Source organism: Rattus norvegicus, chromosome 5 (assembly GCF_036323735.1).
Source record: "Rattus norvegicus strain BN/NHsdMcwi chromosome 5, GRCr8, whole genome shotgun sequence".
Classification (NCBI taxonomy): domain Eukaryota; kingdom Metazoa; phylum Chordata; class Mammalia; order Rodentia; family Muridae; genus Rattus; species Rattus norvegicus.
This window is the reverse complement of record NC_086023.1, coordinates 140,331,978-140,404,066: the sequence shown is the minus strand read 5'-3', so window position 1 is coordinate 140,404,066 and position 72,089 is coordinate 140,331,978. Positions and strand designations below refer to the sequence as shown.

The following is a 72,089-nucleotide window of genomic DNA, read 5'->3' as shown; positions in this document are numbered from 1 at the left end:
TAGCCTGGCCAGAGATCCCCAGGGATCTGCCTGTCTCTACCTGCCCAGTGCTGGGATTATAAGCACTCACCACCACGCCTGAAAATTTTACCTGGGTTCTGGGGAATCAAGCTTTCCAGGTCAGCCCCTTACTGACTGAGCTATGTCCCAGCCCCCAAGCCCCTTTTGAAAAATAGAATCACACAGTTGGTCCTGGCTAGACTAGAAATTGCTATAGACACTATGATTGGCCTTCAGCTTGAGGCAACTCTCCTGCCTCTGCGTCCTTGCTAGAATTACAACTATTTTCACCACTGTCTCTGGAAACATAACTTCTAAAATCAGAACGTAGTGATATAGACATATCAAAACTCGCATGTAAGCTGCTTCAGCAGCAAGGGCAGAGGCTTGTTCTGTTGGCAAACATGGGGGAAAGCACCATTTTCCCCCCTCCTAATTGCAGCCACACTACACTCCAAAGGCCAAAGCCTATGTAATGGAAGGAAAAACAATTATTAGTTTAGAAAATGAAATAATTTGAGAATCACATTAAATCAGGTATAGTTTTTTAAAATAAAATTTTGGTATATTTGTGTGTGTGTGTGTGTGTGTGTGTGTGTGTGTGTGTGTATGTACATATCCCATGGTGCACATATGGAGGTTAGAGGACTACTTTCAAGAGTCAGTTTTCTCCTTCCACTATGTGGGTCCCAGAGATGGTTGCCCAGTGGTGGCATGTGCCTTTCCTTACCGAGCCATCTTGCTGCCCAAGTACTTTGTGTTCTGTGTAGGAGAAGAATGTTCTTGGGTTGGTAGTGTAGCTCAAAGGCAGAGCAATTGAATCTGGGGCATTGGAGAGGGACGGAGAAAGAGGAAGAAGGTAGTTTTGTGTGTACGGTGGATTGAAGTTTCCACACATGCCCATGAGGTCAGTTGTTCCTATTTCTCAGATTTTCCATGTAACATTTGTGTTCTTCATTTTTGAGTTTGGAGGAAACATGCTAAAATCTCTTCTTGTAGTAATAATGGTGGGTTTTTCTCTCTTTGGCCCATCTCTTTTCTTGACTGTCCCATGTTCACATATTTTAATCAAATGGTTAAAATTGTCTATAGGAGAACTGAGGAGAGTTATTACTTCCTCTGAATTTGGTTTTAGGAGGAAATGTTTAGTGGAAGATGGGTATAGTTCTCTCAATTTAAGTTGTGATTTTAATAAGGAGCCCCCAACATTTGGAAGCCTGAATTTCCATATTAACTTCAGATAGAGCCGAAAGCGATTAAGCTCTCTGACTGTTCCCCAAATAATTTGAATCATGCAAGAGATTATGGGAACTGAGAGGCATCCAAATGCTCTCAAATTTCAGGTTTCGTTTTTGTACGCAAGAAATAAAAGCACTTTATAGCTTAAACATTTTAATGAGTCACTTGTTGGTACTCAGGCCTGTGTGCATGCTAAGCAAGCTCTGTATAGACTGAGCGCCACTCACATCCGGTTTCCTTTGCTTATTTCTGCCGCCTGACATTGAATCCAAGGTCTTTTCCACGCTAGGCAAGAATGTTACCACTTACATAAACCTCCAAATCTCTTGTCCAATTTTAGAGCAAGAATCCCACTGAGTCAGTTTAATGAGAATCACCCTCTTGCCTTGATACTATTTGACCATGTTCCGCGTTCCCTGCCCTCAGAGCCTAAGTCTTTGGCAGAATGCTATCAGGAGTACTGAAACCTGCTCAAAAGCCTACGAAGCAGTGGTCCTCAACCTGTGGGTCATGACCTTTGGGGGAGTCGGGGGCAGGGGCGGGGATTTGCAAATCAGGTATCCTCCAAATCAGATATTCCCATTACAATTTATAACAGTACCAAAATTACAGTTATGGAGTAGCAATGAAATAGTTACGGTTGGGGGTCAGCGCCAGACGAAGAACTGTGTTAAAGGGTCTTAGCAATAGGAAGGTTGAGAACCACTGCTGTAAGGTCATAGGCGCTTATAAGCCCTAACGGGGGAACTCACTACTGTTGTTTTGCAAAACAGACACGAGCATTGGCTATAAACTAAATGCTTATGTTTAGGCTCATAAGTTAGTGCTGCTGTCGACATTGGCCAGCAGTCAGTGTGGAAATTCATGACCGTCAAGGTCCTGAGATCGACTATTGAGTGCTCAGTCCTAAATGAAACACTGTATTGACCCCATAAATCTGGGCGTAACTCAGAAGATGGGTGGGAAGAGTAAGAGCGGGAGGATGGGGAGGGCTGCTGTGCCAAGCTGTCTTTTGAATATGGCATGGCCACTGTACTCCTGAACACAGGCAGCAATGCTCACCCGCACAAGATCAAGCAATCAAAAATCCCGGCATGTTTGAGGGACAGGCTCATGAGGCTCCGCCCCTAGCCGAGGAGCTGTTGTCAACTGAAGGCTGCTGGGGCGAGAGGGAGTCACTTTTTATCTGGTGTGACTGTTGCTAGGTTACACATGCTCACACAGGCAGCACTAATTGGATTCAATGGACTATTGAAAAGGAGGAGAAAGAAAAAGAATGGGGGTGGGGCAGGAGAAGAAGGAGGGAGAAGAGGAGGGGAGAGTAATTCAGTCTGATAATGGAAGGAGTGGTGGCCCTCCTGGTAGGTATTAAGGGCAGCTCCTGTCCATGACTGCACAGTGTGCAGTTCAGCTTGTTACAGCTCGGCAGATCAGGGAATAGACAACTCAGGTTTCGAAGAGGAGAGGAGGAGGAGAAGGAGGAAGAGAAGGCGGTAGCAGTCAGGAAATGTGATGGGCACATGTTCAAGGAGTCTAGAGGAACAGGAGGGAGGAGTTGGAAGTGCATGTAACCAAGACACATGCACACAGTACATTCACAAGAAGAGAAATAGAAAAAGAAAGGAGAAAGGTCTGATCTTAGTTTTTTTTCCAAACCAGGCATGGTGGAGCATGCCTGAACACCAGCATTAGACAGATGGAGGCCAGAGGATTAGAAGTTCAAAGTCAGGGTTGGGGATTTAGCTCAGTGGTAGAGCGCTTGCCTAGCAAGCACAAGGCCCTAGATTCGGTCCCCAGCTACCAAAAAAAAAAAAAAAAAAGAAGTTCAAAGTCATCTTTAGCTATATAGCGAATTCAAGCCCAGCCATGCACACAAGAAACCATATGTCTCTATCTCTATATCCATACATTCCACCCACCGAGCCTCACCATGTTTTCCGTATATTTTGGAGTTGAACTCACTTTTTCCTGGATCCATCTCCCTTATTGCAGTAATGAACAAAATGCATCTTTATTGCCTTTGTGTTTGAATATATATCTCTCCCTTTTCCTTTCTCTTTCTTTCTTTTTTTTTTTTTGATGTGTAGTATGTGCAAGTATATAAACATGTTTGGGGGGCTGTTACAGGTGTATGTGTACATGTGCCATCTGCCTGGACCCTGGGCTCACTGGTTAGGCTAGACTGTCTGGTCAGTAAGTCCCAGGTAGACTCTACTCTTTGCCTCTCCAGCACTGGGGTCACAACATGAACCATTACACCTGGGGGTTCACCTTATGTCTTGTGCTGCAAGTTCAACTATCCTCAAGCCTCCAAACCCCCTTCACTCTTTTTGTTACTGAGATTGCCACACTCTAAAGTCAAGGGTGGCTTTCTAGCTTTGTTTGCTTGTTTGAGACAGTAGGGTTTCTCTGTGTAGTCCTGGATGTCCTGGAATTTGCTCTGTAGACCAGGCTGTAGATCTGCCTGCTTCTGCTGCCCCCGAGCTGGGATTAAAGCCATGCACAACCACCACCATCTGTGTCTTTTGAATGGTCCTATAGCATAGTGTTGTGTGACAAAGCTTTTCCTGAGGAGACACAACACATGTTTACTTACCCTAAAGAGTAAGTTCACTGCAGACCAAAGTACAGATACCACCAAAGCCAAGCTTGGTGAGTTTTACTGGGGTCACTTACAGGAATATGTGGGGAAAGCTTGCTTACAGGAATGGAAATGACTCAGACAGCTGCATCACCAAAGCCCACCCCATCAGAAAGCTGGTAACTGGGAGCTTATGTATGCACAACCTGCAGGCAGCTCAACAGATTGGAGAGTGTCCTTTCCAGGTACCTCAGTTGGACTAAACTTCTTCCAGGCAGCTCAGCTGATTTTCTGCTTCTTCCAGGCAGCTGGTCTGGTCTTAGAGTCTTCTTTGCAGCTCAGTTTCCCTTCCTCTGAGAAGGATCTGCAACCAGTATTGTTTATTTTGGCAGGGAGGGACCTTGTGAATCTGGTCAGTTTCAGGTACTTCCTAAAGCTAGTTTGAGTTGTTTACCTTCCTGCATAAGGCACTTCCCTGCTGGATGTTTCAATTTTGAGGAAACTGTTAAGCAACAGATAGTTTTTTGCCCTTACAACTTATTTGTTAGCACTGGGGCTTGAACACAAGGTGTTGGGCATAGCTGTCAGGTGTTGGGAGCCAGGCCTATCCAAGGCTTTCTCTGAGGGCCTGATGAAAGGACAAAGTGAACATTAATTCTGTATCTTTGCCTAGGGCCAGGCTTGGCAAGGTCAGTCTTGGGCTGGGGCCAGAGCCTGAAAAGAATCAATATTATAGTTTTTGAGAACCAGACTCTTCCTCCTTGGCTGTGGTTATCAGCCCTGAGGTAGCTGTGTCAGAGGTATCTTTGTTTTCTTTGCCAACATTGCTTAATTAGCTTTCTACTGTATCTATTCCATTCTCCCCCTGGAAATAATATATAGGATGCTATGGTTCTTAATAAACTTGCTTGACATAAGCCATTAGCTTATGCCAGACCCTCTGGTCCTAACTCTGCCTTCTTTATCTTTTCATCTCTGTCCTTCCCCTCCACAGCTCACCCTTCAGGACTTTTATTCCTGCTGGTTTTGTGAGTCAGACCCCACTACTGAGTTACACTGAGCTAGGTCCTTAGCCCATTCTGTTTAGAGATTGGGTCTTACTGTGTCTGTCAATCAGGTTTGCCTCAAACTCATGCTCATATCTTAGCCTCCCGAGTGCTGAGATTACAGATGTGAACCACTGTGCCGTGGGTTCCATGAGGGCATCAGTTGATGAGACTCTGGTCAGCTCGAGCATGCCAAACATGACTCTGGCAGGCCTTGCCCTTCTCTCCCATTCCCTCTGACTTTCTAAACACTAGTAGATTGCATTCCTAAAACTAGCCACCACGATCCATTCTCTTATTGGGCTACTTTCTTCTCCTGACGCTGACTGCTAAGGTCCAGCTATCCAAATATTGAAGTCCAGCCCCGTTTAGCTCACCTAATTAACATGTCCAATCAAAATATACCACTGTGTCACCCCCCCTTCTATTCTTAAAATTACACCTACAAGGCCATTTGCTACTGTTTTTCTGCCTGAGCCAGAGGAAGCCGCTTTAACTTTTCTTCCTCACTTAATAGAGGATCTCCTGTGAAAACAGTCACTGCAAAGTGAGTTCCTTAAGATAAAGGAATACTGAAAAGTTGCTTCTTCTACTAATCTAGTCTTTAAACCCCTCAATGATCAACCACTTGTGTCTCATGATAAATAACTGGATAGGAAAGAATGTAAAGTTTAAAGTTTATGTCTGGTCTGAGGATACTAAAGCTATAAGAAAGTGTTTGAGGGTCTAGGAAAAATGGTTGAGGGTCTAGGAAGTGTTCTGAGGTTGGTGAATGCAAGCTACAAAGGTTAGAGAACATGAAAGACTTAAATGATGATAGGAAAGTGACTTAAGGAATACGGGAGGAATGAAGATTCTTCAGATCTCTCTGTACTCCTGTTGTGCTGAGACTTCAAAGTTCAGAGCTTTAGCGTCAAACATTAAAAGTGCCATATTCTGTAGCTCTGTGGAGTGTTTGAGGTCCACATATCTATCTAAAGTACAGCCAAATAGACAAACACTGTTTGTTCTTAGTTATTTACTTTTTAACTTTGAAAACATGTCTAGGAGACTGAATAAAGCTTAGTTTAGTAATTAATCATGACTATAGGTATAGCTATGATTATATTAAATAATATGATTATTTGTGAGGTAATTGACAATTAGCTTGAATGTTTTAATTATTTTTAATAGTTTATAGTAAGTGTTTATATGAGTAGGTTTGAGCTAAAGGTAGCATCAGGACAGGAAAGGGTTAATAAGTTGGGTGGGGGGTGGCAAGGACTTTGGCTGAGGGAGCTGTTATCACAAGGTCATAAATTGTGTTGTAGCTTCTGTGGTTATCAACAGTGGCAAATTTAGCTTTAGAAAGCAGAGGGTGGCATGGGTGGGGGTTTGGGGTGTGGCAGCGTGGATGGGGGTGGGGGAAAGGGATGGGAGTGGGGTTTGACACATTGACCTGAAAGGAGTAGGCTTTTTTGGAGTCTTGTCTGTGAGAAGAAGGTGGGACTCTTGGAGCAGAACAGCTGGAAATATTTGGGGGACCTATGGCGGCAGCTGCAGGGTGGGAGAGGCTTGTGGGGCAGGTCACAGTAGCAAGGGGCTAAGGAAGCTGTAGATCCTGGAGGGACAAGAATGACCGGCTGTTGAGTTGTGTTGGAGAGCACTGAGGCCTGGGGTCGAACAGTCGGGGGTGGGAAAACCTTGGAAAGGTTGTCTCAGAATCCAAAGGCTCCCCTTTGTTCCGAAACTGTCAGGCTTGCCCTGGAGCAGCCATGGTTTGACTGGGGATCCTAGGAGCCCTGGACCCCGAAGAAGCACCCGGTACCTCTTAGGCTGTGGCTGGGAAAAGGCAACCCTCCCTAGAACCAAAAGAAGGTGAAGTGGTGAAGCGGGGATTGGGGGGTGCAGGGTAGGGTAGGGGTGAAGGGGTGAGAGGTGGAGGGTTGGGGTGGGTGGGTGCGGGAGGGATGCCCCCACAAAATGGAAGGGGGAGGGGGACCGAGGCTGGGGGCTCAACTCCTCCAGGGTGTTGGCACCAAGATACACTTTTTTCTTTCCCTCAGTGTCTAATATAGTACAGATCAGATCAGATTACAAGTAAATAAAGCCGGTTTATTAGGAGGCAGCCCTCAGGTGGGTTCACCGATCTCACAAGTGGAGGTCAGTGAAGTCATACATCCGGGCTAAGGCAAGGGGATTTTATGTGTCTTGGGTTCAGGGATGATGACGTGTGAGCTAGGAGCTGGGATTGTTTCCATACATGGTCAAAAACTGAACCCCTGGGTAGGCACTCTTGGGTGGGTTGCCAGAAATGCAGAGACTAGGAGGAGACATGTTAGCCCAGAGATTTTTCTGAGGGGCGGGGGAGTATTTTTCTGTATATGAGGAGGGGTTAGGGGAAGGAGGGCAGATGGAGTTTCCTAGCTTGTGTGTGGGTGTGTGAGCAGTGGTTCTAGCCTCACAGCCACACTATAAAGATCTGTGTTAAACGGTCACAGCATTAGGAAGGTTGAGAACCATTGCTCTATGTAGACCAGACTGGCCTAGAACTGAGATCCACCCGCCTCTGATATGAAAGATAGTCCATGCCCAGCCCATTAACTTACTCACTTGGTTCTTCACAAGTGTGTAACAACACAAAGTTGGTGCTCTGCGGTTCTCACCTAAGAAGCAATGGAGGCAAAAGGCACACATTGCACATACCCAAACCTTTACAAAACAGTCCACCGAGGAAAGCATAGGACACCTGGGGGCCTGAAGTCTCCTCACGTGCGTCTGCTAAGGGAAAAAAAAAAAAAAGAAAGCCGGGCTGGGGCTCTAGAGCCTCTGATAAGGGAAGAAAGTTGGACATAATCACCAGTCAACTGAAAGCTTTAAAAACAAATAAATCACGTCACACTGCGGCGATGTTTACAAAGCTTTGATCATGTCCAATTTGTTTGAATATAAAGAATAAAAGTGGAAACTGAATAGATGGCTCTGTTGACAAATATCTTCTCACACAAGCATGTGGGCATGAGCTGAAGCTGGATACAGTGGGACACGCCTGTGTTCTGAGCACTAGGGACATAGAGGCAGAAGGATCCCCAGGGCTCACTGGCCACCCAGTCTACTCCAACCAGTAAGCTTCAAGTTCAGTGAGAGGCTGTCTCAGGTAATAAGGTGAGCCTGGAGAGATGTGTGGTGGCGTAACACGACTGCCTGGACATGGGTTTCAGCCAATAGAAAGTCTCATTAGCCATTCAGCAATGACACCGGGTGTTCAGGGATCCAGCCTTTCTCAGGTAAGCCTTTAAGCACAAGACCATGCCCTGGACTGACACACTTCAGTTAACAGGAGTGGTTAGCCAGAAGCAGAACTCCAGAAGCAAAAAGGCAAGGTTAGTTCATTTAGAGTCTTTTTCGTAACTATGGGCTTTGATGAATCAGGCTTCCATTTTGGCTGGTGGTGCTGTCTATGTGCTGAGTTTTACAGCCTGAATGACACCATGGAATCAGTTGGGGCCCTGTTACAATACCCATCTACAAATGCAAAATAAAAAAGTATGTATTTTGTTCTGGCCTACTCCTGGTGATCCTTCCTGCTTCTCAGTCTGGTCTGGCTTCACATCTGTATGCCCCATATGAGTATATATTACCATTTTGTATTATAATAAGAAAATTACAGAGATAATTAACATTAGTAAGAGCATGGTGGTGCAGGCTTTTAATGCCAACACTTGGGAGACAGAGGCAGGATTTTTGTGAGTTCAAAGTCAGCCTGCTTAAGTGGATGAACTAGAATATATCATCCTGAGTGAGGTAACTCAGATCCAAAAGGACATGCACAGTATGTACTTACTAATAAGTGGATATTAGCCAAAAAGAAAAAAGTACAGAATACCCAAGCTACAGTCCACAGAACTCAAAAAGGTCAACAAGCTGAAGGGCCCAAGTGAGGACCCCTCAGTCTCACTTGGGAGTGAGAAGAAAACAACCACAAGAGGGGAGGGAGGGAGGTCAGTAGGAGGGAAAGGGGTAGGGGGAGGGGTGAGGAGAGGGGAATGTGATCTGGTATTGGGTGGCGGAAAAGGACTGAAGCCCTGAGGGCCAGCAGAAAGAATGGAAACAGGTAACCTGAGGAGGAAAGGGTCTGGAGGGCCCTCCAGAATGTACCAGAGACCCGGGAGCTCAGAGACTCACAGGACTGGAAGGGAGGGACCCTAGATGAAATGCCCTACAGTGGGGAGAGGGAACTTGTAGAGCCCACCTCCAGCAGAAAGACAGGGCATCGAGTGAGGGAGGGGGTTGCTATCCCACAGTCAAAGCTCTGACCCATAATTCTTCCTATCTGAAAGAATGGCAGAGATGGAAATGGAGAAGAGTCTGAGGAAAAGAAGGTCCAGTAACAGGCCCAAAGTGGGATCCAGCTCAAGAGGAGGCCTCAAGACCTGACACCATTACTGAAGCTATGGGGCATTCACACAAAGGGACCTACCATGACTGCCCTCCAAAAGACACAACAAGCAGCTGAAAGAGTCAGATGCAGATATGTGCACCCAACCAATGAACAGAACCTGCTGATCCCTGTGGTTGAATTAGGGAAAAGTTGGAAGAAGCTAAGGAGGAGGGCAACCCTGTAGGAGGACCAGCAGTCTCAATTAACCTGGACTTCCGAGGTCTCTCAGACACTGGATCACCAACCGGGCAGCATATATCAGCTAACATGAGGCCTCCAACACATATACAGCAGAGGACTTCTGGGTCTGGGTTCAGAGAAGATGCACCTATCCCTCAAGAGACTGGATCCCCCAGGAAGTTTAGGGGGTGGGTGGGGTGGGGATATCCTCGTGGAGACGAGGTCGGGGTGGGTTGTGGTAGTGGGGAGGAGGTATGGGAGGTGGAGCAGATGGAGGGTGGACTGGGTGGACTGGGAGGGGAATAAAATCTGGAGTGTAAAAAAAAAGTAATAAAAACAAAGTAAATTTGCTTATATAAGTTCCAGGTTAGTCATAGCTACATAGTGAGACCATTACATAACTCAAAAATAAAATAAAAAAAAATAAAAATAAAATGTAAATCAAGTGTAACACTGTAATTCCAGCATGTGGTAGCTGAGTTCCAAGCAACTATGCTATAAAGACGTTGTATCAGTACAGGGCTGGGGGTGAACTGTGGACGGTGGGAGTGGTTGATTTCATTTACAGGTAATGGCTGTGTCAAGTGTATTGACGATCCACACTATTCAAGGCTTTCTATGTTTATCCGTATTACTCAACGACTGGAAATTTAAGCTCTGTATTTTCCAAAATTCATTTTGGGTAGGGTATGGTTAGTTCCCACCAGTGAAGAGCATCAAAGATGAGATTTGGAAAGCAAAAGAAGAGAAGCCACCTGTCATTGCTCCTGGAGCCATACTTGGAAGACAGGAGGGTCCACACACTTCTCCACAGTCACCCACACGGCTGCTGTAAGCAGTAGTAATTGTTGTAATTCCTAGAAACTTCAGTTCTTTGAAAGCTGGCGTCAAATCTGAGAGCAAAGGCTGACTTTTTTCTGACTTGCTGTCCTTTTTGATTTTGTAAAGCACTGATGTCTTTGACGAACTATAGAAATGATCCCTGAAAGTATAGTCTTCACTGATGTCTTTGAAAGAAATGTTTTTCTGTTTGAGCTTTCTGGGGGTGTTAACTTTTATTTTTATTTAAAAATATTTTTGTCCTGACTGTCACAATGACAAATATAATGAAAGTTAGGAAGATAAACCCATTTTGAAACAAAATTGACCAAATAAGGATCCAGATCAGGTACAGAAGAGACAACTCAGAGAAAGAGGGCTAATATACCCTACAGCCATCAGAAGGCCCCAAGGGCTTGAAAGAGGAAGTGCCAGGGAATGAGAGTCTAGGCCAGTGTTTCTCAACCTGTGGACCAGGACTCCCACTGGGCCCTGTTAATTCAGGTTGAAGTCTACCATTGTCTGAATGGCTCTCTGGGCTTGGCACAAAATGGAGAACTCTCTTTACCAGTGTAAGGGTCTATGATTTGCTGAAGAATGATACCTTGGACTTAAATAGTATGTAAATTCGAAGAGTGTTTTATTCTGCAGAAGTCCAGCATGCTGCGGTCTACCATCTACAAAGATGAGAAGACCTCAAAGCGAGCTTGCAGGTCTGACTTAAAGCACATTAGGGGAATTCTGGGGAGGGGTAAGTGACCTTGATCTTAATCTTGGCTCTATCCTTAGGGACATTCCAGAACCATTGCTAGGATCTGGGGGGCTGGAAACTGTTGCTGGGGAAGTCGGGAAACGGCTGCTGACCCATTGTCCTTGCCTCAGGCCAGGCAGCAGGGCAGCTTCTGAGGCTTGGACTTGTGCAGTTCTTGGAAACAGATTTAGGCCTAGTCTCCTGAACTGCCGATTTGAAGCCTGTCTTGGGGTCGGCCTAGCCTTCTCAACAGCCGGGCTTCTACTTTTCTGACCTTTTCTGGGCAACCCCAAATCCCTACTGGATACCTGTGGAATGTCACATGGCCTTGGTAAGATTACAGGCTCAGCTTCCTTTCTCAAGCACCTGGAATTCCTGGACTGCCTCTCCATGCGAATGAGGTACCCTAAGCTATAGCCAAAACCCTGTTCATTCAGTGACTTTGCTCCCTTTGTCCTCGTGGGCTTGTGGCTGTTTTCTGACTTTCACAAGCATGCACTTGCTGTGGCATGGGTGTGCCCCTCCCCTTTATATGCACAGATTTTTTTTTTAATGTAAGAAAAAAATTAAGCAAACAATAAGCAATCAAGCAGAATTTGTCATTTCACCGGACTGAAAAACGGCAGAGATATGTTGAAACTTGCAATCTGAGCTTTTGAGAAAGCTTGATCCAGCAGTTTAAGGAGGATCTAGTTGATTTTCATCTGTTAAGTGGCTTTGAAAGGAAAATTATATGAATTTAAGGTTTAAAAATATAAAATTAAAAGAGTAAGCCCCAAAAGCCACAAACTCAGGGCTAAGCCCTGCCGCCAGGAATAGCCATAAAGATAAAGAAAAGGAATGCAGGAACCAGCTCAGGCTATCGAGGACTGACCCATAAACCATCCAAAGACATCCCCCCAGCTTACTCAGAGTCATACTTTAACCAGATGTCCTCCAGACCCTGATAAGCCCCTACTTGTGCTTTCTAGCCATTGTGTCCTACAGAGAGCACTCTAGGAAACCGCCGGCCCAAGCCTAACCAGAGGTGTTTCAAATACAAATGCTTCATCAATTTTGACAAACTTTTAAAAATAATGAGGACCTAAAGACCCAACCGTTCTCCTGATTTAGTAGCTCTGTTCCAGGAACCAGGGGGCCATAAAACCTTTTGGCGTCCCCTTATCTCCTAGAGCCATAAAACAATCCTGTAACTTGCTGTGCATTTCCCCTGTGACATCCCCCCCATCCCCTGGTGCTCACAGCCTCTGCCTTTAAATACTCTTTCTCCCAGCCTCTCAGGGTCGACACCTCTGTCTCCTGCGTGGGATATGTGTCCTGGGATATGTGTCGGCCCGGAGATCTCTGTAATAGGTCTCTGTAATAAACCTCGCCTTTGCTTATTACATCCAAAATGGTCTCTCTGTGTCTGGGGTCCGCGATTTCCCAAGACTTGAGTAAGGGTCTCTCTGCATGGAGTCTTTCAGCTTCTTATGTGATCCTGTGACTGTTATCCACCATGGATAGGGCCATCGTTCTGTTCTTTCCCGTCTAAAAGGGCAGAAGTCTTTAGCTTAGCGTTCTCTAAAAGAAAAGAAAGGGATTAGATTGGATCAGAACACATGTAAACCCGAACCTTTCACTGTGGTCAAATATACATGAAATAATTTACCCTGGAGTTAGAGACTGTATGTCCTGGACAAAAATAAACACAATAAAGAAAACAATCCCCCTCCCCCGTTTCCCCTTTATTTTGAAATAACTGATTAGCTCAACTTTATTGTTAATTCCTAAGGAATTTACCTTTTTGCATGTGATGGTGGGTTAAGGGAACTGCTTACGGAGAGATGACTGCATAGGTGTAAATTCTCCAGTGGGTCAGAAACGTGGTAGTTACCTTAGTGAGAGACATCTTGTCTCTCTCAGTGGCAAGCCCTGGTTGTCCCCTGGGCAAAGACTCGTTCCCTAGAACAAGTACTAATGAGGAAGGACAGATGGTTCTGTACCCAGGCAGAGCCATAGAGGCAAGGTGTAGGTGGGATGGGACTGTAGCTCAGTGGTAGAGCCCATACTTAGCATTCACAGGGTGGTCGGTTTGATCCCCAGCATTGGGAGAAAAGAAATCTCAATGGCAGTTGGAAAAATGACGTAAGACCTTGGACCTTGCTTCTTACATACCCAGGAGGATTTACTTTTAATTCATTCAGTCTTTGTTCCCTATAGACAGAATGTCCTTAGCAGTTGATTGTTTCCATGGGCACATTGGGTTAGAGCACACCCAAACCTGAACCTGTCGCTGTGGCCAAACACACCTTGCTTTCTCTGATCTTAAACATTCATTTCCCTAGAAGGACAGGTTGGCACACACCTTTAAAACTGTCGCTCAGGAGGCAGAGGCTGGCAGTTCTCTCTGAGTTCCAAGCCAGTCAGTGAGACTCTATGTCAAAAAAAGAAAAGAAAAAAAAAAAGCATTTCCTCTAACATAGATACATCTACAATAGTAACCAGAGACGCTAGTCATTTGAACTAAAACACATCTGTAGGTCAGCTACTTCAGAATCTGAGACGAGGATTCCTTGAGTCTAGGAGTCTACAGACTAGATAACGTATCAGACTCTGCCTGTAAAAGAATTACAGGCTTTTAGTAGTTCCTGTTGTTGTGATGAAATACCATACCCAAGGCAGATGGGAGGGTTTATTAGGGCTTACGGTTCCAGTGGGAGAGTCCATGATAGTGGGTGAGGCATGACAGAAAGCAGCTAGAGCAGGAAGCTGAGGAACTGCATCTTAATTGTGAGATTTTAGTTTGTTAATTTATTTGTTTTGAGACAGGGTTTCACTCTGTAGCCCTAGCTGGCCTGGGACTTGATATGTAGACCAGGCAGATTTCAAACTCACGTAGATCTACCTGCCTCTGCCTTTCAGGTGCTGGGTTTAAAGCATACAGCACCAAGCCTAATGCTATCACGTCTCTAACCACAAGCACAAAGCAAAACGCTCAAAGTGGAAGTAGGACAATGCTTAACACACTTCCTCTAGCAAGGCTGCACCACTCAGGCCTCTCCAAACACTACAACCAACTGGGGACCACTTGTTTAAATACCCAAGCCTATGGGAGGCATACATACATCTATTTATTTATTTATTTACTTATTTATTTATTCATTTACAGGGTCTCACTGTGTAGTTCTGGCTAGCTTGGAACTCACTGTGCAGACTAGGGTTTTCTCAAGCACACACATCTACATGCCTCTACCTCCTTAGTGCTGGGACTAAAGGTGTGTGTTGCTAGACCCAGCCTTGGGAACTGCTTTTTAGTCAAACCACTATAAGGCTTCAATACCTCATTCTCAAAAACAGATAGGACTAAGCCTGGTTGGTAAACTTCAACCATAGGCAGAGGTGGTGGATCTGAGTTTGAGGTCAGACTGGTCTACAGAGTGAGTTCCAGGACAGCGAGGGCTACACATTCTGATATATATATATATATATATATATATACACACACACACACATGCACACACATACACATGCACACACATATACATACACATTCACATGCACACGTACATGTACATGCACACACACAGTAAAGAAATTAAGGCTCAAAAGAAAGAAGATATTTAGAGACTAAAATTTGTAAAAAAAAAAGTATCTATCAAATAATGACCTTTCTCAGTTACAGTTGAAGGGACTGATATCTGCACAAGACACCCCAAGACCAAGTTCTCAGTACAAAGGTGTTTCATTTGCCCAGAAGAACACAGAGGAGGGAATAAGAGACAAAGACAGGAGGTAGAGGATGTAGGAGAAGGGGAAGGGAACAAGGTAGAAGGTGAGGGGATATTTGTGCCAGGCAGTTTGGTGGTTGGTACAGATGGACAGGGACTGCCTCTGGATAGAGAGAACAAATGGCAGTTTATAAAGGTAAAGGGGAACCTTGTGTCAGGATGGGGCGTTTATATGCTAATCAGGCGAGCCAAGGAGGGGCTTTTGATTGCTGCACTTCAATACTTTGATGGCTGGACCTTGGTAGTCATCCCCAAGAGGGGAAGGACACCAAACAAGGGACTAGACCTTGGTGGCTAACTTTAGGAATGAAATCTGACAGTTTCAGCAAGGCATGGGGCATGGGGAGAAGGGTAAGGCCTGCCAGAGCTGTTTGCCAAGTTCAGGCTGTTTAGAGTCCCTTCAACAGTCACCAGTGAACAACAGAGATGCTTCAGACAGCGCTACAAAATGAGTTGCTATCACTGAAGGAAACAGGAAATGAATCCTCACTCAATCACAGACCCTTGTGGAGAAGTTACACACGTTCAGTAATTTTTCTCCTTCAGACTCTGTCTTAGGGATGTTGGGCTTTCTTTACAGGGCATGAATGTATTCAGCTGCTGAGCCACACCCTCAGCCCTTCCACAGAATGATTTGGAGAAAGATAATTTAGTGCTAGGGACTTTTTTTTTTTTTTTTTTTTTTTTTTTTTTAGGGAAATTTCTCAGTGGCTGGAGGCACTTAGCACATCAGCCTGACGATCATTTGAGTTTAATCCCCACAGCCCATGTAAAGGTGGAAGGAGAAAACCGACTCCACAAAGCTGTTCTGACCACATGCACCCTGCACCTTACCTTCAGAATAATAAATAAAATGCAGCTTTAAAAAGGACAACTGTTGGGGCTGGGGATTTAGCTCAGTGGTAGAGCACTTACCTAGGAAGCGCAAGGCCCTGGGTTCGGTCCCCAGCTCCGAAAAAAAGAACCAAAAAAAAAAAAAAAAAAAAAAAACCAAAAAAAACCAAAAAAAAAAACCCCAAAAAAAACCAACAAAAAAAAAAAAAAACCTAACAGTTAAAGAAATATGAAAAAAAATTAAAAGATAATTTGAATCTGTCAATGCTTGTAATCCCAGTACTTTGGGTTACCAGTTTGAGCCCAGCTTGCCCTACCTACATAGTGAGTTCTAGGTCAGCCAGGTCTACATGATAAGACTTGGTCTCAGAAGTTTTTTTTTTTTTTTAAAGGCCCAAATGTATTCAGTGTGTAAAAGTGAACTCTTCCTAGAAGTGCCCACCTCTCCCCTGAGTCTGAGTCTTCTGTTTACCACTTTTGCTCTTTCCACACACCCACTACACCCTTTTATCTGTTGACTGTCAGGAGCTATCTAGCAAAAGCTAGCAGGTGATCTTCCAGGGATGTTTCACCATAGAACAACTACGAAAGAGACTTTGAGAGACAAGGCCCTAGAGGACAAAAATCTCAGACAATGATTCCTGACGCTGATATGCCTTTTCTGTTCTTATAAAATTAGTATTTTAATCCTTGGGTGTTAGCCCACCCTATTGGGCAGATTTCTGCAGATCAGTGAAGATGTACTACTGTCTTGTAGTGATGCTAAATACACAAATAAATGATTTATTATTTTTAAAGAATTATTTATTTATTTTATGTATATGAGTACACTGTAGCTGTCTTCAGACACACCAGAAGAGGGCATCAGATCCCATTAAAGATGGTTGTGAGCTACCAAGTGGTTGCTGGGATTTGAACTCAGAACCTCTGGAAGAGCAGTCAGTGCTCTTAACTGCTGAGCTATCTCTCCAACCCTGATTTATTAATTCTAAATGATGATTCTATAAGAATTCCTAAAATTATACTATAATTATTAAACCCTTTATAATAGGACTGTTATTAAAGCCTTCTCTGATATGAAAACCGCAATTAGAACTTTGCCAGTCTTCCTGTGTCGTTAGTTAACTGCTTCTGAGATAGAAAGCAAGCAGTTACATTTTAGAACACATTCCAAGAAGCTTTAAAATATTTATTGTAGGTGCAAGGACAGAGGATAAAATACTGACTTTATCTATACAAAACTTCAATGTTAACTTAGTCACAAAAATTATACTTTTAGACTCAATGTTTTTGTTTTTGTTTTTTTTTTTTTTTCTTCAGAGCTGGGGACCGAACCCAGGGCCTTGCGCTTGTTAGGCAAGTGCTCTACCACTGAGCTAAATCCCCAACCCCAGTTTTAGACTCAATGAACCTGTGGAGCTAGTGATAGAAAATAAATGTCTAGTTAGATATCTGCTTCTAATGAAGCACATGCAAACATCTCTGTTGTAAATGTCTCATTCAATTTATGATTTGAAGTTATGTTTGAACTTTTAGTGAACTTTCATTTAAAAAAAAAAAGGATGCTTGCAAAAACCAAAATGTCCTAATAATGTAGGAAAAGAAAACCTAGGAAAGATGACATTACATCAGAAGGAGGGAGGAAGATAAGGAGGAGGAAGGAGAAGGACAGCAGAGTAGAGTAATTTAGAAATGAAGAGAGCATTAGACTGATAGATTTTTCCCCTTTTACTTTCCCTTAGAAATAATGAGAGCAGGAGAAGAGAACAATACAAAGAATGCAGAGAAAAAAGGGGACAAAGAAGAAGCTACAGAGAGAGCAGGAAGAGCAGGCAGGCTTCTCCTTACTATGGAATGGAACAGGTCTTTTCATTATTATTATTATTATTATTATTATTATTATTAACTATTTTATTTATTTACATTCCAAATGTTGTCCCCCTTCCTGATCCTCCCTCCATGAACCCCCAGTCCATCCCCCGTCCCTTTGTCTATAAGAGGGTGCTTCCTCACCCACCCATCCTCTCCCACCTCACCCCTGGGATTGCAATCCCATGGGAAGAACAACAGTATCAACTAACCAGACCTCCTAGAGCTCCCAGAGATTGAGCCACCAACCAAAGAGCATACATGGGCTGGTCCTGCTACATATGTAGCAGAGAAAAGGTATTTTCTTAACAGCAAGGCAGGCTTAGTCTTACTAAAGAGGACAATTTTTTTTCTTACAGACTTGGATTTAATTCATTTAGCAATAATAGAGTAGAAGTTTTTTCTTTCTCTATACATTAAAGATTGTAGCTAAAATTTCAACCAGAATAAGTGAGTTCTTTCTGCACTGACACTTAGGCTTTTGCTCCATATGCGCGCGCATGCGCGCGCGCGCGCGTGTGTGTGTGTGTATGAAAATATGAGATAAATAGCTTGACCCAACAGGAGTACATGAGTATGTATCTGAATTTGTATATGAGTATATGTGAGTTTGTACATATTTGCTTGTGTAAAAGTTTTTCTTTCTTTGAGTGTGACTCTATTCTCCTTGTTCAATAAAAGTTTATTACCCCAAACCTCCCTCTTGCCTGAAAAGCAAGAGATGAGGCTTTTGAGCAAGAGACAAAGGAATCTTAGCAATTAATCTTTTACTTAACACTCTGTTGTTTAATGACAAGTGTTAATTTGCCCAGAGGCCTGCAACTTTTGGCTTCAGAGTATGTTGGAATCAAGATAGGTAAACATTATAATAATAAGCAACCTAATCTTTTGCAAGACCAAGTCTTGGCCCTTTCAATGCTCTTCTCCCTTAGCTGCTTCAGAGAGGACCCAGCCTGGGGCTAAGCTTCCAGAAGTTGACCCAGCAGATAACTACAGAAATCCATGTATAAAATGGTCAAAGGCTTCAAATGGACATTTCCTTAAAGAGGATGTGTAAGAGGCTGTGAGATGGCTCCACAGGTAAAAGTGATTGCTGTGCAAGCCTGATAACCTGAGTTTGATCCCCAGAGCTTCCACCCTACCCTGGAGGAAAGACAGGACGGAATCGTGAAGCTTGTCTTCTGATGTCCACACACATGCTGTAGAACCCTTACAGAACACATGTACGCACAGAGACACTAATACTAATAAATAAAATTAACTTTTTTTGTATGACAAGCACTTCAAGTCTCTGAAGATAGAAATTGAAGATCTCAGAAGATGGAAAGATCTCCTATGCTCATGGGTTGGTAGGATTAATATTGTAAAAATGGCCATCTCGCCAAAAGCAATCTACAGATTCAATGCAATTCTCACACTCATCAAAATTCCAACTCAATTCTTCATAGAGTTAGGAAGAGCAATTTATTCATTTGGAATAACAAAAACCCAGTATAGTGAAAACTATCCTCAACAATAAAAGAACATCTTGGGGGGATCACCATCCCTGACCTCAAGATGTATTACAGAGCTATGGTGATAAAAACTGTATGGTATTGGTACAGAGACAGCAGGTAGATCAATGGAATAAAATTGAAGACCCAGAAATGAACCTTGTCTTAGGGTTTTACTGCTGCGAACAGACATGATGACCAAGGCAACTCATGAGTAACATTTAATTGGGGCTGGCTTACAGGTTCAGAGGTGCAGTCCATTATCATCAAGGCAGGAGCCTGGCAGCATCCAGGCAGGCATGGTGCAGGAGAAGCTGAGAGCTCTACATCTTCACCTGAAGGCTGCTAGTGGAAGAATGGCTTCCAGGCAGCTAGGGTGAGGGTCTTAAAGTCCACACCCACAGTGACACACCTACTCCAACAGGGTCACACCTTCTAATAGTGCCACTGCCTGGGCTGAGTTTATACAAACCACCATATATATGGTGGGAGCCTTGGGTAGCTGGTAAAATGGCCCAGAGGTAAAGGCACTTGTCACCAAGCTCGACAATCTTAGTTGTATCCTGAAGGACCGTATAGTGGGGGGAGAGAACTGACTCCTGCAAGTTGTCCTCTGTTCTACACACACCCTATAGCATGCATGTTCATACCACACACACACACACACACACACACACACACACACACACACACACACACAAGCACACACAATGTAACACACACAAGCACACACAATATAATAAAATAATTTTTGTTTGTTTGTTTTTGAAACAAGGTTTCTCTGCTCTTGCTGTCCTATAAAACTTCTGTAGACCAGTCTGGCCTCCACTGAGATCTGCCTGCCTCTGCCTCCTGAGTGCTGGGATTAGAGGCATGAGCTACCCTGTCCCACTTAATAAAAAAATTAAATCGTTTTTAAAATTTAAGTATGTGGGTGTTTTTCTTGCTTGTGCAACTGCAAAGTCTGTAGACCTTGTGTGTTGGCTGTCTAGGGATGCCAGAAGGGAGTATCAGACCCCTTGGGAACTAGAGTTACAGTTGTAGACTGTCATGTGGGTGCTGGGAATTGAACTCCAGTCTTTTGCAGTAGCAGCCAGTGTTCCGAGTCACTGAGCCTTCTCTCCAGTACTTGGGAGCTGGGGGTGTGGCTCAGTCGATGGAAAGCAGATGCTGCATTCAGGAAGCCCTGGGCTCTATTTCTGGCATCAAGAAAAACAGGTATGATGATAAATCCTGTAATTCCAGGTGGAGGCAGGAGGATCAGAAATTTGAAGCCATCCTCAGATACATATCTAATTTGATGACAGCCTGGGATATTTGAGGCCCTAAAAAATGAATGAATGAATGAATGAATGAATGAATAAATAAATAAATTAATAAAATTTGAGGGCTGGAGAGATGGCTCAGAGTTTAAGAGCACTGACTGTGCTTCCAGAGGTCCTGAGTTCAAATCCCAGCAACCACGTGGTGGTTCACAACCATCTGTAATGAGATCTGATGCCCTCTTCTGGTGTTTCTGAGGACAGCTACAGTGTACTCATGTACATAAAATAAATAAATAAATAAATAAATAAATAAATAAATAAATAATTTAAAAAATTTAACTTTTTTTTTCTTGAAGCCCAAGGACAATATTATTAAAATTTGAGATAAAAGCAATAGGACAGGCAAATTGAGAAAAAAAAATCTCTGCAGCCTCAAAGAGGAAGAGAGGTGGAAGAACATCATGCCTTTTGAGTTAGGCATGGAGAGTCAGAGAAACAGAGAAGACCAGAGTGTGGGAGAAAGCATGCTTAGCAATGCCATGCCTTCGTTCTGAGCTCAGAGAGGCCCTGCCTCTGGTGTATCAGGGCAAAGAACTGCATAGTTGACATCAACCAACCAGACCCCCCAAACTCCCAGGGACTTATTCACCAACCACAGAGTACACATGGGGAGGACCCATGGCTCCAGCTGGATATGCAGTGGAGGATGGCCTTATGTAGCATCAATGGGAGGAGAGGCCATTGGTCCTGTGGAGGCTTGATGACCCAGTGTAGGGGAATGCTAAGGCACTGAGGCAGGAGTGGGTGGGCAGGTAGGGGAGCACCCTCATAGAGGCATGGGGGGGAGGTGATAGGGGTTTTGGAGGGAAAACTGGGAAGGGGGATAACATTTGACATGTAAATAAATAAAACAACCAATAAAAAATATGAAAAGAAAATTGAAAGGAAAGCCCAAGGTCCGGGACTCAAAGCCAGTTGTCAACCCAGTCCTGTTCCTCAGTCACCTGCCTCTTTTTTTTTTTTTTTTTTTTTTTTTTTTTAACTTTCAGCATGATAGATGCTGCTATGTCCTTGGCTGGTGGAGTGGCCTCAGCGTCTTCAAGATAGTGGTAGCACCCATCAAGTAGGTTAAGCTGCTGCTGCAGCATGCCAGCAAGCAAATTACGGCCGATAAGCAATGCGAAGGCACTACAGACTGCATGGTTTGCAGCCCCAAGGACAGGGATGATAAGTTATTTGCTACCTGAAGATGGCTTCACAGCCTGGACAGCAGTGAAACAGCCAGCTCTTCCTGGACTTGGCCAACAAGGAACTCCTGTCCTTCTGGCATGGTAACTGGGCCAATGTCATCAGACACTTCCTCATCCAGGCTCTCAGCTTTGCCTTCAATACAAGCAGAGCTTTCTGGTCTACAGAGCAAATTTCTGGACAGCCAGGGCTACACAGAGAATCCTTGTCTAAACAAAAAACCCAACCCAACCCAACCCAACCCAGCCCAACCCAAACAGAGGAAGAAAGAAAATTGAGTACCGCACAGGAAAGACATGTAAAAGGCCACAGGTCTCCTGTGGCATGGCCTTTCTTTGTCCACCATACTGTGGTACCTCCGATGATAGCACTCCAGAATCTTTTCAGTATCTATACTTCTTGTAGTGTGTGTGTGTGTGTGTGTGTGTGTGTGTGTGTGTGTGTGTTTGTGTGTGTGTGTGCGTATAAGTGCACATATGTATGCATGTGCAAGTATGCATGTTTGTGAAGAACAGAGGTCAACCTCAGATGTCCTTCCTCAGGAGCCACCTGCCTTGTTTATTATTATTATTATTTATTTTTATTGTTATTATTATTATTATTATTTTAATTTTTTGAGACAAAATTTCTAATAGGGAACTGGGGCTCACCAATTAAGCTAATGTTGCTGGCCAGCCAACTCCAGGAATATTTCTGTCTCCATTGTCCTATCATTGAGATTACAAGCACAAACTATCATATCAGAGTCTCTCAATTGTAAAAACAGAATTCCTATGAAGTTTCAGCTGGCCTTACCCAACAGTTATCAGTCAGCCACAGAGAGGAATGTTTACTGAGACAGCCATTTCCCAAGATAGTCTGTCTCAGCTGATCAAACAATTTCAGGAAGAAGAGACCACAACTCTGCACATATTCTCCGATGGCCTCATCAACTTCCTTATTCCCTAGGTCCTTCCCCATTCCTATAAAGGGCCCCAGCCAGCCTTTTCCCTTTGCAAAACTCCCATTACCATGGGAGAGTGTTTGCCCTTTGATGTTTGAAATAAACAGTCTCATCTGCTGAGGTCAGATTCTGGTCTCTTGCTGCCTTCTGCGTCTTTAGTCTCCCTTGAAGTCTAACGCATCCTATCCGGTTGGTTTTTTTTTTCTTCCATGAATGCTAGAGATGAAATGAAGGCCTGAGTACAGACTGACCTATATTTCCAGACAAAGTTCTTGGACTCTTGATGATTAATTCAATCTCCTCTATCCTAACTACTTTTATAACTCAGTCTCCTCTATGTGTATAATTGGGGTGGGGCTGAACATTTCAAACTTCTAGTCATGGTTTGGTCTTTTTGCGATCATCCCCTCTGAGGGAGTTCACCAAGAGTCATCTCATTAGAATTAAAGATGCTTCTATCCGCAGGGAAATCTGAGTGATTTAGGAGCTATGCCAGACACTTCTATCAGTCAAGAAATTATAAAGGCCATGGGGGCTGGAGAGATGGCTCAGAGGTTAAGAGCACTGTCTGCTTTTCCAGAGGTCCTGAGTTCAAATCCCAGCAACCACATGGTGGTTCACAACCATCTATAATGAGATCCGATGCCCTATTCTGGTGTGTGTGAAGACAGCTACAGTGTACTTATATATAATAAATAAATAAATTAAAAAAAAGAAATTATAAAGGCCTGAGAATATTTCTGTGAGAAACTGTAAAGACTAAATGGTTCTTTTAGTGCCATTATCTCCTATGCGTGTTGGAGCTTTGTTTCAGAGCCGAGGCAGATACATGTGTTCTGTAGTTTTCACAAATGTTGATATGAAACAGAAACGAAACAAGCCAAGTGTTGTCAACGATGTGGAGAAACTACAACCCGAGTATTATTGGTAAGAATGCAAAACGATACATAGAATATGGGAGACAATCTGGTACTCTCCTGCAAAATTAAAAAGATCACAGGGTTAGAAAAACAGCTCAATGGTTAAGAGCACTGCCTGCTTTTCCGGGGGAACTTGGTGTGATTCTAAATACCCACCTGCCAGCCCACAAACATCTGTAACTTCAGTTCCAGGGCATCCAACTCCCTATTCGGGCCTCTGTGGGCACTAGACACCCACACAGTACACATAGATAATGCAGGTACACATAGATACGCACCCATACATGTAAAATAAAATTTAAAAGAATTTGAAAATAGAACCACTATATGACTCAACATTCCACTTCTTGGTCTGGGCTCAAAGGCAGGTATTGAAGAAATACTTGGAGATACTTATTCATAGCAGTTTTCATATTTAATACTTTATCTCTATGAGGTACTTACAGCAATCAAATTATAGAGACAAGGAGTAGATAGAATGGTGATTGCTAGGGAGTACAGAGAGGGGGCGGGTGTTAGTTACTTTTCTCATTGCCTGAGAAAAACAACTTAAGGAGGAAGGACATATTTTGACTTATGGCTCCTTTCTCTCCCTCTCTCTCTCTCTCTCCCTCCCTCCCTCCCTCTCTCTCTCTCTCTCTCTCTCTCTCTCTCTCTCTCTCTCTCTCTCTCACACACACACACACACACACATCTATCTACAGAGTCTCACTATATAACTCTGGAACTCACTATGTAGACCCAGCTGGCTTGAACTCACAGAGGTCTTCCTGCCCCTGCCTTTTGAGTGTTGGGATTTAAGATGTACATCACCACACTTGGCCTCTTGGCTCATAGTTTTTGAGGGTACAGTCCACCATGGCAGGACAAGCATCACCATGCTTGAGTCAGGTTATTCTTGCACCCACAGTCAGTAAACAGAGAGAACGATCAAGGCCGTTGCTCAGATTTCTTTCTCCTTTCCCCAGCCCATGAAATGGTGCCACAGATATTTAAGTCAAGCCTCCCAACCTCAGTATGCTCAATCTAAAAACCATCTCACAGGCATGCCAAGATGTTTGTCTCCTAGCTGAACGTAGATTCCAAGTTGAGAGTCAGTATTGACCATCACAGGGAATAAGGAGTCATTCTTTAGTGGAGTCTTAGGATGACTATTGCTGTGATGACCAAAAACAACTTGGAGAAGAAAGGGTTTATCTTGCTTACAGTTCTGCATCACAATCCATCACTAAAGGAACTAAAGGCAGAAACTCAAATAGGGAGCTGATGCAGAGGCCATGGATGGGTGCTGCCCACTGGACTGCTCTTCATGGCTTGCTTAGTCCATTTTGTTATAGAACACAGGCCCTCCAGCCCAGGGTGGTTGGGCCATCCAATATCAATCACTAAGAAAATGTCCTACAGATTTGTTTACAGCCTGATCTGGGGGCATATACTCAGTTGTTCTTTCCTCTCAGATGTCCCTAGCTTGTACCAAGTTGACACAAAACTAGCTAGCATAAGTGGGTATTGAGCTTGAGTTTGGCAAGAAGGACCCTGGAGGTGGATGGTGGTGACAGTTATACAGGGTGGACTCAAGAACTGAAGAGATGTCTCAGCAGTTAAGAGCACCTACTGCTCTTCCAGGGAACTTGAGTTCAGTTCCCAGCACCCATGCCAGGTGGCTCACAACCTCTGTAACTCCAGCTCCAGGGGATCTGACACTCTGGTTTCTGTAAGCACCCGAACACATATTTGCTCACTCCCACGCAGACACACATAGCTACACATAGCTAAAAATAATAAAAAATAAATGTTAAAACAACAGCATGGACTCAATACCTCTGAGTAATACAGTAAGAAAAAGTTAAGAGTTATTCCTAAGCTAGCACAGGGCTTGTAGAACCTACATTAAAAGTTGTATGTGGTCTACACACACCTATAATCTAGTTTTTTTGGGGGGAGGGTTGCTGGGGCTTGCTGCCCACCAGCCTGCTCCAGAGATTAAGTAGAATGTAAAATTAAGTACAGTGTGATAGAGTGGAACACCTGATGTTCTCTGGCTTCTGCATTAAGACAGCAGTGCACACTTGTACACATGTGCACATATACTGTACACACACACACACACACACACACACACACACACACACACAACCAGTTAATTTTAGGCTATGTGTGATGCCTTCTGTTTGTAATCTCAGTAGTCAGGAGACAGAAAAAAATAGGGTTTCTGTAAGTTTGAGACTAATTTGTACCAGGCCACCCTAAAAACCAACTAACCAATCAACCAAACAACTCCCTCCTCCCCCTCAAAAAAATCAGGGGCTGGAGAGATGCCTCGGTAGTTAAGAGCTCTGACTACTCTTTCAGATGTCCCTGGTTCAATTCTCAGAACCCACATGAGTGCAACGTCAGTTCCAGGGACCCAACTTCTTTATCTGGTCTCCTCCCAGCACTACACACACATATGGTGTGCAGTATTTTTTTTTTTAAGATTTATTTTTATTTATATGAGTACACTGTTGCTGTCTTCAGACACACCAGAAGAGGGCATTGGATCCCATTGCAGATGGTTGTGAGCCACCATGTGGTTGCTGGGAATTGAACTCAGGACCTGTGGAAGAAAAGTCAGTGCTCTTAACCACTGAGCCATCTCTGCAGCCCCTGGTGTGCAGTTATATATGCAGGCAATGCAACCAAAAATATACTACTACTTCTGCTGCTGCTGCTGCTGCTGCTGCTGCTGCTCTTCCTCCTCCTCCTCTTATAATATTATTATTTGTGGATGGATTTTTGTATAACAGCCCTGGCTGTCCTGAAATGTACTCTGCAGACCAGAGTCTGCTAGCCTCTTCTAGTCTGAAATTAAAGGCACACACCATCAAGTCTGGCCTGAAAACGAACATTTATTTTTAAATTTATTCTTCTCTCATATAATTCATTCCAACTGCAGCCTCCCCTCTCCTCAGATGCATTGTTTCTCCATTTCTCTTCAGGAAAGAGCCAGGCCTCCCAGTGATACCAACGGAACTCAGTATAACACAGTGCAGTAAGACCAGGCACAAATACCTGTATCAAGTCTGGAGATGAGGCAACTCATAGGAGGAAAAGGGTCCCAGGAACTGGCAAAGAGTCATTAATGTCCTTTCTCCCTCTGTTAGGATCCCTACAACCCCCCCCCCCAAGTTAAGTACCCATTGCATGTATGCAGAGGACCTAGCACAGACCCAGTGCAGACTCTGTGATTGCTGCTTCACTCTTTATGAGCCCCTATGAGCCTTCCTTAGTTGATTCTGTGGAGTGTGTTTTTCTGGAGTCAACCCCTCTGGCTCTTAAAATCCTTCCTCCTCCTCCTCCTCTACAGGTTTCCCTGAGTTCCAGCTAACGTTTGACTGGGTCTCTCCCATCTCTCATCTGCTCCCATAAGCTGCCGGAAGGAGCCTCTCCGATGTCAGTGAGGCTAGGCATCAGTGTATGAATATTAACAGGAATCATTTCAGTGACATTTTCCCCCTCTCAGTTGTGTTTTTTTTTTTTAATTAACTTGAGTATTTCTTATATACATTTCGAGTGTTATTCCCTTTCCCGGTTTCCGGGCAAACATCCCCCTCCCCCCTCCCCTTCCTTATGGGTGTTCCCCTTACCCTAGGTATCGGAACCATCCTGTTCCTGGACATCCAGGCGGTGTTGGGCATGGGCTCCCTCTTGTGGTTGGCCACTCTCACAAGCCTTGAGCCACCAATGCCCCAGCACATCCTGCAGGCAGAGCAAATATGGGTCAAAGGTTTTATGGCTGGATTGGTACCTGAGTCCTGCCACTGGGAGCCTTGCTAGGTTATCAAAGATGGATGATTCAGGCTTCATCTCCTCCATCACTAGGAGTTCTTGCTGGGTTCATCTTCATAGCGGAAGGGAGTTTCTGTCACGCTCCTCAAATGTTTCAGTATTCTAGTAATCTTTCCCTGTACTCTCTCCCTCTGTATCTCACTCCCTCACCCGATTCCCTCCTGTTTCCATCGCCACCCACCAAGTCTACCCGCAAAATAGATATATTTTCCCCTCCCCAGGGAGATCCATGCACCCCCTAGAGCCCTCCTTGTTACTTAGCCTCTCTGGGTCTGTGGATCACAGTGTGATTATTCTTTACTTAACAGCTAATATCCACTTGTGGGTAAAAAAATCACATTTGTCTTTCTGGGCCTGGGTAACCTCACTCAGGGTGTTTTTTTCTAGTTCCATCCATTTGCCAAAAAATTTTCATGATGTCATTTTTTTCCCTAACAGCTGAGTAACACTCCATTGTATAAATATACCACATTTTATTTATCCGTTCTTCTGTTTGAGGGGCATCTATGTTGTTTCCAGTTTCTGGCTATTAGGAATAAAGCTTCTATGAACATAGCTAAGCAAGTGTGGTTGCAGTAGGATGGGGCATCTTTTGTTTCTATGCCTAAGAGTGATGAAGCTGGGTCTTCAGGTAGACTGATTTCCGATTTTCTGAGGAACTGCCATGTTGATTTCCATGCTGGTTGTACAAGTTTGCACTCCCACCAGCAATGGAGGAGTGTTCTCCTTGTTCCACATCCTTGACAGCATGAGCTGTCACCTATGTTATTGTTCTTAATCATTCTGACAGATGTAAGACGAAATCTCAGGGGCTGGAGGGATGGCTCAGAGGTTAAGAGCACTGACTGCTCTTCCAGAGGTCCTGAGTTCAATTCCCAGCAACCACATGGTGGCTCACAACCATCTGTAATGGGATCTGATGCCCTCTTCTGGTGTGTCCGAAGACAGTGACAGTGTATTCACATACATAAAATAAAAAAAATAAATCTTAAGAAAAAACAGAATTATAAAAAAAGATGGGATCTCAAAGTAGTTTTGCCTTTCTCTGACAGCTATGTAAATGGAACCAAATTGAAGCCATTTTAAATAAAACTTCCACTTTGAATAGGAGTCAAATAAATTTTGTTTCATGACCTCCATGGGTAACTGATATCCCGCTTGGCAGAAAGAGATATGAATGTGGGTAACTGACATCACAGCTGGCAAGTTGAGATGAGAATGCTAGGCAAATCACCCTGCTAGAGCTGTTGTCTTAGTTAAGATTTTACTGCTGTGAACAGACACCATGACCAAGGCCACTCTTATAAAGGACATCATTAATTGGAATTGGGCTCAGAGATTCAGCCCAGTATCATCAAGGTAGGGGGAATGGCAGTATCCAGGCAAGCATGGGGCAGGAGGAGCCAAGAGTTCTACATCTTCATCCAAAAGAAGCCAGGAGCAAATTGTCTTCCAGGGAGCTAGGAGGAAGGTCTCAAAACCCACCCATACAATTGTTGTTGTAAAAATATAAAAAATAAAAAGTAGAGTTGTCTTTTACCCCGCTAGGTCCGCGCCGCGGTGCCCCAAGATATCTGCTAGATATCTTGGCGGAAACACATCCCAGCCACGCACTTTCCTACACTCAAACCTTCACATAAAAGAACACACAACACAATAATCTTTGACCCAACTGATGAGATATAATTGCCCACCTAAACATACAAAGCCCAGTCCCATCCATCCCTTGAAAACATTAATAACAACCTGTAAATACACAGAGCAGAATCTTAACATCACCTGCCATCTTGTCCTGCCACCGCTTCTCTGCCCCTCTCTCCCCCCTGTCTCTTTCTCTCTCTGTCTCCTCCTCTTCCTTCAAACTTCTCTCCCACCCATCCTTCCTTCTCCTCCAATGACAGTCCTCCTTCTATCCTGTACCTGCCCCTCACCTGTACTTTACAAATTCAATGGAGAGGTGGTTCTGGTGAAGTCACCTGAGTTCTGAGTCCTTGACTAGGCAGCTGTCCTTGGGGCAGTGGAATTAGCATCAAAATACAGATAACTTCAGGGCAAACCACAACATACAATGACACATTTCCTCCAACAAGGCCACACCTCCTAATTGTGCCACTCTCTGGGTCAAGAATATTCAAACCACCACAGCTCGATAATCCAGCCAATGGGAACAGGATAAGTGTACCAACAATGACATGTTCCAAAGAAGTTACCTATTCCTAAATTTTGTTTGGTGGGATAACTTGGCACAGATATTTGTGTATTTCGAGCCCAAACTCTGACTCAGGGTTATAGTTTAGCTCCTGAGTCTATTTTATGGCCCGGATCAATTGGTAGTGGATTGAGTACAATACATTTTTCTCATCTGCTTAAATACTGAGTGAGATGAAATTTGAAGATGCAGTCGGCTCCTGAGTCTGTGCTGTTGTCTCTGACTGGTCAGGTTTTGCTGCCTAATTCAAATAAAGATCTTGCTTTGCTGGACTCTAGTGACTTTTTCCTCCTGGACTCTAACATCTAAGCATGTTGAACATATCTGTGTTTCTCATCCATTCGAGATTCCTCTTTGAGAACACTCTGTTTAGCTCTGTGCATCATTTTTGGATTGGATTGTTTGGTTCGTTGATGCCTAGTTTCTTTCTTTCTTTCTTTTTTTTCCAGAGCTGGGGACCAAACCCAGGGCCTTGCGCTTGCTAGGCAAGTGCTCTACCACTGAGCTAAATCCCCAACCCTGATGTCTAGTTTCTTGGGTTCTTTATATATTTTGGACACTAGCCCTCTATAGGATGTGGAATTGGTAAACATCTTTTCCCATTCTTTAGGCTGCTGTTTTGTTGTATTGACAGTGTCCTTTGTATTACAGAAACTTTCTAGTTTCATGATGTCCATTTATTAATTGTTGATCATAGTGCTTGCACCATGTGTGTTGGTGGTGAACTAACCCCTATGTTCAGGAAGTTGTTTCCTGTGCTAATGAGCTCAAGGCTATTCCATATTTTCTTTTCTATTCAATTTAGTGTGTCTGGTTTTATACTGAGGTCTTTAATCCTCTTGGACTTAAGTTTTGTGCAGGGTGATGAATATGGATCTATTCACATTCTTCTACATGCAGACATCCAGTTAGACCAGCACCATTTGTGAAAGATACTTTCTTGTTTTCATTGCTTATTTCTGACTTCTTTATAAAAAAATTGGGTGTTCATTGGTGTGTGGATTTATGTCTGGGTCTTCAGTTCGATTCATTTGATCAACATGTCTATTTTTATGCCAATACCATATGGTTTTTACTACTACAGCTCTGTAGTATAGCTTGAAATCAGGAATGGTGATACCTCTGAAAGTTCTTTTATTGTAAAGAATTGTTTTAACTATCCTGAACTTTTTGTTTTTCTTTATGAAATTGAGTAGTGTCCTTTCAAGGTCTGTAAATGGCCAGGAGCCATTTGCTGCTTCTCTGAGGCAGAGAATAAAAGAGAGAAAAGCCTGCCTGTTAGGCAGAGTCAAGGAGGGTCAGCGTCTGTTGGCAGATTTCCCAGCCTGCTGAGGCATGGAGCAGTTAAAAGGAGGTGGTGCCCTTGAGACTCAAGGCGAGGAACTGAAGATTCTATTGACCTTGGTGGAAGGAACAGGGAGGCTTTTAGATGGGAACAGATATTTTATGTGTATATTTCAGTAATTGTTTCTGTTAACTCGTGACTTTGTTTCCCATGGTATTGTGTGGTATAAAAAGGGTAAGAAAAATAAAAATTGAGGCTGATGTCATATTGACCTTCAGCCCTCCCAATTTTATATCTATCTTTTGTATCTTTTTCTGCCTTTCCTATCATTAATCCTCACTACTCCCTCAGAAGCTGCTTGACCCTGTGCCACTGAGCTCTGATGCAGGTGGTGGTTGAATGGTGTAGCTCTGTGAATAGGGGATTAAGTGATGGACACTGTGGAAAAAGCAAGCATTTGGACAAGGTAAAAGTGTGGTGAAAATTCTTGAGCGTAATAGACATAGGAAAATACTGAAAAGAGAACTCAGAAAAAGTAAAGGAGCTTGGAAAAAGTAAAATTTAATATGCTTTGTTAAAGCAGGGCAACAGCAATGACATAATCTCTTAGGTTTTATAGAAAAGGTTTGTTCTTGGTTTCCTGGGGAAAGTACAATAAATTTAGGAACTCGGAAGAAGGCTGGGGAAAAACTTCAAGATTATTATAATATGCATGGACCAGGTAAAGCACCTATAGATACTTTCAGTCTTCGGACCTTGATTAGGGCTAGGAGAGAGAAATGGATTTCAGAGAAGGAAGGTAAAACTAAGATGTTCCCTGGGGGAGAGGGGCAGTCCCCTGTTGATTCCATTACTGGCCTGCCACCTTGCACTTGCTGCTGGACCCCCAGAGGGGTGGAGTCAGCATGGAGCAGGACACCACACCCTGAGTGGTCATGGTGGCAGCAGAGGCAGCAAAGTGGAGCAATGCAGCGGACAGCACTGCTGACTCCCAAGCTCTGGCACAGGTGAGTTTGATCCAATCCAGCAGGTTAAGGGATAAGAAAAACTATTTATGGAAATGTTTGAGATTGATAAATGCAAGTGATGAAGGTTAGAGGATGTAAAAGAACTTGGATGATGATGATTTAGAAATAAAAAAATAAATGCTTCAGATAAAAGATGTTTTACGTTGGTAAATGTAAGTAAAGATGTCTAAAATTGATAAATATATGGAGAGTCTAAGATGATGTTTTAAGGTATATAAATGCAAGTTATAGAGATGTAAAAATGACTTAAGGTATAAAAAATGGGAAATGTTTCATATTCTCCCCACATGTTACTGTTATTTCAAAGTTCAGAATTTTAACATTGATCAATGGATTTCTGCTAATGGAACACTGGCAGTTTATAACACAAGCTCAAGACTTTAATTTCCCTTTGGTTGTCTTCTGAATATAAACTTAAAGATGCTTCTCTTTTTGCTAGAAACATCTCTATCAATCTATATACCTAATCCTCTGAACTGAGAAAAAAAATGTTCTATGTTTTTTTTTAAACTCAAACCTATAGCTTTTTCTAGGTCTCAAAGGCATGAGTCTACACATCTGTCACAGATCAAATGGACCCCAGATAAATATACCTGCCTGTTCTTGAAAATGGGATTTTCCTTTGGTCTTGTGGTTTCTTACCTTCCCCAATTGCTAGATAATTTTAATTTCTGTTCCTAGTCTATATTTTTGTGGTGGATACAGGAGCTCTCCATTCAGAGACTACAGGGACCCATGATGACCCAAACTACCCTAGTTCAAGGTCTGCAGACACCAAGCCCTATGCCTGTACTACAAAGTGGGGTGTGGACTTTGGAAAAAAGACTAATACTCACTCTTCCCTGGTGATTCCTCAATGTCTTTACCCTTGTTAGGAAGGGGCTTCCTAACTAAAGCTGGAGCTCAAATTCAATTCTATTCTGGAGAAGGGAAGATAGTGGTTCAGGTGAACCCAGCTCTGGTCTGTGTCTTTTCTTTGGAGTAAGTATATCTCCTGCAGCCAAAGAAAATCAGAGGGCCAAAGGGCCCTCTACCACCCCTCCTGAAAGGATGTATTGCCCAGATACCCCAAGTATGGGCTGAAAATAATGCCCCTGGGCTAGCTTCTCACCTTTCTTGGTTATAGTAGATCTAAAAGTTACTGCTAGCCCTTTAAGAATAAGGCAGTAGTCTGTGTCACAAGAAGGTCTTCAGGGTATCAGGCCCCATATTAATCGACTTCAAGAGCATGGAATCCTAGTTCCTTGTCATTCTCCATGGAACACACCTTTGCTATCAGTTAAAAACCAGAGGAAAAGACCATAGACCAATGCAAGATCTGAGGGAGGTGATTAAGAGGGTGGAAGACATTCACCCAACCATCCCAAACCCATGTACACTTTTGAGTTCCTTACCATTCCTGTCCTCTTTCCTAGGTTTTCCATCTCCAGGGATGTCTTCCTTTGAGTTTTCTTTGATGATTCTATTTCCATTTTTATTTTTATTTTTTTAAAGCTTTATTTATTTATTCCATGTATGTGAGTACACTGTCACTGTCTTTGAACAGACCAGAAGAAGGCATCAGATCCTATTACAGATGGTTGTGAGCCACCATGTGGTTGCTGGGAATCGAATTCAGGTCCTCTGGAAGAGCAGTCAGTGCTCTTAACCGCTGAGCCATCTCTCCAGCCCTCTATTTCCATTTTTAGATCCTGGACTGTTTTGTTCAATTCTTTGACCTGTTTGTGTTCTCCTGTATTTCTTTAAGGTATTTATGTGTTTCCTTTTTTAAGGGCTTCTACTTGTTTATGTGTGTTCTCCTATATTTCTTTTTTTTTTTTTTTGGTTCTTTTTTTTCGGAGCTGGGGACTGAACCCAGGGCCTTGCGCTTCCTAGGCAAGCGCTCTACCACTGAGCTAAATCCCCAACCCCTCTCCTATATTTCTTTAAGGGAGTTATTTATGTCTTTCTTAATGTCCTCTATCAGCTTCATGAAATGAATGTTTAGATCTGAATCTTGCTTTATAGGTGTGATGGGGTATCCAGGACTTGCTGTGGTGGGAGAACTGGGTTCTGATGTTGCCAAGTCAATTGGTTTCTGTTGATTATGTTCTTATGCTTGCCTCTCACATCTGGTTATCTCTGATGTTATCTAGACTCCCTGTCCATGACTGGAGCCCGTCCTTCCTGTGATTTTTGTGATCCTGTGATCCTGGATGTGTCAGAATACCTGGGGAGCCAAGCTGCAACTGGGGTGTGGGCTGTGTGGTATCTGCTCCAGTGCCGGGGCTCTGCTCTAGGCACTGCTAAGTACCAGAAGGCACACAGGTCTCTGGATGCCAAAGACTACTTTGAAGATAGATAAAGACATGGGGAAGACTGAAGAAGAATCATAACAAGGGACTTAGGAAGAATCTTAACATGCAACTCCATGACAGCACCCACTTAGGGGTAAATATGATAAAAGTATTGGTTGCTCCCAAGTTTTATGTTCCAGATTTGACTAAAGAACTGCAAAATTTCAATGGGTGTCACACTTGTTAAATGGCCAGGCTAGCCCTAAAAAGGACACGAGTCAAAAGAGAAAGAGGATTTGCACCAGATGTCTTCTGGAGATGAACTTCACAGAGGTAAAGCCAGGAAAATTGTTATAAACATCTCTTAATATTTGTTGATTCTTTTTCAAGATGGACAGAGGTATTCCCCACCAAGAAAGAAACAGCCCAAACAGTAAGTTAAAAACTTATAGAAGAAATAATTCCACAGTCCAGTACCCCAACAGCTCTGTGATCAGATAATGGTTCTGGCTTTGTCTTGCAGGGTCAGTCAGGCCTCAGCACAAGCATGGGATAAATTGGAAGCTGAATACAAGCCCCAGAGTTCAGGACAAGTAGAAGGGAAGAATCAGACTTTAAAAGAGACCCTAATCAAATTAGCCCTAAAAACTGGCGATGGCTGCATATCCCTCTTCCCTTTGTCCTTCTGTGAGTCAGGAGCACCCCCTGCATAGAGGGAGTGACCTCTTATGAGATAATGTTTGGAAGACATCCTCTAATCCTTCCAAATACTAGAACATACCTATTAGCAGATATCTCTGATTATCTTATTCTTAAACCAATCCAGGCACTCCAGGAAGTCCAGATCCACTCCTATATTCAACCTTTGCATGACCTGCTACATGCCAACCACCATTGGTTCCAATCTGGTGACCTGGTCCTGATCAAGAGATATCAGAGGGAATCTTTAACCCCTTGCTGGAAGGAACCTTACATTATAATCCTGACCACACCCACCGCTGTAAAGGTTGATGAGATCCAAACTTGGATCCACCACTCCCATCTGAAGTTCCCCCAAAACACCAGGATTCAGACTGCTGATGAATCATCGGGCCACACTCAGAGGACTCACTAAAGATAAGGCTGATTGATGTTCTGTGGAAAGCTGCAATAACATTCACCATCACAAGATGGCGCTGACTTTCACTGCGCCAGTCCGACTTCCTTTCAGGAAGCTAGCTGTGTGCGCATGTGCAAGAGTGTGTTCACGCCAAGTCTTTGCCCACCCCGGGGCGTGCCAGTGAGATCATGGGTAAGCGACCAATCAGGCGTGGACGCGCCGTGCTAGGGTTTTATAAGCAGCGCCTTTCTGGGCTCGGGTCTCTCCTCTTCAAGATGTAATAAATGCTTTGCTGCAGAAGGATCCTGGTGTCTGCGCATGTTCTTGCTGGCGAGACGATAGCGCGGGACATATGGTGCTGAAACCCGGGAAAAACGCCTCACCATCGCCGGCGCCGAGGAGAGCCTCCGTTCGCGGAGAGGGTCCAGAACTGCAGGTAAGCTCTGAGAGGCATGTTTGGTCTTGATACAGCATGTCAGAAACAGAGTGGAATGAAAGATTAAAGAGCTCAAAGAGAAAAGGTGCACATAAGAAAAAAGACCCTTCCAAGGACCTTGGATCCGAGGAAGCGAGAGATAGGGGAAAGGATGCCCGGGAGAGAAACAGGGAAAGGAGGAGAAAGTCCCGAAAAGGAAAAGCCTTTATCTGGTAAAGGAGTTAGAGGCTTTGGGGCTTGATAGTTCAGAAACAGATGAGCTTAGCCCCTCTGAGGAAGAGGATTTAGAAGATGAGGCAGCTCACTATGAAGAAGAAAGATATGGGCCTAGGTGGAGAGCCACTGTGAAGAAACCGAAAGTTATGGATCCTTTGTGGGCAAGGCTGATAATTTTGTTTATTTTTTTCTTTGTGTGGGAAGCCGTTACAGCCGTTAGGACAGGTCAGAGGATCCTTACAGAGCAACAAGAAAGTATGTCGGAGGGAGAAAAGGTCTCTAAAGAAAAAAAAGAAAAGAAAAGGAGATAAAAGGAACACAGTATTTTGGGAGAAAAATTTTGTCTTTGTGCTTGTAAAAGGTGTGATTAGGCTCTGGAAACTTCACAGAGTCATACTGATCAGATTTGATAGAGGTAGACCGCCTGAAACATTTATTCAGGAGAATCAAACAAAAGATATCTCAATTCTAAACTTTTGTCTTCAGAGCTGTATTTTGCAGAGTGTGCCTACTTGGATTCCTGGTCTCAAGGACTTTCAGCTGAGACCAGTCAGGTTTCATTTTTCCTACCCCCTACCCCCAAGGACATCTCAATGCCCATGCACAGCTTGATGGAGTTAATGTAATTGGGTTGTGAGTGGAAATATTCAGGACTGTGTTTCACTTCCATACCATTTGTGAATGTCAGTCGTGCTGCTCAGATATCCCGTAATATATCTCAGTATCTTACAGGAATTTGGTTTCAACAGTTGATGGACTAGTCCAGGAATTGAGACAATCCATCGTCCATATCAACTCCACTCGAGTGGATGGTCACCGTGGAAGTGGTGGGAAAGGGGAAATCCTACCTCTCTGCTGACTCCTATTGGAATCTGGGTCCCTTTGGTGGGACACTATCTAGTTTTTCCTCTATGTCTATTGTCTGTCCTTGGTGCACCAAGCTGTCCATGTATGTCAGTTTATGTCTGTGGTTTTTGTTTCTTGTTGCTTAAATGTTTTATGTTTCATGTTCAAAAGAGAAAATGGTAAAAACTTTATCTGCCAGTCGTTCACATCTTGATTTGGTTTTAACTCGTTTCAAAAAAGGAACAAATGAATAAAAAGCAGTTTCAATCAGTCCTTGGAGCCCTGTACCTGTAGCCAGGAGTCTAGGTCAGCTGGAGAAGCTGCCCGGGGGTGAGCGTCTGTACGAACTGATCTTAAAGGCGCCAGCAGCTCCTCAGCTTCTTTGGTACAGGAGCTGATGGCTGTTTCTCTTAGAAAAATCCCTGACTTATTATTAGACTTAGCAGGTGACAAGGTGCTTCTCTTAAAATCATAGCTAGAAAAGTAAAAATGGTGCTTGGTCTAAATATTAAAGATTTGTGTAGCCAATTCAATTTTGTTTCTGATTGGTTTTAAATGTATAATTATTCTCTACATGCCTTGGTTATGGACTATTGGCTTTTAAGTTATTGGATATGGTTAAAAAAGTATAATATTGGTAACAGAAAGTTGACATAAAGCTGGTAATTTGGATAAAGTCATTCTAGACAACATGTGACATGAGCCAACCTAGGGAAACAGGTATAAATTGAGATAATATTTTTATGGAATTCTTATTCTAGAAACCAGGTTTCTAAAAGAATTTTAGGGCAATGTCTCTTTGTTGAGGTATTGGAGACTACACCATCATGCGTTCATATGTAGGAATTAGCAGTCAAACTTTGTAGCATGAAGGATAGACTCGGTGTCTTGGAGACTGGATTTTGGAGACTAGATTGTTTGTTGGAGGTTGAGTTTTGCTTTCCAAAGTTGTGGTTTGCCCAGAAGTTATCTGTATTTTAATGCTAATTCCACTGCCCCAAGGACAGCTGCCTAGTCACTACTCAGAACTCAGGTGACCTTGTGGTTGTGCTCTGGTGTTACAAGGAGAACTTAAAGACTGTGATTAAGGATTGCCAGTGTTGCATTGACTAACTCAAACTTATTTATAATTGAGAAAAAAATCAAACAGGTAGAGATTGTTACAGGATTTACAAAGGATTGATGAGGTTTTAGAACTTGTGAGAGCATTACAGCCAGTTTGCTTACTCCAACTGCCATTTCAAGACAGATTTAGAGGATTGATTTTATGCAATTTGTTTACGTCATAGCGATTGTGAGTTTTCATTTTGTGAGCTTGCTTATAATTTTAGAGAGCCCATGAAGTGATATCATTAAAAATTTTACAAAAGAATTGTATTATGTAATTTTGTTGCTTCTTCAATGTAAGAAGTTAGAACTTTGAATCTTTCAGTGTATATGGAAATTTTTACTACAAATCTTTGCTCTCAAAATGAGCTTTAATATTTGGGGAGTAGCTGTTACACTACTCCAGAAAAGAATATTTGAAACTAATTTTAAGCTTCTAAGGATATGTTAATTGCCAAAGTACCTCACCTTACCAGAGGACTTAACTTTGTTATCCTCATTGGAGATAAAGCTTCAGTTGTGTTAATACAGAATTGTAGGCTAGAGTCATGGAAGTATTTTAAAAAGAAACCTGGTGAAACATACCTTATTCCAAACATCAATCAAATTGGTTATTACAAAATACTGATATTTGGCCTATCACTTATACAAAATTTTCAGGCAAAGTTGATAATTTTACTCTTTGCATGCTTTTGTATTTACTGTAAATTTGTGCATGCAACCCATAGAAAATGCGCTTAGTGTATTTATAGGTGGTTCATCTAATAAAAAGGCTATTCTCTTGAGTTACCCCTGCTTCAACACAGACTATTAAATTCCGTGCTTTAGCAACTGTTTTTTAAATCAAGCTTTCAATTCATATACTGATAGCCAATGTGTGGCTTGTGGTTTACAATTGATTTCAATTACTTAATACTTTACTAGAGACAAGTTTTCTACATGAAATCAGTGAGTGATGATTTCAGTTTGAATTGTCTGACAACTCACTGTCCTTTCAGTGCTCTGGCTCAGACAACTAAACAAAACCATAGACCCAGCTCTTTGAAAATGGTAATGGAGTTGATATGAAAAGAGGAAGACTCCATTTGCTTACTTTCAATTCCCAGCCTCGCCCTGCCAGTTCAGGGATTTCTAGTACGACTGAATCTGGACAATATTTACAGGATTTGACATTTCTAATTAATGCTTATGTTTAGGTAAATAAAGTTTGTGAGGTGCTAGAGAGATGGCTTAGTGGTTAAGAACACTAAATACTGTTCCTTTAGAGGCCATTTAAGAACTCAAACTAGATTGCCTGGACCCCTTAACGAGGGAGGACAATGATACTAGACAGTTTATATCTTAATAAATAAAAAGGGGGAGTTATCCCTGTATGCTATACAATTATTTAATAATACTCCTTTTATTTCCAATTTTAAAATTTGTATGCCAAGGAACACTCTGAGTGTTTATGGCACCCTACAACTAGGCATACTTCTGCCTAGGTGAAATAGAAAGATGCACGTATTGGCATGATCCTGTTCAGATATTTTATATGGGGAAGATGGAATATTTGTGTTTTTTCTACAGGATGCTACAAGAGTATGCCAGCTGCCTGAGTGGTTGGTGAGACTTGCTGATCCTGGTTGCATGAAGATTCAGCTTTCGTGGTTCGGGTCCCTGGAGTCATTCCTCTGCCCTGAGAGGAAGATGGAAGATCCCCCCTCATCTTTTGTCAACCATTGCGTGTCCCATCCCACTGTGGCCTACGCTCAGGCCCTCTGTGCACTGCTGCTTGCTGGAGAAGACTGGACTCCATTACCCTTGCCCCCCTCATTCCCCTGGCGACTCTTGCTGCCTTAACTGGTGTTGTCATTTTGCAGTCTGTAGCTTCACAGGAATGCCATCTGAGTGAAGCTGCTGTGGACTGGGGAACTCTGCCCTGGTTGTACAGATCTCAGACATGGTTCCATTGCCTGCTGGTTGTTCCAGAGAAGAATGACTGATCCTAAACTGTCCTGGGAAAGACCTTGTTACTTTCGCTGCTATTGTAGCAGCCATTACTGCTGCAGCCATTGTGTCTGCAGTGTCTAGAGTTACCCTCCCCAAATCTATTGTTAGGCAAGCACAGTGGGTGAACTTTCTGGAGTAGTTGCTAACAATTGGGAATTCTAAATTTTATTATAGGAGCGGCTTGACTACGGCCCTTGGTGGTAGCAGCTGAGGAGAACCAGATGAGGTGCCCACTACTTATCGGGAGTGGCTCTGTTTGGTGCAGCCCTATGCTGTGGATTAGTGTTCATGCTATGGTTGGTTTGCAAACTCAGATCTCAACAGAAACGTGACAAGGTCGTTGTCACTCAAGCACTTGTGGCCATTGAACAAGGGACCTCCCCTGGAAGTTGGTTATCTATGCTCAGGAATTAGTCGGCATCTGAGTTCTCTGCTCTTGCACCCCATGGATTTGTGGATCCATTGCACTGGAATGAGAGAGACTCAATGCTTCTTTGATCAGCCCTTCTACATCGCTGAGGTTTCCTCATTGCACGCGATAGGGTGATCATGATTTCCCCACTAACTCATTTTCTGGCTGGCCTTTTTTGGTCGTTTAGCAGTTACTGTCACACAGCACTGCGGTATCCAGAGACGGGCAACTTTCCTCATGCACAGACCAATCTAAGACACGGGGCCCGGTGGCGATAGGGTTACCCTACGACATTAGACTGTGACATTAGAGGAATGACCTAAGACAGGAGCCACAGCAGATGGACGTAACTGCAGAGGCCTAGACCAGCCTCATTCTAGTAAAACAAAAAGGGGGAGATGTGGAAAGCCGCAATAACATTCGCCATCACAAGATGGCACTGGCTTCCACTGCGCCCCACGTGGAAAGCCGGGATAGCATTCGCCATTACAAGATGGCGCTGGCTTCCACTGCGCCAGCCCGATTTCCTTTCAGGAAGCTAGCTGTGTGCGCATGTGCAAGAGTGTGTTCGCGCCAAGTCTTTGCCCACCCCAGGGCGTGCCAGTGAGATCATGGGTAAGCGACCAATCAGGCGTGGACGCGCCGTGCTAGGGTTTTATAAGGAGCGCCTTTCTGGGCCCCGGGTCTCTCCTCTTGAAGATGTAATAAACGCTTTGCTGCAGAAGGATCCTGGTGTCTGCGCATGTTCTTGCTGGCGAGACGATAGCGCAGGACAATGTTCCCTTGATCTGCTTTGCTTTCTTGTTAATATGATGTTGTGCCAAAACACAGGGCCTATGAAATCAGGAAACTATAGGCCAAGGACATGGCTATAGAGACTTTTAAACACAGAATTATTGCTGAATATGATCGCACCTCTTCCCATGAGCCTCCCCAATTTAAAATGTCATTTACAGACAAACCCTGGGATGCCAGGGTCTAGACTCACCCCTGGGTGCTAACCTAGAAACATTGAGGAGAAAGAATTTTGTGGGGAAGGTCAGTATTATGTCGGTCTGGCTGAGGGAACTGAGGTATCCTACTGTCTTAGGGTTTGCATTGCTGTGAAGAGACACCATGACCAAGGCAACTCTTATAAGGACAACATTTAATTGGGACTGGTTTACAGGTTCAGAGGTTCAGTCCATTATAATTAAAGTGGAAGCATGGCAGTGTCCAGGCAGGCTTGGTGTAGGAGGAGCTGAAAGTTCTACATCTTCATCTGAAGGCCACTAGGAGAAGATCGGCTCCCACATGGTTAGGAGGAGGGTCTCATTACCCACTTCCACAGTGACGCATGTCCTCCAACAAGGCCACACCTATTCCAACAAGGCCACACCTCCTAATAGAGCCACTCTGGGGGCCAAGCATATTTAAACCACCACACCTACTGTCAAGATGAAGACGAGTTCTGTGGTCCCCATTGGTTTTGCATTACTTGAGCTAAGCACTGGGAGCCCAATATTGCTGATGAGTACTTAGACATAAAATTTGAAATAAATATTAGTTGTAAGATACCCTGTATTTGCAACTCAGCCTTCATTACCTTAAATAAATGGGATCAGCTGCCCCTTTATGCCTACTAGGACACCAGGGGGACCTGGGGACTTAGATCATACCTTATGGGCCAATATCCAGGAACCATGTTCACCATTCAAAGGTTAACCAAAGTCTATCTCTTTAAATCCATAGGACCTTTGGTGGAAATTCCCAAGGCTTTTCTTCCCCACAAGGGTTCCTTTGTACCCCCTGGATCAGGAACTACAAATTTGTCTTCCACAACCCCTTCCCTAGTACTTCCCAGACTCCATTTGTCACCTGGGTCCCCATTAATAGACACTGTCTTGGCTACCTTTAAGTTTTAATTTTTTAAAAAGATTTACTTATTATATATTAGTACACTGTAGCTGTCTTCAGACATACAAGAAAAGGGCATCAGATTTCATTATAGATGGTTGTGAGCCACCATGTGGTTGTTGGGATTTGAACTCAGGACCTCCGGAAGAGCAGTCAGTGCTCTTAATCACTGAGCCATCTATCCAACCCTACCTTTAAGTTTTAAAACAGCATTTAGCCCAATATAACAGAGGACCGTTGGCTCTGCCCAGACCCTAAGACTCCTACTATACAGACATAGCAGCAACAGATACCAAACCTTTCCAGACCCTCAAGCCGATTCCCCTCAATGATAGCATATCATGTTCCTGGGATACTCCCTTTACCTTAAGGGAGACATGGGGAAGTGTATTTAGGTCAAATAGACATTCCCTACCTACTTCACCTTATTCTCAAATATGTCATGATTCCAATGTGCCTTTGATACAGGCCTCTAATACTATCAGGCTAAAAGAGAAGAATCTCCTGGCTGCACCAGGAGGGTTTTGGTTTGCCTGTACTTCAGGACTTACTCTTTATCTCTCTGTTAGCGATTTAACCATTGGGCAAACCCTGACTTGTGCATATTGGTATGTATTCTACCCCAGGTTCCCTGTCATGAAGGTACTGCAGGAGGATGCATTCACACAGGTTTCCTGCCACAAAAATATACAACCCCTATTCTGATACAGGTATTAGTAGGATTGGGGATTGCAGGCTCTGCTGTGCATGGTATGGCAGCTCTAGTCATGGGACATCAGCAATATAAAATACCTCAGTGAATAAGTTGATAAAGACTTAATCCAGTTTCACTCAGTCACCTCCTTCCTAGAGAATCAAGTAGACTCCTTAGCTGAAGTAGTCCTATAGAATCGAAGGACTCTACATCTACTGTCCCTAAAGGAAGGAGAATTATCTATGACCCTTGGAGAACAATATTGTTTTTATGTTAATCACTCTGGGGTAATCAGGGACACCTGGAATTAGGCAGTAACCACCTCCATAGGGAACAACAGAGAAAGCAGTCAATGGAGCTGGTATAAAACCCTTTTTAATTGGTCCCCTTGGTTAACTTCTCTCATCACAGCCTTGGTTGGTCCCCTGTGCTTATTTTTCTGATGCTAAGCTTTGGGACCTGCACTAGTAGTGCCTTGGTTTCCTTTGTTAAGAAAAGAATTTCTGCTGCACAGCTTATAGATCTTAAGATGCAATATCATCCCCTGCTCATGGAGGACACTGTGGAGTCAATGATTTGACCCCATATACAACTCAAGGGGGGAATATTAAATATTAAAACTTGACAATAGGGCTGGAGAAATGGCTCAGCGGTTAAGAGTTCCGACTGCTCTTCCAGAGGTCCTGAGTTCAATTCCCAGCAACCACATGGTGGCTCACAACCATCTGTAATGAGGTCTGGTGTGTCTGAAGACAGCTACAGTGTACTCGTATACATTAAATAAATAAATAAATAAATAAATAAATAAATAAATAAATCTTTAAAAAAAAACACTTGACAATAGCTCTGCCATATTCCCTCAACCTTCATTTGGTAGCTCATAACCTTAACTTGACCTATCATTCCTTGCCATGACAAAAACAACTTGTACTTTGTCACAGAGCCTCATGGACTTTGGAGATCCCCTAGCTTTCTTGAATCTTAACTCCTGACTGCACCCTGATTAATCAGATCTGGTTTATGTTTCCAATAACCATTGATACCTGAGTGAGATTGGTGTCTGAGGGGTTTGTGTGCTATTCTTGGACCCTAACTTGGACCCAGTACATGGCTGGGTAGTGGGTATTCTAGCTGGTAGAGTCTATGAAGAGGTGCTGGCTGGTGCAGTGGGTTGCTAGACAGAGGTAGTTGGGCAAAGGAAATGGTTTCAATCCATGAAGAGAATATACAGATTCGAATGCTTGCCTAGCAAGCGCAAGGCCCTGGGTTCCCAGCTCCAGAAAAAAAAAAAAAAAGAATCCCAGTTCTTAGGTTGAGGAGTGGCCAAACAATAAGGTGTTTGTGTCAGTTTAGAAGCTAGGTGTGGTGGTGATCCAAGCACTCAGGAGGCTGAGGCAGATGGATCTCTGTGAGTTTGAGGTGTTAAGGTAAGCCTGTCTACATGGTCAGTTTCAAGTCTTTCAGGATAAGAAGGGGGAAGGGGAAAAAGGGAAAGGGAGAGGGAAGAGAGGGAGAGAAGAGGAAACAGTGTTGAGGTTAGGATTCATGTTGGGGATCGTTTAGTCCCATCTTGGTCATCTGAGGTTTCTAGAATCTGTGAGACCTAGGTTCTATAGATCTGTGCCAAGGACCAGCCTTGGTTTGGAGAGGAATTCTGAGAGAAGGCTGTCTGGGAGCAGCAAAAAGAACAACTCAAAGTCAAATCATGGATCCAAGCTGATGACCTGTGTTCTACTTGATCCAGCTTTTTTTTCTTTCTTCCTTCCTTCCTTCCTTCCTTCCTTCCTTCCTTTCTTTCTTTTCTTTTTTTCGGAGCTGGGGACCTAACCCAGGGCCTTACGCTTGCTAGGCAAATGCTCTACCACTGAGCTAAACCCCCAACTCCCATTGATCCAGCTTTTCTAGTCTGTCTCTTTCTATGTTATAGTTACTCTCTAGAGATTTCTCAGTCTATATTCTGATTGCTTGCTAGTCTAAAATATCTCTCTGTCCATGTCCTGCTTGTGTGTGTGTGTGTGTGTGTGTGTGTGTGTGTGTGTGTGTGTGTATGTGTGTGAAGTCTCCAAGCAGCTCTCTCTTTTTATCTTTTTTCTCCATCTTTATTAAATTGGGTATTTCTTATTTACATTTCAATAGTTTTTCCCTTTCCTGGTTTCCAGGCCAACATCCCACTAACCCCTCTCCCTCCCCTTCTATATCGGTGTTCCCTTCCCCATCCTCCCAACAATCCCGTTCACTGGGGGTTCAGTCTTGGCAGGACCAAGGGCTTCCCCGTCCACCGATGCCCTTACTAGGCTATTCAATGCTACCTATGCAGTTGGAGCCCAGGGTCAGTCCATGTATACTCTTTGGGTAGTGGCTTAGTCCCTGGAAGCTCTGGTTGGTTGGCATTGTTGTTCATATGGGATCTCAAGTCCCTTCAAACTCTTTCAGTCCTTTCTCTGAATCCTTCAACGGGGTCCCGTTCTCAGTTCTGTGGTTCACTGCTGGCATTCGCCTATGTGTTTGCCATATTCTGGCTGTGTCTCTCAGGAGAAATCTAATCCGGTTTCTGTCAGCTTGCACTTCTTTGCTTCATCTATCTTATCTAGTTTGGTGGCTGTATATGTATGGGCTACATGTGGGGCAGGCTCTGAATGGGCATTCCTCCAGTCTCTATTCTAAACTTTGCCTCCCTATCCCCTCCCAAAGGTATTCTTGTTTGCCTTGTTTGCCTTTTAAAGAAGGAGTGAAGCATTTACATTTTGGTCATCCTTGAGTTTCATGTGTTCTGTGCATCTAGGGTAGTACAAGCATTTGGGCTAATAGCTACTTATCAATGAGCGCATACCATGTGTGTTTTTCTGTGATTGGGTTACCTCACTCAGGATGATGTTTTCCAGTTCTATCCATTTGCCTATGAATTTCATAAAGTCATTGTTTTTGATAGTGGAGTACTATTCCATTGTATAGATGTACCACATTTTCTGTATCCATTCCTCTGTTGAAGGGCATCTGGGTTCTTTCCAGATTCTGGCTATTATAAATAAGGCTGCGATGAACATAGTGGAGCATGTGTCTTTGTTATATGTTGGAGCATCTTTAGGGTATATGACCAAGAGAGGTATAGCTGGGTCCTCAGGTAGTTCAATGTCCAATTTTCTGAGGAACCTCCAGACTGATTTCCAGAATGGTTGAACCAGTCTGCAATCCCACCAATAATCGAAGAATGTTCCTCTTTCTCCACATCCTCGCCAGCATTTGCTGTCACCTGAGTTTTTTGTTCTCAGCCATTCTTACTGGTGTGAGGTGGAATCTCAGGGTTGTTTTGATTTGCATTTCCCTTATGACTAAATATGTTGAACATTTCTTTAGGTGTTTCTCAGCCATTCAGCATTCCTCAGCTGTGAATTCTTTGTTTAGCTCTGAACCCCATTTTTTAATAGGGTTATTTGTCTCCCTGCAGTCTAACTTCTTAAGTTCTTTGTATATTTTGGATATAAGCCCTCTATCTGTTGTAGGACCAGTAAAGATCTTTTCCCAATCTGTTGGTTGTTGTTTTGTCCTAACAACAGTGTCCTTCGCCTTATAGAAGCTTTGTAGTTTTAAGAGTTCCCATTTGTCGATTCATGATCTTAGAACATAGGCCATTGGTGTTTTGTTCAGGAAGTTTTCTCCAGTGCTCATATGTTCGAGATTCTTCCCCACTTTTTCTTCTCTTACTTTGAGTGTATCTGGTTTGATGTGGAGGTCCTTGATCAACTTGGACTTAAGCTTTGTACAGAGTGATAAGAATGGATCGATCTGCATTCTTCTACATGCTGACCTCCAGCTGAACCAGCACCATTTGCTGAAAATGCTATCTTTTTTCCATTGGATGGTTTTGGCTCCTTTGTCAAAAATCAAGTGACCATAGGTGTGTGGGTTCCTTTCTGGGTCTCCAATTCTATTCCACTGGTCTATCTGTCTGTCTCTGTACCAATACCATACAGTTTTCATCACTATTGCCCTGTATTACTGCTTGAGTTAGGGATAGTGATTCCCCTGGAAGTCCTTTTATTGTTGAGGATAGTTTTAGCTATCCTGGGTTTTTTGTTATTCCAGATGAATTTGCAAATTGTTCTAACTCTATGAAGAATTGGATTGGAATTTTGATGGGGATTGCATTGAATGTGTAGATCGCTTTTGGTAAAATGTCCATTCTTACTATATTAATCCTGCCAATCCATAAGCATGGGAGATCTTTCCATCTTCTGAGATCTTCTTCTATTTCTTTCTTCAGAGGCTTGAAGTTCTTATCATACAGATCTTTCACTTGCTTGGGTAAAATCACACCGAGGTACTTTACATAATTTGGGACTATTATGAAGGGTGTCGTTTCCCTAATTTCTTTTTTTTTTTCGTTTTTCACTGCTATATAAATTTATTGGGAATGTTATTCACATCTATTGTCACCTAAAACATACTGTAAACAATGGGTTATTCCCTAAGACAAATGCATACGTGATTCTCAGCAATCATTGGTTTGATTATTAGTAGGTTACAAGGTCACATCTCTGTGGAATATCAGTGACCGCTGTAGTGTGACAAGCTTCAGCGCATCATTGCACACACTGCTTCAGAACAGTCCCCACCGGGTCTGGACCCAGGACGCAAAGCACCCCCTCTGCTTGAAACGGCAGCTCTGGAAGGTCTGCGTCACAGCTCCAGGTCTCTCACTGCAGCACTCTATGGGCGTGTACACACGCACGACTAAAAAGTTTACCTCTCGTAAACAAGAGCAACATTACCATCAACTCTCCTGCATATTTAAGTAGTAAAGTCTACGTATTTGTAAACAAACAAAACACACAAATCTATTTTTAAAAACTTCCATCAGCTCGTAATTCCTCTGTGATCTAGGTGAGTCCACACTGAATTTCTGAAAGGCGCATGTATTACCTTAGGTAATAAGGCTCTGCAATGGGTGCTTCATAGTTCATTCCATGAAATGTACATTACTGACATCATCTCAGGCAGCATGAGGTTCAGGTCAAGGTCTCCCAAATCCCGGACACGTCAGTCCGCTTCCAAACTTCTGAGTTATGGCTCTGCAGTAGGTTTAGCAGATTAAATACCAAGTGTTCTAACTCCCTCTATTTCAAGTAACAATGAACTCTTGAGGCTCAAACTCTTTAGGTTTTAACTGAAAGTAACCAAGCTTCAGAAAGCCCGTGTTCCGAGGCATTATTAATTGACAAAAGAGCCTTAGGCTACGTATTCTCTGTGCTAGCCTACTAAGTATTAGAAATCAATAATTTTAGGTCTGAAAACTTGCTCCCAAGCAATATGACAATCTCCTTTAAGACACATGGTTTCAAAGAGAAGAAAAAAAATACAAAAAAAAGAAAGAAAAGAAAAGAAAAAGAAAAACCAAAAAACCTTGAAAGGTCAGACACTTCCTTTAGTTGTTTCTCTTAAATGACACTTGAATCTCCATCTGAAGGTGAACATCTGGCTTCACAGTCTTTTCACAATCCCTTTGGAAATCGTCAACTGAGAGCTCTGCAAAGACCTTACAAGACTGCAGTCTTCCAGCGCCATGAGAAAGCCTGAGGCATCTGGTACCTTTGAAGCTGGGTTCAAGCTGCGTTTCTGAGATCTGGACACTACTACAATGGAGAGGTGGGGCAGGAAGCCCTGCTGCAGGGTGCCTTCCCCACAGCGGCGGACAGCCACACCTGAGCATGCTCAAAGCAAGCGGCTGCCTGCTCCTCCTAGGCTCCTTAACACTCGAAAGAAGTGCGAGTGTCTCCGGGTTGTTCCACTTCCCTTATAGGCAAACAGAACTCACTACAGAGTTCTAAAAAGCAAGTCCTTATGCTTTCATTGAAGATTATGTGAAAGTGTGGAATCAACACGCTATGAAAACAGTGTGACAAAACCAAACATTACTATGTTGAAACCTTGTCTAGCTTTAACTAAAAAATAAAAACCATGAGTCTTCTATAGCATTAATTTAAAAAATACATAGAAGTGAAAAGTGCTATTTTTCAAAAAGTACAATTTTCCTCCCAACTATATCAACATGGAATGATTTCAGTTCTCCTTGTACTAAAAGCTGGAAATCTTACAAAACTATATTGCAACATTTAATAAGACAATTTTAATCAGTAGTGGCTTCTGCTTCCGCTGGACCCCTAATCAATCTTCTAATCCCTCTCTTTCCCGCAGGACCCTTTGGTTTAGCAAAACTCTGCTTATGTGCATGCTGCTTGGGATGGACTTCATCGTACAGGAAATCTGCCATCAGTTCATCCCCATTGTCTATCTCAATCTTTCTGATCACATCCATCTGCAGTTGTCTTTCTACAATATCTAACAGAGGGCTCTTGCAGCTGGAATACAGCATCCGCTCTCTTATGTTGCACGTGTATCCGGGCATTGAATAAATAAAAACTACAGACTCTAAGTAGTCTCCTTCGTGGGAATGCTTATACAGAAAGAAATGGTAGCGTGCTGAATCCTTGGGAATCCTCTTTGGCAAATCTTTTAGTTCTGTATTTTCTGTGTTGGCCAAAATTATTGTTTCATTTTTTATATCTATTTCCAACTGCACATAGTTGAGCTGTCTCTTACTCAGTTTTTCCAAAGCCTGGAAGGCATCTCGAGAAATAGGAAATGCTACTCCTTGTAGTGTCTGATGCTTTGTGTCCACACTCACGTCAGTTTGTACCTCACTGATTTTAATCTGCCTTAATTCTTCCTCTGCTGCAGTCAGAGGGGCAGGAGAAGACTGGGAGAGAAGATACTTTCTATATCCATGTAGTGATACGTCCTCCTTTACTGTTCCAAACACTTCATCTTTAATGTGGCCACCTCCAAATTCTTTTTTCAGAGTTGCTCTTGTTGCCGCATACAGCATTTTTTGACGAACATGAGAATGATCTGGAGACCATGCAATGCATATCCATCCACTCATATCCCTGGGCATTCTGAGAATCTAACCTGAATAACACATAGCACGGTTGCTTGTCCTCCAGCAGGGGCAAGACAAAGGGATCGTAATCCTGTTCCCAGGAATCTGAAGGCGGACTACAGGACCCGACCACCAGTTGCTCATTTTCAATCGATATTTTTAGAAGTCGGTATTTCCCATTTCTGGCTCTGGCAAAGATCTCTTTGACGTCTTCACTTGCTTGGATGCCGGTCTGGTGGGACATGGCGACGGCCGCGGGTTCCCGGCTCCGGCGCAGGTTTCCCTAATTTCTTTCTCAGCTTGTTTCTCTTTTGTGTAGAGGAAGGCTACTGATTTATTTGAGTTAATTTTTTACACAGTCACTTGCTGAAGGTGTTTATCAGGTTTAGTAGTTCTCTGGTGGAACTTTTGGGATCACTTAAATATACTATCATATCGTCTACAAATAGTGATATTTTGACTTCTTCCTTTCCAATCTGTATCCCTTTGATCTTTTGTTGTCTGATTGCTCTGGCTAGAACTTCAAGAACTATATTGAATAAGTAGGGAGAGAGTGGGCAGCCTTGTCTAGTACCTGATTTTAATGGGATTGCTTCAAGTTTCTCTCCATTTAGTTTAATATTAGCTACTGGTTTGCTGTATATGGCTTTTACTATGTTTAGGTATGGGCCTTGAATTCTTCCTAGGACTTTTATCATTAAGGGGTATTGAATTTTGTAAAATGCTTTCTCAGCATCTAACAAAGTGATCATGTGGTTTTTATCTTTCAGTTTGTTTATATAGTGGATTATGTTGATGGTTTTCCATATATTAAACCATCCCTGCATCCCTGGAATGAAGCCTACTTGATCATGGTGGATGATTGTTTTGATGTTCTCTTGGATTCGGTTTGCAAGAATTTTATTGAGTACTTTTGCGTCAATATTCATAAGGGAAATTGGTCTGAAGTTCTCTTTCTTTGTTGAGTCTTTGTGTGGTTTAGGTATAAGAGTAATTGTGGCTTCATAGAAGGAATTCGGTAGCACTCCATCTGTTTCAATTTTGTGGAGTAGTTTGGATAGTATTGGTATGAGGTCTTCTATGAAGGTCTGATAGAATTCTGCACTGAACCCATCTGGACCTGGGTTCTTTTTGTTGGGAGACTTTTGATGACTGCTTCTATTTCTTTAGGAGTTATGGGGTTGTTTAACTGGTTTATCTGTTCCTGATTTAACTTCGGTACCTGGTATCTGTCTAGGAAATTGTCTATTTCCTGCAGATTTTCAAGTTTTGTTGAATATAGGATTTTGTAGTAGGATCTGATGATTTTTGGAATTTTCTCTGATTCTGTTCTTATGTCTCCGTTTTCATTTCTGATTTTAATAATTTGGATCTACTCTCTGTGTCTTCAGGTTAGTCTGGCTAAGGGTTTATCTATCTTGTTGATTTTCTCAAAGAACCAGCTTTTGGTTCTGTTGATTCTTTGTATAGTCCTTTTTGTTTCTATTTGGTTGATTTCAGCTCTTAGTTTGATCATTTCCTGCCTTCTCCTCCTCCTGGGTGTATTTACTAATTTTTGTTCTAGAGCTTTTAGGTGTACTGTCAGGCTGCTGATATATGCTCTCTCCTGGTTCTATCTGCAGGAACTCTGAGCTATGAGTTTTCCTCTTAGTACAGCTTTCATTGTGTCCTATAAGTTTGGGTATGTTGTCCCTTCATTTTCATTAAATTCTAAGAAGTCTTTAATTTCTTTCTTTATTTCTTCCTTGACCAGGTTATCATTGAGTAGAGCATTGTTCAACTTCCATGTATATGTGGGTGTTCTTTCCTTATTGTTGTTGAAGACCAGCTTTATCCCGTGGTGGTCTGATAGGACGCATGGGATTATTTCTATCTTTCTGTATCTATTGAGGCCTGTTTTATGACCAATTATATGGTCAATTTTGGAGAAAGTACCATGAGGTGGTGAGAAGAAGGTGTATCCTTTTGTTTTAGGATAGAATGTTCTATAAATATCTGTTAAGTCCATATGGTTCATGACTTCTCTTAGTCTGTCTGTCTCTAATTAATTTCTGTTTCCATGATCTGTCCATTGATGAGAGTGGGGTGTTGAAATCTCCTACTATTATTGTGTGAGGTGCAACATGTGCTTTGAGCCTAAGTAGGGTACCTTTTATGTATGTAGGTGCCCTTGTATTTGTAGCATAGATATTTAGGATTGAGAGTTCACCTTAGTGGATTTTTTCTTTGATGAATATGAAATGTCCTTCCTTATCTTTTTTGATGACTTTCAGTTGAAAATTGATTTTACTCAGTATTAGAATGGCTACTCCAGCTTGCTTCTTCTGACCATTTCCTTGGAAAATTGTTTTCCAGTCTTTTACTCTGAGGTAGTGTCTGTCTTTGTCTCTGAGGTGTGTTTCCTGTCGGCTGCAAAATGCTGGGTCCTCATTGTGTATCAAGTTTGTTAATCTGTGTCTTTTTATTAGGGAATTGAGTCCATTGATATTCAGAGATATTAAGGAATAGTGATTGTTGCTTCCTGTTATATTTGTATTTGGAGGTGAGATTATGTTTGTGTGCTTGTCTTCTCTTTGTTTTGTTGCAAAACGATTAATTTCTTGCTCTTTCTTGGTTGTAGCTTGCCTCCTTGTGTTGGGCTTTACCATTTATTATCCTTTGTAGGGCTGGGTTTGTAGAAAGATATTGTGTAAATTTGGTTTTGTCATGGAATATCTTGGTTTCTCCATCTATGTTAATTGAAAATTTTGCTGGGTACAGTAAGCTGGGCTGGCATTTGTGTTCTCTTATGGTCTGTATGACATCTGTCCAGGATCTTCTGGCTTTCATAGTCTCTGGTGAGAAGTCTGGTGTGATTCTGATAGGTCTGCCTTTATATGTTACTTGACCTTTTTCCCTTACTGTTTTTAATATTCTTTATTTTGTGCATTTGGTGTTTTGACTATTATGTGTCGGGAGGTGTTTCTTTTCTGGTCCAATCTATTTGGAGTTCTGTAGGCTTCTTGTATGTTTATGGGCATCTCTTTCTTTAGGTTAGGGAAGTTTTCTTCTATGATTTTGTTGAAGATATTTACTGGTCCTTTGAGCTGGGAGTCTTCACTCTCTTCTATACCTATTATCCTTAGGTTTGATCTTCTCATTGTGTCCTGGATTTCTTGTAAGTTTTGGGCCAGCAACTTTTTTGATTTTTCATTATCTTTGACCATTGTGTCGATGATTTCTATGGAATCTTCTGTTCCTGAGTATCTCTCTTCTATGTCTTGTATTCTGTTGGTGATGCTTTGATCTATGGCTCCTTGTCTCTTCCTTTGGTTTTCTATATCCAGGGTTGTCCCCCTTTGTGCTTTCTTTATTGCTTATATATCCATTTTTTATTCCTTCACCTGTTTGATTGTGTTTTCCTGTAATTCTTTCAGGGATTTTTTTTGTTTGTTTGTTTGCTCTCTATAGGCTTCTGCTTGTTTATTTGTGTTTTCCTGCATTTCTCCAAGGGAATTCTTTATGTCTTTCTTGATGTCCTCCAGCATAATGATCAAATGTGATTTTTAAATCTAGATCTTGCTTTTCTGGTGTGTTTGGATATTCAGTGTTTGCTTTGGTGGGAGAATTGGCCTCCGATGATGCCATGTAGTCTTGGTTTCTGTTGCTTGGTTTCCTGCACTTGCTTCTTGTCATCAGGTTGTCTCTGAAGTTACCTTGTTCTTCTATTTCTGACAGTGGCTAGACCGTTCTATAGGCCTGTGTGTCAGGAGTGCTATAGACCTGTTTTCCTGTTTTCTTTCAGCCTAGAGTGCTCTGCTTCTAGGCGTGTAGTCTTTCCTGTCTACTGGTCTTCAGCTGTTCCTGTGGGTGTGTGTCCTGAGTCCACCAGGCAGGTCACTTGGAGCAGAAAAGTTGGCCTTACCTCTGGTCTCGGGCCTGAAGTCACTCCTTGGAGTTGGGTTTCAGCTCTCTGTGAAGGCAGCAACCAGAAGGGCTGCACAGCCTTCTCTTGGGACCCCTTTGCACAGGGGTCCCAGATGGCGCTAGGTGTTTTCCTCTAGAGTGAGATATGTGGGCAGAGAGTAGACTTCTCTGATTTCTCAGGCGTGTCTGCCCCTCTGAAGGTCTAGCTCTCCCTCCCATGGGATTTGGGTGCAGGAGGCTGTTTGACTGGGTCCCTCCAGGTCTGGTCGAAGTCTGGACCATGTTTCTGCAGCTTGAGTGACCCTATCTTCCTTTTCCCAGAGGCCCTATACAGTTTCCTCTTGGGCCAGGGATGTGGGCAAGGGTGGGCAGTACTGGAGGTCTCTCCTGCCCTGCAGTCTCAGGAGTGCCCACCTGTCTGGGCGATGAATTCTCTCTCCCATGGGGTTTGGGAGCAGGGAGCTGTGGGCCGGGATTAGCGACTCTCTCTTTTTATCTTAAAAATTTTTTGGATAGCTCATCTCCTGCCGAACCCAGGTCCATTCTTTTACTTTATATATCAATCCAGTCATTTACTCCAGGTTTTTCTTTTGATTATCTTATGAATCAGCATCCCATAACCTCAGCCCTTTGATTTTTAGGAGACAGCAAGCATATATTTTTTTCTTAATGTTACAAAAGAATTCAGAGTTCTGTTGACTTTTGTAAGCACTAACAATAAAGTAGTTGGGTGGGACCCTGTCTTGAAATTACCATTTCCACCTTGCCTGGGCCTAACCTTACTCTGTCTTAGGCTGGCTCTGAACTCAGGAATCTACCTGCCATTGGAAACATAAACAAAAATCTTTAGCTGGATGGTGTCTCCTGAGGTCACCACTCCCTAAGTCTCTTTATCTCCTTCCTAGCAATTTTCTTTCTTTTTCCCCCCCATCTTTATTAACTTGAGTATTTCTTATTTACGTTTCGATTGTTATTCCCCTTCCCGGTTTCCAGGACAACATCCCCCTAACCCTTCTATATGGGTGTTCCCCTCCCAGTCCTCCCCCCCCAATACCACCCTCCCCCCAACAATTACGTTCACTGGGGGTTCAGTCTTGGCAGGACCAAGGGCTTCCCCTTCCACTGGTGCTCTTACTAGGCTATTCTTTGCTACCTATGAGGTTGGAGCCCAGGGTCAGTCCATGTATAGTCTTTGGGTAGTGGCTTAGTCCTGGAATCCTAGCAATTTTCTAATGAGTTGGCTCACAGTGCAGCTGCTTTTGTTCCTTTAGATTTGTAAAACTCTCATAAAATTTATATTGCATTCTTAATTTTTGCATAGTTGAGAAATTATATATTTTTAAACTTAGGCTTTTAGAGTTCTTTTTCATAGTCTTAAGGACTGTCCTGAAGGTTGCGCCCTCACCATTTTACTGAGACATAGCCACAGCCTCAACCCCTCAACTTGTGCTGTTTGTAATTATCATGGAGTCATTAACATTAACAGGGAAGTTATTTCTCAGAAGGAAAGAGTCTTCCACTGTTAGTGGGTCCAGAAAACCTGTACACAATTACACAGACAAGCCTTTTGCCCAGAGCAGCCATTGACACTCATGGAGGCTCACACTGGGGTCCTGTCACTCTGTCCCATCCAGGGCCACACCAGGCATGTAGAGGAACGGGCGATATATGATTGGAGTAGAGTGCCAGGAGCTGTTTCTAAGGAAGATTTCAAATGATGCAGTGTAGCGTCCCTTTTACTCAGGATTGCTTTGGATGAAAGGGGCATGTGTCCTGGGCAAAATTTTAGTTCTTCTGTTTGGAGGGGTACAAAATAACTAAGAGCAAATATCATTCAGATAGTTCTTATCTGCTAAGACACAGCCTGGAGAAAGAGGCACACTTCAGTTCCTTGAGGATCCTAAAAAGTCACATTGATGTCATTATATATAAAGTGGAAGCATTGTATAAGAGTCCCTAAAGGACAGAAGAGCACCTTCCTGTCCATTGTAAGCACAAAATAAATACCTGTCACATTGGCTTTGCTGCAGGGAATGCTCATGGAACCCGCCCTGCAGGGGTGTGGTCACCTGGGTCGCTGCAAGGCACCCTGATTGCCAGCCAGGGACACAAGCACTTGTTGGTGTCACTGAGCTAAGATGGTGTTACCTCAATCCCTGTGGCTCCTCTTTGTCTGCCTTCTGTCCTGGTGCTGTGATGCCCAGGAGCTGGGGCTTCAGGACCCTGATTCAGAATCAGGCCCACTACCTTTGGTGATCTGGAGTGAGATAGGTGAGTGAGAAGTAGATGGTCACAGGGCAGGTGGCCTTCTTCCTTTCTGTTGTGGATTCACATCTGTGAAGCCAAAGCTGGAAGGGTCACGATTTGGGATTTGGGGGCTTCTCTGCACTGCTGGAAATGCAATTAGGTGTCTCTGGTGAAACTCAGGGAGAATTATGCACAGCTTCGGGCTCATGCAAATCTTTGTTAAAATCCTAGCAGTTGCAGCATCTCACAGTCAGGCCGGCCTGTCTCTGCAGAGCTGGGCAGCACACCCAGGCTTTCATTCCGTCTGAATAGAGATCTACCAGGCACCTGCATGGCCTTCATAGAGTTACCTCACAGCATCTGCTACACCTGAGCCTGAAGCAGACTGAATCCCCCCCACCTTTTCTGGAACATACTTTCCAATGGGGTAAACATATTATAAAGAAACGGGAAACGTCAAATGGCCACAGGTGCAGTGAAAACAGCCATAACGCCAGGAAGAAGATAGAGCCTGAGGTGTGAGCTTGTGCTTTTACAAAGCAAGGCTAGGACAGGATTCACCCATAGTGAACTAAGCAGAGCTGATGTGAATGAGGGAAGATGCCATATGGATGTGTGGTCAAAGGAGCAGCAGATGTAAAGGCCCTGAGCTTGTATCAGTGTGCAGATCAGTGTAGCAGGAGCAGAGGGAGCAAGGGAAGGAGGGCGGACACATGTGCTGGGGCCTTAAAGACGAGTGTAAGGACTTGGAATTGAACTAGGGACTTGTGAGGTGATGGGTAGCAGCATGTGCCTACTTTACATTTATAAAGAACGGTTCTAAGCCCATTGTGGTATCCAGCTTATAGAGGCTAGTTTAGGAAAGTAATTCCCTATCACAAAGAAGTCAGAGACAGGATGGTCTCTGTAAAATTGAGACCTGCCTGATCTACACGTTGAATTCCAGGTCGGCCATAGTTACATGAGGAGACACTCTCTTATATGGTTAAAATAAAATATAAGGATTGTTCATTTGTGACACTAGGTGGCCATGCAGACCCTTCCAGTGGTCACCTAAACAAAAGCTGTGACTGTGAGCTCTGGGAGAAGTTGTCATTAGAAAGGAAGGGATAGTGGGACAGTCAGCTGAGATCACAGGGAGTTCTGATGCTTGTCGACAGGAACAACAGGCATTTTCTCATGTTTCTTGATGGGCGCAGATTTGTTAGCTGTGAAGATTCATTTCTTGAAGAAAGATTCCCAGTGTAAGATTCAGCTCAGTGGCCTGTTTGTCCTGGAGACTCCCTGGCTTTATCTCTGTAGCTGGTCCGTTGCTTTTTCTTTCTTCCTGTGACAGGTGAAGATGGATCAGAGTCAGGCACCTTCCAGGAACTGCAGCAAGAGAGGAGAGAGGTGATGTAGAATCAGGACTTATGAATTATAGGCATGAGAACCTGTCTGTCTTCTCACAGTGTCCTCATTTCTGTGGTAGCTGTTGTGTTGAGAATAGATTGTAAATGTACTGTGCACACGTGTGTGTGTGTGTGTGTGTGTGTGTGTGTGTGTGTGTCTGTGTGTATGCGTGCGCGCACACACACACACAGATCAGCACATGTAGAGATCGGAGGACCTCTCTGGGGAGTCAATTCTTTCCTTCTCACATGTGGGTCCCAGGGATTGAACTCAGGCCGATTATGGTTGGCAGCACAAGTCTTTACCCACTGTAGCACCATGCCAGCCTTGCCTCTTACCTTCTTAATCCCACATAGCCTGTGGTAACCTAGAATTTTCTTTGTAGCCAAGGATTCCCTTGCACTCCTACCTCCCAAGAGTTGGGTCTAGAATCGCATGCTACTATGCTTGGTTAACTTGATTTCTGTAGATAGTGTGTTACGTAGCACAGGTTGTCCTTGATATACAGCCAAGAATGTCTTTTTTTCCTTTTTCTGTCTATTTTATTTGAATTTGTTATTTCATTTTAAGACAGGGTATCACTGTGTAGCCTAGGCTATCTTGGAGCTCACTATGTAGTCCAGGCTAGCCTCAAATCCCCAGTGATCCTCTTGTCTCCTCCTTCTAAGTGCTAGCATTACAGGAGCCACTAGTCCAGGGTTCTAAAGGTAACCTTGGACGTCTGATCCTCTTCTGTTTTCCAAGTTGTGGGGTTAAACAAAGTGTACCACTATGACCAGATCATTTTATTTTCTGGGGGAGGGGCACTTTGTCCTAAAACCAGGCTCACTGATGTATAGTCCAGTCTGATGTGACCACAGGATCCCTTTGTCCCACCTCTGGAGTGCTGGGATGTAGGCATGTGATGGCACACCCAGTTTATGAATCAATCTGATTCCCTTTTCACACAACTGGACAATCTACAGAGGTGTTTGCACAGGTGGGGAATTCAGTTCAGATCCACTGGCCTCTGGCTGACTTAAAGCCCTGTCATGGGGTGAAATCATCCCAGGAGTGAATGTGCCAGGAATAAGGACACCTCAGCTTCTGGACGAGGAGTGACCAACCAAGAAACAGCTCAGGACAGAGACAGTGAGGGAACTTCCTGAGGGGTGGAGGGAGGTCAGGAGAGCTCAGTGTCCTGGAAGCTACTGAAGAAAATGTTCCCTGAAGGAGGAAACAAGCCAAGTGCGATGGTTCACACCTACTGTCACAGGACTGGGGACGTGGAGGAAGGTAGATTCGTGCAAGTTCAAGGCCAGGGTGGATTATCTAGTCACTAGTGAGAGAGACTCTTGCGAGTTCCTGCACAGACTTGAATGATACCCCACCTCAATAAGTAACAGCAACAGCAACAAAACAACAAAAATCACACCATCACCATAAAAGGAAACCACATGTCCATAGGTCAGTTATGAGCAGTCTACGGACTGATCATTGGAATTAGCCACGTGAAGACTAGTGTCCATTGTAACAGAACAGTTCGAGCCTGATATTTTTTTTTTTTTTTTGGTTCTTTTTTTCGGAGCTGGGGACCGAACCCAGGGCCTTGCGCTTCCTAGGTAAGCGCTCTACCACTGAGCTAAATCCCCAGCCCGAGCCTGATATTTTTTGAGTGGGTTAAAGAAAACCACAGAGAGTCAGCGAAGTGGACAGCTCTGGCAAGGTTGCTTCAGACCCCAGTTACTAGAGCCAGGCTCAAAGAGGATGTGCGATAGACGCTGCCCTCTCCAGAACTCATGAGGTCGTGCTGTGCTTGGAATGGCCAGCTCCTTGTGCAGGGGCAGAAGAATTCACACTGTGGACAGAAGCACAGGAGGCTGGTTCTTAGAGAGATCCACATCCCAGTAGGAGTGAGGCGCATGTAACACAGTTAAGGGAAGTTATCTGGCCTTGCTTCGTTTTGCATTTTGTGTGCTTTTTGAGCAGACAGAGTGGGCAGCTCACTATATGTTAAGCAGTGACTCATTAAAAACATTTGAGCTCCATGAGGCTGGACATTTGGGTGGGAGGCTCTTTAAGCTCTAGTTGTTTGTTAAGTGTCACGGTCATTCTGGCTGGATCCGAAAAGCAAGGGATTTTGTTTTTCATTTCTAGCCTTTGCTTATGTGTGCCTCAGGCACTTCATGTACCTCATCCTGGTCCTGATAATCCTCCTGCTTCAGTGCCCAGTGATGATGTTACAGATTTGTGTCACCCTACCTGCTCCCTTTTTCTTGTTTTCTTTTGTTTTAATTTGCTAAGTAGTGGAGAATAGCCTGAACTGAACTTGTAATCCTCTTCCCTTTGACTTCCAAGTGTGGGACCATATGTGTGTACCTCCTGTGTAGGTTATACAGTGCTGAGGTCCTACCCAGGGCTTGGTACGTGCTAGGCAAGTACTCTATCAGTGGGCTACTCTCCTGCCCCATGTGACCTTCCGAAGCTTGTTAGAGCCCGAAAGACAGAGCCGAGCAAGAAGTGTTCTTTTGTCTGTTATTGTTGAGGAGAAATTCATGTTTACCAGGTTCACTGTTTTCAGTGTACAGAATGGGGCATTGAGCCTGTTCACAAGCTGAGGCATCGAGAACTTCTCTCTGGTTTCAGGACTTGTCAGGAAGACTGTCTTATGATTCAAGTTGTTTCCTTCCCTCTCCTCTCATTTCTGATAACCCCCAGGGTATCTTTTATGCTTGTGGGGTCTTATTCTGGACACAGCAGATAAAAGAGGTTACATAATTTATAACTGTTGTATAGGTTTATTTTTAAAGAACATGCTTTGAGAGCCTTCCAGGTTTTAGCATCTCCCAGTACTTGTTCCTGTTTACGTGGACTTGTATTCCATTGTATGAAAGCACAACAGGTTATTTATCCAGTAACAGACTTTGGTTGTTTTTTTAACCTTCTGCAATTACCAAGAATACCACTGCAAGCATTCGTGTCGGGTTTCATGTGGGCAAATGTTTTCATTTTTCTTGAGTATAAAGTTAGGAGTGGAATTATGAAGTCATCTGATAAATTCATGCTTATTTTTTTTTCATGCACTGCCATACTTTCCCACAGGGGTGGCATTGCTACTTGTCCACCAACAGGGCACAAGTGTTCCTATTTCTCCATGTCCTCAAAGCCTGTCTGTGTATGAGTCAGAACTTCGTGTTTTACCTTGCACTTCAGTAAAGACCAATGGTGCTGCTGGACTTTGTTTACTTTCTCGCAGACGTATCTCTTTTTTCATTTCCCATTTTAAAAATAAGTTTCTTTATTAATTTCGATGTTATATTGAGGTTTACTAATTTTATTGTTTTGTGTGTATGAGTGTTTTGTCTGCATTTATGTCTGTGCACCACGTGCATGCAAGGCCCACAGATACCAGAGGAGGGTGATAGATGCCCTGGAACTGAAGTTACAGATAACTGTGACCCACCATGTCCGTGCTGGAAAGAACAATCATTGCTTTTAACTGATGAACCATTTCTTTAGCCTTATTTATTTATTTATTTATTTATTTATTTACTTATTTATTTATAGGCAGGGTCTCACAATCTAGCCCTGCTTGGCCTGGAACTAGATATGGAGAACCAAGTTGGCCTTGACTTCACAGAGACTTCCCTGCCTCTGTTTTCAGAAGGTTGGAATACAGGCATCCATCACTATGCAAGATTGCATTAATTTTTTCTATTTCTCTATTTATTTGTTTGGTTGTTTCTTTCTTTCTTTCTTTATTTATTTTTACACTCTAAATTTTATTCCCCTCTCGGTCCTCCCTGAGGGTTCCACAACCCATACCTCCTCCCCCAACCCCACTTGCCTTCTCCACAAAGATGTCCCCACCCCACCCATCCCACCAGACCTCTAAACTTTCTGGGGCCTTCAGTCTCTTGAGGGTTAGGTGCATCTTCTCTGACTGAATCCAGACCTGGGAGTCCTCTGCTGTGTATGTGTTGGAGGCCTCATCTCAGCTGGTGCGTGCTGCCTGGTTGGTGATCCACTGTCTAAGAGATCTCAGAGGTTCCAGGATAATTGAGACTGCTCATCCTCCTATAGGGGTTGCCCTCCTCTTTAGCTTCCTCCAGTTTTTCCCTAATTCAACCAGAGGGGTCAGCCGCTTCTGTTCATTGGTTGGGTGCACATATTTGCATCCTACTCTTTCAGCTGCTTGTTGGGTCTTTTGGAGGGCAGTCATTGTAGGTCCCTTTTTGTGAGTGCCCTATAGCCTCAGTAATGGTGTCAGGTCTTGGGGTTTCCCCTTGATCTGGAACCCATTTTGGACCTGTCACTGGACCTTCTCAGGATCTTTCTTCAGGCTCTTCTCCATTTCCATCCCTGCATTTCCTTCAGACAGGAAGAATTATGGGCCAGAGTTTTGGCTGTGGGATAGAAACCCCATCCCTCACTTGATGCCCTGTCTTTCTGCTGGAGGTAGATTCAATAAGTTCCCTCTCCTCACTGTAGGGCTTTTCATCTAGGGTGTCCCCCCTTTGAGTCCTGAGAGTCTCTTACTTCCCAGGTCTCTGGTATATTCTAGAGGGTCTTTCCAACCTCCTTCCTCCCAAGGTTGCCTGTTTCCATTCTTTCTGCTGGCACTCATGGCTTCAGTACTTCCCCCCCCCACCCAATACCAGAGCATATTCCCCTTTCCCCCCACACCCATCCCCTCTCCCTCCCCTGGTCATCCCTCACTCTCCCCTTGTGGTTGCTTTCTTCTCCTGGATCTAGAGAGATGGCTGAGTATTTAAGTGTATTAGATGCTCTTGCACAGAGCCCAGGCTGGGATCTTAGCACTCACATGGGAGCTCATAATGACTTGTACCTTAAGCTCCAGAGGATTCAGTGTCCCCTCCTTAACTCGTCAGGCACCAGGCATTCAGGGAGTGCACATAAATAACTGAAGGCAAAACATTCCCACACATAAAATAAAAATTAAAAAAATTAAAGAATTAATTTATGTGTATGTATTTGTGTGCATGTACCCATAGAGGCTAGAAGACATAGTTGAACCTCAAGAGTCTGAGTTACAGGTGGTTGTGTGTCACCTGACCTTAGTGTTGGGGAGTAAGTTCTCTGAAGAAGCAATACATACTATTAACTACTTAAGCATCTCTTCATTCTACCTACCTACCTACCTACCACCACTACCACACACACACACACACACACACACACACACACACACACACACACTTATACATCATTTCTTAATTATACTGTTTTCTTGCTATATTGTAAGTATTTTTATATCTTTTGGACATTGATCTCAGATTTATGTTTCACAATGCTGTCATTTAGTCTGGAGGGTAGCCTCATCCACTAGGGTTCCAGCCACATTGCATGGTGGATCATGGAACTGATTGTGGAGCTTGAGAAAAACGTGGCAATAGTATTCTGAACACACAGTGGACAAACATTAATTCAAATTCAAGGGTGAAGTGGACGAAATTGTCCTGGTAGTGTGCATATCTCCCACTCCACTGCAGCCTTCATTCTGAGCAGCACGCACTTGTACTTTGCATTGTGCATGCTGTCCCACAAGGAATGTGGCCTCAGACACTCTGCTCAGGTGACTGCAGGCCGATGGATGTGTGTTATGAACTCCAGATCTTTTATTGGGCATACAAAGTTCATGCTCTTATAGAAACAGTGGTTTAATTACAAGAATCAAGGACTTTTAATATTTCTTCAGTATGTCAATACTAAATTAACATCTCTTTCTTTTATATTATATTGCAATGTCAGATTTTAGAAATTGCTGTTTTCTTGGCTGGATAGATACAGCTCAATGGTTAGGAGACAAGAGGTCCTGGCTTCAGGTGTCAGCACTCACATGGCAACTTACAACGGTGACTCTAGTTCCTGAGGACCTGAAATCTTCTTCTAGCCTCTGTGGTTACTGCACACAGGGGTGCACAGATATACAAGTAGGAAAAATACCTATACACCAAAAAATAGTAAGTTAAATAAATCTTTGAAAAGTGATGTTTTGATTCATGTGTATCTATTATTGATTTTGTTGGCTAGAAAACACCATAAGCATGAATGTCTTTAAAAAGATTGTTGAAAAGGCAGTTCCTGGAATTTATGTCCTGCCGATGGAGATTGGGAAGACTATGATGAAGGTAAGATGTCAGCTGTGGGGTTTGCTGAGGGCTTTGGCAGACAGTGCTATTTGAAAGCTCCACCTTGCAAAACAGATCCCCACTGGATTTGTTTTATTTTGTTTTGTAATGCAAGGTTTTTCTCTATAGCTCAGGTTGGCCTGGTTCTTTATCTCTCTGCCCCAGCCTCCCGAGTGTTGGGATGGCAGGCATGTGCCATCATGCTCATGAACTCTAATGGACAGATGAGGGTATCAGCCTGTATGAGTGACTTTTCTGTTGCTGTGATAAAAACACCACAATGAAAAGCAACCTCTATCGAGTTTCTAGGGGTTTATGGCTCCAAAGGGATAAGAGTTCACCCTGGCAGAAAGGTGTGGCAGAATGTGAGAGAGTGAGAGAGAAGAGTTTCGATTGTAAGCACAAAACAGGAGAGCAAACAGGAAGTGAGACAAGACTGTGAATCCCTAAACTCCACCGCAGTGATCTATTTCTTTCAGCAAGGCTGAACCTCCCCATAACATCCCCAGAAGGCACCGCCAACTGAGAACCACATGTTAACATGTTAAATACCTCAGCCTAGGGGGGACATTCCCATTCCAACCCCCCCCCCAAACAACTTAAGTTAGTGTCCTCTGAGAGAAGATCCAGTTATTAACAGTCCCATCCTTTCCTTTCTCACTGCTCCTTTATTTAGGATGTGGAGAACAAGGTCCTGGATGCCAGTTCCGAAGTGTGTCAGATTCTTGCTCAGGATCCTAGACTGCAGGAGGGCTACATTGCTGTTGCATTCTCCAAGAGTCTCAAGTTCCTGTAAGTATCCTTCTTTTACATGATAAGACTTTCGAGAAATCACTGTTTCTTCTATTCACATACATTGACTGTAATTATTTAGAGATCCCCCATACCAATGCAAAGAAGTTACCCTTAAGATGTTCCTGTAAAAAGCTTCGTGGAGCTTAATTTTTTTTTTGTGCTTGTGTGTGTGTCTGTGTGTTCTCTCTCTCTCTCTCTCTCTCTCTCTCCCCCCCACCCCCACTCTGTGCACACGTGTTAGCATGAGTGTGGAGGTCAGAGGTCAATGTTCAGTGTCTTCTTCAATTGCTTTGTACTTTAAATTTTTCGAAGATTTTTTTTTTTGTTGTTGTTTATTTATTGTGTGTGTATGTGTTTTGGGGATGGGGAGTTGGCATGGGCACATGTCAATGCAGTGCTCACAGAGGCCAGAGGAGGGCATCAGATCACCTCCAGATGGAGTCTCAGTTGACTGCTAGCTATCCATCCACTATGGTTGCGAGTCACTGGACTTGAGTCCTCCGCGAGAGCATACAATCCTCTTTACCACTGAGCCATCTGTCCAGCCTTCTACTTTACTTTAATATTTTAAACTATTTATTTACTTACTGTGCTTGCTGGACAGTAGAGGAGGGTGATAAAGAATGTCTCTCCATGAACCTGGAGTGGACTACTGAACTAGACTGACTGATAAATGATCCCCAGAGACCAACCCCCTGTCTCTACCTCTGAAGTCTTAATATTACCAGGTTGCTATTGTGCCTGGATTTTTAATTTTTATTTTTAAAGTGGAGCATGTAATCCAGGCCCAGTTCCTTATGACTGCATAACAAGCACCTCACTGACTGAGCCATAACCCAGCCTCTCTTGTTTTATTTGCTATGGAATAAGACTTGTATTCAGCATTAGGGGAGGAATATCCTGCAATTCTACGGTTTGGGTACCTATGGTGTATTAAAAGCAGCTTAATCTGTAAAGTGACAGAAGGTAACATTCTAATCTGACCGTCCGAGCTGACAGGCAACTTTGACTGTTCCAGAAGGTTGCTGGCTCAGAGATGCCCAATCCCTGTCATGAGAGATGTGATCTCAGTTTCTGCTAGGAGAATTTTAAGGTAACGTCTGCTTTTGAAAAAAAAATTTTTTTATTACTTTCTGAATATGGGTGTTGTTCCTGAGGCATGTCTAAGAGAACAGCTGTGAGCTGCCACGTCAGTTCCAGGAATGAAACTGAAGGCCTGTGGGACTAAACTGACTTGAGAACCTGAGCTCTCAACTGCTGAGCTTCTCAGCAGCACCACCTTTCCCTTCTTTGTCCCCATGGCTTAGTTCTATAACCTGCACCCACCTGATATTTTGATTGTCTGTTTTCTAATTGAGATCAAGTCTTGCTTTGTATCCCAATCTGGCCTCAGAATCTAGCAACACTCCTGCCTTAGCCTTCCAAGTGCCAGGATTATAAATATGTGTGCTCATATCTAGCACCCACTCATTTAAAGAAAAACATTAGTCGTTTGATGTGTGCACTAGTCAACCGCACAAACTAACATCACTAAGGAGGAAGTAGGAAGTTTCCTGGGACTGTAAAGCTCCGTGTCACAGGAAAACCACCAGGTGGCCATCTCTCCAAATTAATTTACAGGATTTCAGGGAAGTAAGAAGGTTCCAACCATGTGGTAGGTAGTATATGAACAGTGTATGTACATGTGCTGCAGGTGCCAGGGAGACCAGAAGAAGGTGTCAGATTCCCTGAAGCTGGAGGACAGGCATCTGTGTACCAACTGATATGCGTGTTGGGATCCTAACTTGGGTCTTCTGAAAGAGCAGTGCACACTAACCTAAGCCATATCACCACCTCCTAAAATTGATTTTCATGACATTTATGTATTTATTGTGTGTTGTCACATACATAGTGTTGTGTGCTTGGGAAGGTGAGAGGACGATTTAGGGAGTCAGTTCTGTCTTTCTTCCATATGGTACTCAAGGAGTGAAGCCAGGTTGTCTGTCTTGGCAGCAGATGTCTTTCCCTGCTGTACCATCTACACACCCTGGGTGATGATCTTAAATGAACTCCTCTGGATGCTTGTGGACGAGACAAGGACAGAATCAAGGAGACCACTGAGAAGACTTTTGTAACAGTTCAGGGTAGAATGACAGGGAAGGCTGATGAGAAAGGGTCAGAGTCAGGATGTGTTTGTTGATAGAATATGATAGGAAAAATAGAGGAGTCAAGGATGACTACTAAGTTATCAGTATGAGCAACTGGCTGAATCGCATTGTCATTTGAAGAGACAGGGAGTCACTGGGGAGGAGCAGAGGGTGCGTATGTTCATTTGTTTAGGCAGGCAGTTAGACTGTGGTATGAGAGGACAGGAGGTAGCATTCATTTGTAAGCACACTCATTGAGATGGTAAACAAGTAGAGCTGTATGTCAGGTCATTGAAAATACATGTCTGATTTAAGATGACAACAGGCCTCATGCACTTAGAAGTTTTCGGTATATACATTAATTTTGTTTACTTCAACATTTATTATAAGAAAATTATAAATATACGCACAAGCATTGAACAATAGAATAGATATCTTTGTTCTTACCCTCTAGAGAGTTGTTTCTGACCTCTGCACATGTGACCTGACACGTTCACACTCAATCTGATCCCATTTCTCCCACCTACTTTCCCAGGGTCAAAAGATTTCAAAGCAAAGTCCCATATTGTGATCCATACATATTTGTTTATTAGAGAGAAGAAGCATTTAATCTGGCTGTGGTGGCACATGACTTTACTCTCAGCACTCAGGAGATGGAGCGGGCAGTAGGATCTGAAGTTCAGAATCAAGTTGGCTACAAAATGAATTTGAGGCTAGCCTGGGATACAAAAAAGAGTTGGTCAAAAAACAAAACCAAGAACCCAACTTGGGTTTAGAAATAGTCTATTGATTGTACACCCTGTTTTAAGAGTTTGACCAATAATCAGTCAAACTGGATGTAATGATATGTCTCTTTAATTCTAATATTTGGGATGCAGATAAGTCTTAGAGTTTGAGTACAGCCTGGTCTACAGAGTGATTTCCAAGACAGCCAGAAATACATAATGAGGCCTTCTGTCTTCCCCCCCAAAACACCCTAAGGGCTGAGGTTCAAGGTTGGGGAGCGGGTGGGATGGAGAGATGGCTCAGTAGCTAATAATCTTTAATTGCTCTTGCAGTGGCTTTAAGCGATTTCTCCAGGTGTATCAAACTCCAGCAAATGGTCAGAAGACAAACTCATGACTTGTGCAAAAACTGTGAACACAGCAGTGCTCTGTACCCACTTTGAAATCTTGTGACACAATCTACTGCAAAAGTCCTGCTGGTGCACATAGCCCCTTCCTTCTTTCCTCTTCCTAGCTTGGGAAAGGTTCTTATGCTTGCTTAGTGTGAGCTCTTCTCAGAGTCTCTGAAATAAACCTGCCTGCATTTTGAGTCCAGTCTCCTGATTTCTTTTTCCACATGATTTCTTAACACGGTAGTCAACTCCAGAACATATTCTTGGAGCAGGGGACCCTCTTGCAAGCCAGGGGGCATGAGCAGCAGTGGAGTATCCCCAGCTACTATTTGGAAAATGCCTGAGGTGTCTTGAATTAGTTCCACCCTGTCTCTGAACCTCCCCTACTTTCTCCTACACAGTCTTCCTCTGTCAGCTGCCTGGATAGAGGATTACAGAATACCTGGGGCTAAGTACCTGTTCCTCCAGACTGCTGGGTCCTGGCATGGGTAACATTCCAGACATTTATTGGGCTTGTTCCTTCCACTGCCCCCTAATTTTTTTTTAAGATTTGTTTATTTATTATATGTAAGTACACTGTAGCTGTCTTCAGACACACCAGAAGAGGGCGTCAGATCTCATTACAGATGGTTGTGAGCCACCTTGTGGTTGCTGGGATTTGAACTCAGGTCCTCTGGAAGAGCAGTCAGTGCTCTTAACCACTGAGCCATCTCTCCAGCCCCCACTGCCCCCTAATTAATCCATCGGCCTTCCTCTTTTCTCTCTGTCCCTTACTCCCTACCTCCCTTTATTCCTCCTTCCCTCCTTTTCCTATCCTCCTTACTCCCCCACAGTTTTCTTCCCCTAATTGGCTCCAGAAAAAAAGGTCTTTCAAGACTTCCAGTCATATATCCAATACGAGGCCATCATGTGACCTGTGAGGTGATGAGTGTCTTCTGTCTGGAAGACTGCTTTGGGACTTCCTCTTCTGCTCCATGCTCAACACTTGAGGATTGCCAATCTCTGGTAATGGCTAGGGAAGCCTCATCCTTTAACAGATGCCTTAACTAATTTCTCACCCATCCGGGCTTCTCATTTCTGGTACTGAAGTCAGGACATAGTGCTTAGCTGCAGCTGTCTTAACCTCTAAGCATTTTCATTTCAGTGTGTGTCCATGTGAGACATTAGGTTGGGTCCACAGAGGCAACAAGGTCTTCAGCACCATGCTATAATTAGAAGAAAAGGCTCCGAGGAAGTAAGACAAAACTCTACCTTCTGTTGGAACTGGCAAAGGGAGATTTGATTTTCATCTACGTCAAGTTGTTTGTTCTGGCTTATAGTAGGTCGGTCTGGCTCTGCTATATATTCGGATAGTAAATATTGGTCCCCCAATAAGTTGTTGCCCCCAACAAAAAGATCCTCAAGCAGACTATATGATGCTATGTAGACCTTCCTACTCGATTTAAAACTATTGGTTAACCACCATTGTGTCTATTCTTTGGACCCACAGTCCAAAGGTCCCCCAGAAAGTCTGCTATAGCTAGGGCCACATGTAAGAAACCCTCCCAAATAACTGTAACACCTGGGAACCCCAAGGAATCCAGCAGACTTGGGACACATCTCCACTCTACACTCCACCTTCTGCAAGAACTCCACCCACTTTCAAGGCTGTGCCTTCTGCCTGGGCAGACCATCAGCTTGTCTGCTCTTCTGAAGACCCCATAGTCTGATGCCCCCCCACCCCCAGGAAGTCTGCTAAAGTCAGACCACAGGCCTCCCAGGAGAGCTGCAGAAACCCAGATACACAGGAGGCAGGCTCTAGACAGAGACTCCCAGGCTAGTTAACACCAGAGATAATCCGATGGCAAGAGGCAAGCACAACACCATAAACAACTGAAGCCAATATATTTTGACACCATTAAAACCCAATTCTCCCACCACAACAATCCTGGACACATTAACACAACTGAAAACCAAAATGCTGATCTTAAATTCTATCTCAGGAAGATAATAGAGTCCTTTAAAGAGGATATAAATAACTCACTGAAAGAAATACAGGAAAACATGGGTAAACAGACTCTCTTAAAAAGGAAACAAATAAATTCCTCTAAGAAATATAGGAAAATACAATCAAACAGGTTAAGGAATTGAACAAAGTTGTCAAAGAACTATAAGCAATAAATGAAATACAAATGGTGGCAACCCTGAAAATGCAAAACCTAGGAAAGAGAACAGGAGCTAAATATATAAACATCAACAAGAGAATACAAGAGTTAGAAAAGAGAATCTAAACCAAATGGACTTAACAGATATTTATAGAACATTCTATCTGAAAACAAAAGGATATACTTTCTTCTCACCACCTCATGGTACTTTCTCCAAAATTGACCATATAATCAGGCACAAAACAGACCTCAACAGATATAGAAAGATAGAAATAATCCCATGCATCCTATCAGACCACCACTAAAGCTAAAGGCTAAAGCTGGTCTTCATTAACAATCAGGAGGGACCACCAACATATACATGGAAGTTGAACAATGCTCTACTCAACGATAACCTGGTCAAGGAAGAAATAAAGAAAGAAATTAAAGACTTCTTAGAATTTAATGAAAAGGAAGGTACAACATACCCAAACTTATGGGACACAAAAGAGGAAAACTCATAGCTTTGAGTGCCTGCAGAAAGAAATGGGAGAGAGCATACATCAGCAGCTTGACAGCACACCTAAAAGCTCTAGGACAAAAAGAAGCAAACACACCCAGGAGGAGTAGAAGGCAGGAAATAATCAAACTCAGAGCTGAAATCAACCAAGTAGAAACAAAAAGAACTATACAAAGAATCAACAGAACCAAAAGTTGGTTCTTTGAGAAAATCAACAAGATGGATAAACCCTTAGCCAGACTAAGCAGAGGACACAGAGAGTGTGTCCAAATCAACAAAATCAGAAATGAAAAGGGAATCAGATCCTACTACAAAAGCCTATATTCAACAAAACTTGAAAATCTGGAGGAAATGGACAATTTCCTAGACAGATACCAGGTACCAAAGTTGAATCAGAAACAGATAAACCATTTAAACAACCCCATAACTCCTAAAGAAATAGAAGCAGTCATTAAAAGTCTCCCAAACAAAAAGAGCCCAGGTCCAGATGAGTTCAGTGCAAAATTCTATCAGACTTTCATAGAAGACCTCATACCAATATTATCCAAACTATTCCAAAAAATTGAAACAGAGGGAGCACTATGAATTCCTTCTATGTAGCCACAATTACTCTTATACCTAAACCACACAAAGTCTCAACAAAGAAAGAGAACTTCAGACCAATTTCCTTTATGAATATCGACGCAAAAATACTCAATAAAATTCTTGCAAACCGAATCCAAGAGAACATCAAAACAATCATCCATCATGATCAAGTAGGCTTCATCCCAGGCATGCAGAGATGGTTTAATATATGGAAAATCATCAACGTAATCCACTATATAAATAAACTGAAAGAACAAAACCACATGATCATTTCATTAGATGCTGAGAAAGCATTTGACAAAATTCAACACCCCTTCATGATAAAAGTCCTGGAAAGAACAGGAATTCAAGGCCCATACCTAAACATAGTAAAAGCCATATACAGCAAACCAGTAGTTAATATTAAACTAAATGGAAAGAAACTTGAAGCAATCCCACCAAAATCAGGGACTAGACAAGGCTGCCCACTCTCCCCCTACTTATTCAATATAGTTCTCAAAGTCCTATCCAGAGCAATCAGACAACAAAAGGAGATCAAGGGGATACAGATTGGAAAAGAAGAAGTCAAAATATCACTATTTGCAGATGATATGATAGTATATTTAAGTGATCCCAAAAGTTCCACCAGAGAACTACTAAAGCTGATAAACACCTTCAGCCAAGTGGCTGGGTATAAAATTAACTCAAATAAATCAGTAGCCTTCCTCTACACAAAAGGGAAACAAGCCGAGAAAGAAATTAGGGAAACGACACTTTTCATAACAGTCCTAAATAATATAAAATACCTTGGTGTGACATTAACCAAGCAAGTAAAAGATCTATATGATAAGAACATCAAGCCTCTGAAGAAAGAAATTGAAGAAGACCTCAGAAGATGGAAAGATCTCCCATGCTCATGGATTGGCAGGATTAATATAGTAAAAATGGTCATTTTACCAAAAACGATCTACAGATTCAATGCAATCCCCATCAAAATCAAAATTCCAATCCAATTCTTCATAGAGCTAGACAGAACAATTTGCAAATTCATCTGGAATAACAAAAAACCCAGGACAGCTAAAACATCCTCAACAATAAAAGGACTTCCGGGGGAATCACTATCCCTGAACTCAAGTAGTATTACCGAGCAATAGTGATAAAACTGTATGGTATTGGTACAGAGACAGGCAGATAGACCAGTGGAATAGAATTTAAGACCCAGAAATGAACCCACACACCTGTGGTCACTTGATTTTTGACAAAGGAGCCAAAACCATCCAATGGAAAAAAGATAGCATTTTCAACAAATGGTGCTGGTTCAACTGGAGGTCAGCATGTAGAAGAATGCAGATCGATCCATGCTTATCACCCTGTACAAAGCTTAAGTCCACGTGGATCAAGGACCTCCACATCAAACCAGATACACTCAAACTAATAGAAGAAAAAGAGGGAAAGAATCTCGAACACATGGGCACTGGAGAAAATTTCCTGAACAAAACACCAATGGTATATGCTCTAAGATCAAGAAT

The 72,089-nt window shown here is 43.1% G+C and overlaps 1 protein-coding gene and 1 pseudogene across 1 annotated transcript; one reads left to right on the top strand and one right to left on the bottom strand.

Moving 5' to 3' along the window:
• Positions 1-47,067: 47,067 nt before the first annotated feature.
• Twf1-ps1 (twinfilin actin-binding protein 1, pseudogene 1) lies at positions 47,068-49,911 on the bottom strand (annotated as a pseudogene).
• Positions 49,912-55,683: 5,772 nt separating this feature from the next.
• LOC120103098 (palmitoyl-protein thioesterase 1-like) lies at positions 55,684-64,191 on the top strand. The gene is made up of 3 exons (XM_039111491.2): positions 55,684-55,816; positions 63,218-63,315; positions 63,992-64,191. Exons 1-3 carry the CDS (start codon positions 55,684-55,686, stop codon positions 64,109-64,111), a joined length of 351 nt encoding a protein of 116 aa, XP_038967419.1. The 3' UTR covers positions 64,112-64,191.
• Positions 64,192-72,089: the final 7,898 nt, after the last annotated feature.

Coding starts and splice junctions, on each gene's coding strand:
- LOC120103098 (XM_039111491.2), top strand. CDS start 55,684: ATGGTGTTACCTCAATCCCTGTGGCTCCTCTTTGTCTGCCTTCTGTCC. Junction 55,817..63,217: donor GGTGATCTGGAGTGAGATAG/GTGAGTGAGAAG, acceptor TTTGTTGGCTAG/AAAACACCATAAGCATGAAT. Junction 63,316..63,991: donor TTGGGAAGACTATGATGAAG/GTAAGATGTCAG, acceptor TCCTTTATTTAG/GATGTGGAGAACAAGGTCCT.